We start from the raw sequence: 60948 nt of genomic DNA, 5'->3' as shown, positions 1-60948 counted from the left end.
CAAATACTGAATCATTTTGTTGTGCACCTGAAACCAATATAATGTTATATGTCAATTATACTTCAATAAAGAAAGGAAGGAAGGAAGGGAGGGCGGGAGGCGGGGATCATCCTGTTCACAGCATCCTACCTCTTGCTTACTTCAGTGAATGATTATTACAGTCACCATTCCATGTCATCCCACCTCCCTCCCCCTTGTTCTCTCTAACCTCTGTCTGGTCTCTATTCCATCCTAGATTTTCCATCTGTATCAGCAACATCACCCCAGCAGATGCCTGCACCTACTACTCTGTGAAATTTCGGAAGGGGAGCCCTGAGGGAAAAAAAAGTTTCAAATCACTCCAAAAAGAACAGCTTTCTGAACAATGATTTAATGGCACAGAGAACAACTATGAGCTTCCCAGAAAGCAATGTATCATCAATTACACATACCTGCATTATTTTATTGTGTCAAATATTGACATAAAATTAATCATTATATATTACTAATCATTACATAGACTCTACTCATGAAAACCTGTACAAAAGTATTGACTTTTAGTCCTGCTTGGAATTTACTGTGGTGAAAACTATTTTACCAGCACATACAAAATTGAAGCCAATTAAAAAGCATTGTTCACATTGAGAAATTGGAGAAATGACTTTTTTCTTTTAATTAATTTATTTATTTGTTTTTATTTTTGGCTGTGTTGGGTCTTCGTTGCTGTGCGCGGGCTTTCTCTAGTTGTGGCGAGCAGGGGCTACTTTTTGCTGTGGTGAGCAGGCTTCTCATTGCGGTGGCTTCTCTTGCTGCGGAGCACGGGATCTAGGCACATGGCCTTCGGTAGTTGTGTCACGCGGGCTCTAGGCGCTCAGGCTCAGTAGCTGTGGCGCACGGGCTTCAGTAGTTGTGGCTCGCGGGCTCTAGAGCACAGGCTCCGTAGTTGTGGCACATGGGCTTAGTTGCTCCGCGGCACGTGGGATCTTCCCAGGCCAGGGATCAAACCCATGTCCCCTGCATTGGCAGGCGGGTTCTTAACCACTGCGACACCAGGGAAGCCCAGGAGAAATGATTTTTAAAACTGTTGAGAGGCAATGCTAGACGTGTACACTCCAGAGCCAACCAGTGACTCTCAACCTAGTTTGTGCCTTTAAAAATACAGATTCTCCTGGGTGTCAGTGCAGGCCTACCCAATCAGAATCTCTGGGGCTGGATCCCAGGCACATGTATTTTTTAAAGCTGTGATGCTGATACAGTCAGGGTTGGAAGCCACCCCAGCCTTCTTTTTATGTGGCAGAAATGCTGGCTGTTCACTGGAGGTCTGATCCCCTTCCATAGGGGGCATTGCATCTGGGAAGTGACAGCCCATCAGTCCCCCTTGCATGTAGGCAGGGCCTTCTGACTGAGTTCTGGCCAATGTAACGTGGGCAAAAGTGATGTCCACCGCATGCAGGCCTGGCCCTCTGCAACCTTCTACTCACCCTCTATTTCCTCTCTTCCCCTCCCTGCCAGCAGGCGGTTGATGCCTAGGGCAGCCCCCCCTAGGCTGTTGAAATTGAGATTTTTAACTTTTTAGGCCCTCCCTAGAAAGTTAAACGTTTCAATTAACATAGAGATCTTCAGTGTTTTACTCCACTGGACAAGTGGTAAAATAGATTCAAAATGATTTTCTGGACAAATGTTTCAACATCTTCCAAATGTGTATTATTACCACTCCTTCCAAACAGTATTTTTGAAGTTTGCTAACTTATCACTACAGGGTCAACTCTCCCCACCCCTGCTGAGTGTCCCAAAGTTTCATCTTCCCTACCCCAGTGTCACAGAGCCCCTCCTTCCCTGCTGTCTCAGAGGGGGTATAGGTGTATATGCACTTGGCTCAAAAGCTTGCCCTCTCTCCTCCTTCCTCGTCATTTCAGAGTCTCTTCCTTTATTTATCAGAGATAGAAAAGAAAAAGAATGTGAATGGAAGACAATACTGTATTGAGATCAGGGCGTGTGGGGTTCCATCTGTTTCTTCTAATCCTGCGATAAGGAAGAAATCCTTCTGCTAGGTGAGCACAGTATTTACAGTCACCCAGAGTTGGAAACCTGAGTGTGAGTCTGGAAGAAGCATAGCGTTTTGTTAATGAGGAGTCCCATGGTCCAACTGTGTTGAGTCTTGGCAGTGGGCTGCCTGTTGGCGCATTTCTCCAGTTAATTTAGCTGTTGTTACAGCAGATCCCACAGTGGTGCCCTTGCTGGCTGTTTAAACAGGGAGCATGCTCAGTGTGGCTAGGCTGTGGGAGGCAGGGAGCAGGACAGGCACTTGTCTCCCTGGTAAAAGAATCAGTATAACATACTTGAGAGACTGATTCTTGGAGCCTTCTTGTGGGAGAGACATCCAGCAACCATTCCCCGGATGGCTCCCAGCTCTACTAAAGACTGCCCCAGTCCAAGCTGACCTCCACTGGGGAGGATGCCAAAAGGTCCCACTGAGTGAGTAAGGTAAGGGGACGAAATTAAGTATTTCCTTTACAAAGACGCTGGTTAAAGCAAACTTTGTTGTCTCCACTAGTTTATGTAGTTCTTTTGCTAACATTGTCCCCAAATCTCAGCTTCTGCAGGGGCATGCGCACGCACACACACACACACACACACACAGAGAGAGAGAGAAAAGGAATGAGAGAATATCTCTCTATGATGGCTTTGAAAGTAGCCAAGCCAGGATGAAAAAACTAGAAGCTTGGGCTTCTAGACTATTCCGTTTTTGCTTTTGTTTTGGTTTTTTAAGCAATGTAACCTACTGAATTTGAAGTCTAGTATGATGAAATCTCTTCCATTTTTTATAAGTCTGAGCACTCATTTCCCTGGATTTGTTCAGGAAACCTCACTCCCTTTCCTGTCTTACCTAGGGAAAGACATTTCCTTTAAAGCGAAGTTCCTTCTTGGAATAGGAACTTACCTCAGGTTGCATCTTCTTTCCTGTTCCCCTGACAGAAGCAAGCAGAGAGCCACTAATGGTCCCAGTAAGGAGGCCTGTGGAGAGTATTGACCATTACAGTGCTGATTGATGGTAAAGCAGCTGCAGTGCCCAAAGGGGGGCAGGCTGAGCTGAACCTGCACCCTGGCCAGCCGTGTATGGTGCTGTGGATGAAAATCACAGCAGGATGGCGGGAGTCCCTTGAAAACACCCCTGACCATCTGTGGGAAATACTTACCACCCACATATGCATAGGGAAATCACTGCGGGGTGATTTCCGTCCCTCAGCACTTGAGTACTGGGGTTCAGTAACATGTTCAGGACTGCACAGCTGGTGAGTGGAGGAGCTGGGACTGGAACCCAAGTGGGCCCGACTCCAGAGCCTGCGGCATGTACCTGAAACCCAGTGTAAAGCCGTGAAGAGAAACACACCTGGAAATCTTAGTGGAATCCACAGGATTGGTTTCCTTGGCTTTTAATGCCATCAAAGTAACTATCAGGTTCAAGATTTTCCCCTCTTTATTATAAATTTATACATTTTGCCTGAAATATAGCCCTTCAAGCAAAGTAAATGGACTTACTGCTTTCCTTGACCTACTACTGAAAAATACATTCTCCATCCAATACTCAGCCTGAAAAAAACACACACACTTTTTCATCACTTTTTAAAGGTTTAATGGGCTAGACTTGTTCTCCTTTAAAACTTATTCTCAGCAATAGGCAATTTTCTAGACTCCAGAGAGCATTTATTTGCCTCTCTCTTGTGCTAACACATTCAGTGATAGTAAATTAGGTCTTGAAAGAGGCCCATTCATTGTTTGGTGCCATTGGTGTGCACCAGCAGAAATTCTCAGTGGGCTGAAATAATGTATTGGCATCCTGAGCACCGACCCTAAGCAGCTTAGATCCAAAACAGAGACTTGCTTCCACAACACTTCCAAAGGATTGTGCATCTGGAAATGTTTTTATGATCAGCTATCTTTAGCCTGGTGAAGGTCAGCAGACATTTTCCCTGTTTAAATGGGATGGGGGGGGAGCGCGGTTGGAGGGAGGTCACAGTCACACAAGGTTATGGAGAAGCCAGATGGCAGACAGGGAGAATTCTAGCAATAACTCCCCAGGGTTCCTGGAGACCGCGACTTCCAGAGTAGACCGGTGCTCGAATCGCGATCCAGATCAAGGCCTTCCGACCCAGGGGTGAGCCTAGGTGAGGACCAACCACTGCCTCCTCCCCCCGCCCAGTAGGCTTCCGCAGGGGCGGGGCGCTCCGCTGGGTTGGAGCTGGCAGGGCCAGGTTCGGCATGCGATTTGGAGAGAAGGGACGAGACCCGAAAGCCGAGTTTGGTAGAGGTGAGCTGGGTAGGAGCTCATTCCAACTCCCCCATTCAGAAGGTCTGCAGGTAAACAAAAACGTTCCCCACCCCGCCACCGCTCTGTCCCGGGTCCCGGCGTAAAGAGGGCGGGAGGGGGCGGGAGAGGGCGGGAGGGGGCGGGTCCCGGGGCGGGGCGGGTCCCTCCCCGGGCTGCGCACCCTGGGGGCGGGAAGCGCGCACCGCCCTCGCCCCCACCCCCGCCGAGGGGTCTCCTCCCCAGCGCGCGCTCCCCGCCCCTCTCCGGGCGGCGGCGGCGGCGGCGCAGGGGAAGGGGCGGGCGGGGGCCGGCTCTCTCCTCCCACCGCGCTCCCGCCGCACACGCTTCCCGGCATCGAGCGAGCGAACGGCGGCGAGGCGGCGCGGGCCGGCCCCGCTTCCTTCTCGCCGCCGGCGCAGTTCTCGGGCGGGCGCGCGCCGCGATGGCCCGGGCCGAGCGGGGCTGAGCCCGCCGCCCGCCCGCCCGCCCGCCCGCCGGCCCAGCCATGGCGAAGCAGTACGATGTGCTGTTCCGGTTGCTGCTGATCGGGGACTCCGGGGTAGGCAAGACCTGCCTGCTGTGTCGCTTCACCGACAACGAGTTCCACTCCTCGCACATCTCCACCATCGGTAAGGGGCGGTGGCCGGGGGCGCCCCACCCTCCCCGCCGCCGCCCCTTGTCGGGGCGGCCCCTGCCCCTTCCCCAGCCCGGGAACAAGGGGCCGCCCCTCCGGCTAGAGGCAGTGTCGTGGGAGGCGAGAACGAGGGGATGAGTCCCGGGGTGAGGGGCCACCGGCTGGGGATTTGAGCCTGGGTTCCTGGAGGCGACAGGCTCCCTGCTGCTGTCCGTGACTATGGAAGGCGCTCGGGCCTCACGCTGGGGAGCCTCCCCGTAGAGGCCGAGATAACTGGGTGGCGTAGGCCTGGGTACCCCAAGCTGGGGCAGTGAGAATCAAAGCCACCGATATGACATCCCCCCACCCTCTGGTGCAGAGGGGGAGGGGGGAAAAAGCTTGTGCTCGGGGACAGGGGTTCACTGTTGGGGGGAGCCGAGTTCTGAGTCACTGGGTACCCTCAGTCCAGGGGCGACCCAGTGTGGAGCCAGGAGGGGGAGGAGAGGAGGAAGGGATTGACTTGACAGGGCACAGTTGTGGAGGGAAGCCACAAGGTGGGACACCTGCGAGGAGGGCATGGACAAGGTGAGAGCCCATGTGCCGGTGAAGGGAGCATTTACTAGCCAGCTTCCGAAAAGCAGCCAGCTGAAGCATTTGTTTTGAAGGCGGATGAGGACCAGGAGGATTACTTGCCAGGCAAGGGGGTCAGAAGGCAGGCAGGATTCACGTTAGAATAGATCTCTTTGCTCTGGCAATGCTGGAGCCTGTGCTTAGAGGGACGAGGCCTTGTGGCATCCCGGACAGGACTGTTATGGGCTCACTTGTCCATAGAAGTGGGTGGCCTCCCCTCTGAGAGTCCCCTCTTGGACCCTGAGTGACCTCCTCCTCTGAGAGGTCTGAGTGGAGGGCATTCCACTCACATCTAACGGGTTCCCTGAGTGATGCCCTGGAGTGGCTTCAGCACTGCCCAGGTCCCCTTTCCTGTCAGGAAGGGCCCCAGACTAGGCTTCCACTTGAGACTTCCGCCCTCCCTCCCCACACAGACTCCTTGCCAAGAGAAAAGAGGGAGCAGGTAGAGCCAGGAGGACGAGAGCCTCATGGGTCAGAGGCAGGCTTTGTTGTCAGACAGACCTGGAAACCTCACTTTGGGGCAGCGTGACCTTGAATATCACTTAAGCTTCTGAGCTTTAGTTTCTCATCTGTAGAATTCCTACCTGCCCAGCTGTTGTAAGTATTAAATGAGATAATGTTTGTAAAAGACTGCTGCTATTACCGTTGTCATCATCACTGAGCTCCTAGGGTCTCATTCTCTCTTTGCTTCACTATCTTCAAGGGGCTCAGGGTCAGGGGACAGACAGATGCATTCATCTTCCTCAGGGGAGCTGTAAAGCTAGCTCCTAGGAGGCCCTGGAGCTTGGACTGGGCCGCTGTTTGAATGAGACACATCTCAGGGATGGGACAGGTCTGGAGACCAAGGGAGGGCTGCGGGCCTCTGGGGAAGGCTCAGGGAAGAGGAGATGTTGGGGGAGCGCCTGGGAGTGGCTGAGGAACCAGGTGGGATATGAGGACAGGTTGCAGGCTTGAAGACAAAGGGCAGCAGGTTAGCACTTTCTCTGCACTGATGGCTGGGTCCACCTTTCCCCAGGATAGAGAGGACTTTTTAGGAGTTTAGATTCCATGGAAGAGAAAGAAACCTGCCTTTCTTCACAACAGCCTTTTAAAATCTGCCCCACTGGGTTTCTTAAATGCTTTCCGGTTTAAAGCTTTCCACAGCACTTGTGACTCTGCCTTGCCTTAGGCGTGTTTTTTGGCTGCAACTAAGACTTAGGAGAAGAGTTGGATGGTCAAGAAAAGCTTTCCCTTCTGGGATACAAAAAGTTCCCCAGGGAGATGGAAGGGGCAGCCAGGAGACAAATCAAGGAGCCAAGAAAATGGGTACTACCAAGTCCAATTCATTAATTTATCCATTCCAAAAAAAAAAGAAGTGTGTCCTGTATCTGGGCTTGGCGCTGCGACCTGAAGATTCCCAGGAGAATAAAACCCAGGGTCACCTCTCCCAAGCTGCTCCTTGTCTGAGACACATTCTTTTACCATCATGGACATTGATCTCTGCACCTTTCCCAGAGCTGCTTCTGTGGAATAGGGAAAACGGGGCAATTCACCAATGACTACCAAGACAGAGTTCAGATGCTTGGATCATGTCAATTTGTGATTCACTGTTTAGGCCGCTTACTGTAAGAGCATGTGACATTCCAGAAATAGGCCTGCAGGGGGCAGTGAGGAGACCGCCCAGGCAGGTGGAGGCACTGACCGCCCCTCTTCTTTCTGGTCAGCAGGTGGGCAGGTGGCCCTGAGCTGGGTCCGTGCCACCGGCATTTATTTCCCATGCAGCTGTGCTGACCCTGAAGGGGCCCATGCAGAGGCGGGCAGTCAGCACTGTGATGTTTTCTGCTGTTTCTTCACCTGTTAAGCCAATTAATTAAGCATTCACTACAAAGTACCGTGCCAGGCATGTTAGAGACAGATTGCAGTCCACCTTTTCCTGCCCACAGAAGCCTGTGATCTAGTTGGGGAAGCAACACAGGCGAAAAAGAGCCTTGGCCACAATTAGAGAATCTCTTTGCGAGCGCTTTGTGAAGCACTCTTCAAACGTAGGGGATGGATGATGATCCTCATTGTTCCTAGCAAGGAAGGTATTGCATTCGGTATCGGCAGCTAAATAACCACGCAAGACTTGTCTGAGGCAGCCCGTGAATGGTGAGGGGCCCGTGCCTGAGTGCTAATGCTACACAAAGCACTAGATGGAGGGGGTCGCGGAAGGAGAGGGGCCGTGTGGATGGAAGCGGCAGGGAGGCTCGGGGAGGAGGGAAGGCTGGAGAGAGGGCTTGCAGTGTGGGCCGCATCTCAGTTCCTGTAGGGGAAGGAGCAGATGGAGTGACGGGAGCAGAGACGACAGAGGTGGGAATTCAGTGGGTGTTCGTGGAACTCTGGGCAGTCTGGCTGGAACAGAAGGGAGTTTTTAGGGGAGGAGAACATTCCTCTGTTTATCTCTCCATCTCCCAAACTATACTTCACGTGCCTTGAGGGTCAGACCAAACCTCATTCCTCTTTGTTTTCATAGTCCTAGAACAGGGCCAGGCACGCTCTCCATAAATGTTAAACTAATGAACAAACGAGGGCAGAGGGCATTGAGGGCCTGGCTGAGGAGCTGGAACGCCAGCCTTCGCAATGGCGTCAAGGGTTTCTTGAGCTGGTGGATGACAGGATGAAGATGGCGCTTAGGATGTCGGCTGGGAGAGGGGCTTAGGCCTTGGGGCAGGGGGACCAGTCAGGGGAGACCAGGGGTAGTATGTGGGCACGTAGGACCCTCTCAGCTCGGCTCGTCCCTTCTCTCTCTTCCACCCCTCCCCCTCCTGTGGCACCAACACCAAACTCCACGCAATCCCCTGTTCTTGTTTCCCTCCGGAAGCAGCGAGTAGTTCAAACCTGAGAGGGCCTCGTGTGGCTGGCGCTGCCTGCCCAGCGGGGAGATGATGTCCCATCCTAGTGGACATCGACGTGCAGGGGACCTTTGATTTCCTTTCTGTGTGGCGGCCACGGGTCAGCCATTCATGCAAGCTGTAGGGACTGCCCGTGAGTTGGTTTTCTCCCCCTAATCCTTGGTCTTCCCTGAGACCCTGTCATCTCTGTCCCTGTCCTGGGGACCTTTTTGTCTTAAAGGCCACCTTCTGGGCTTCTGGGAGGCTTTGGCCTATAATTTTCCGGCTTGACTGGTTGAACGGCTGTGGCTTCAGGCTTGGTTCCTCAGGCTGGGTTGGCTGCTGCAGTAGCATCTTTCTCAGGAAGTTCTCTTTGAACTGGCTCTCCTTGCCTGGGGAAAGGGCTTGTGAGTAACTGAAGATGGGGGAGTGGGCTGGGGAAGGACCAGGGGGGAGAGATCAATAGCCTGCAATCAAGTGGCCTAACAAACATGGGGGCCAATGCTTGGGCACCGTGGTCCTGAGGTCTGCGGGCCCCCAGACCATAAGGCACTTTGTATACATGCTGTGTACACCGCAGGAGGGTCAGGTGGGTCTGTGCTCCCCACCGTGTTGGGAGGCCTGCAGAAAGGAAGGGGAGGTGAGAAGCTGAGTAGACTAGAAGGAGCGCAGACCACACGCCTAAGATTTGCCGTGGCCTTACAGACACTTAACGTCTCTGCCCTTAATTTCCACATCTGTAAATGGAAGATAGTAACAGAATCTTCCTTAATGGTCTTTGTGAAGATTACAGAGGCTAATAGATACAAAGCACTTGGCAGAGCTCTCAAAAGAAAAACAGAAAAGGCAGCTGCTCTCATTGTATTATGATTATCCCCAGCTCATAAGGAAGTTGGAGATGAACAAACCGTCGACACGTGCTCTGAGGTCATCCTGTCCGTCAGTCGTGCGTTTGGTCATTCGGGCACCCTCTGCGGAGCACCCGCCGCTCTGAGCCGGGCAAGGAGCCGGGGGCACAGCCGTGAACAGCGTGGGAACCGGGGTGCCAGCTGCCCTCCCTGGGGAGCACATGAGTAGACTCGGGGGTTCATTTCCGCTTCCGTGCTATTTCCCCCGCTTGCCCTGACGGTGCCGGGGCTGAGAAGGAAGAGTGAGTTGGCGAGGCTGTGCGGAGGCGGAGGAGTGGGGAGAGACGGGACCCGAGAGGACGGCTCTGCCTCAAGGCTCCGACCTCAGCCAGGTGTCACTCTGCCTCCGGCCCTGCTGCGCACACCCCCGCCCCTAGGACGTGATCCCTGAGGATGGCTCAGAAGCCCTCATTTCAGCTGCTCTGTGCACCTGTGCCACCTGCACAACTCTGCAGATTCACCCACAGCTTCGAGCGCCCTGGTCCCTGCTTCTTCCTCCTCCTCTTCTTCTCCTCCCTGCTTCCCAGACAGCTTGGGGATGAGCTCTATAACATGAAAGTCGATATTTGGCTATTACTCTTCTACCCTGATTGCCACCTCTTCTCAGAGTGCCTTTTTCTGTAATCTAATATTTGCGCCTGTTTCCCTGTAAAAGTGCCAATTTTCTGCACAGGCCTCTGACCTCTCCTTGGCTGTTCTGCCCTGGGCAATGTGCTTTGTCAAGGGGACCACAGAGTTTCCTGGACACTTAATCCCTCCCACTGAGGAGGAAAGAACTAATCATTGGCCCTATTTTATAACTAGGAAAACCGAGGCCCGAGGGAAGTGATGCTCACGTCTTGCATGCAGGTGACCCCAACTTGAACCATCTCCTCTCCTCCACTTTCCCCAAACTGCACTGGGCATGCCCTTGCTCACCCCAGAAGGCCCATCCATGGCTGCCAAGCAGAACCTCTCTCCTGGGAGCCAGAGGGGAGAGGACGTGTGCCTCCCTCACCCCATCTGAGGGCTCTGGGCTGGAGGGACAGTTGTGCCACTGCTGTTAGCTGAGTCTGCTTCCTTGACATGACCCTCTGGGGGACAGTCCAGGGCCGTGATTGAGGAGTCTGGCCGGGGCACCTTTGAGGGTGAGATCTGAGTGTTGCCTTCATGCCTATTTTGATAACATATTTACGGGGACCTCTGTGACTGGGGCCCCATGATCCACAGAGAGAGCCGACAGTTGGCTTCAAAATATGGGTCATTCTCTGATCCCTCTTCTCTGATTAAAATTTTCTCCCCACTAATCTTTTCTACTGGAATGTACTGACTTCAGTCATTCACTCATTTGTTCTCTCACACACCTACTCATTCATGTTTTTTTCTTTCATTGATTCAGTTTTGTTGAATAATATACACTGAGTATCTGCCTTCTGCCAGGCAATGAGACTACGAAATGAGCGAGATGCTGTTGTGCCCTCTGGGAGCTCACAGAGCTGTTGAGGAGTCAGGCATCCAAACAGACAAGCAGAATTTATGCAGAAACCATGTCAGAATGCTTTGGAATCACACAGGAGTGATAAATTCCTCCTGCATCGGTTGGTGAGGGCTTCACGGTTGGTGAGGGCTTCACGGAGGAAGTGACATTTGAGTGAGGCCTTGAAGACTAAGCAGGGTGCCCCAGGGGATGGGGCTGGGGGCGGGGTGCTACTCTTCTGCCTGGCCGTGGTCGCACCAGCTTAAGTTCAGCTAGAGCCTTGCTGGGAGTTGGCTCTGTGGGCTCCGTGTGAGGGCAGACGCATCCAGAGGGCCTGTTCCCTCCAAGATGTTTGCTCCTGAGGCTCCAGGCTCCAGTCTCTTCCTCCTGGAACCTGCTGCCTGTCAACACGGCCCAGCCCAGAAGAGGCTCTGCGGAGGGCAGAGGAGTGAGTGGTCAGAAGCCTGGCGGGTCTTGGCTGCCTCAGCGGTACCCACGGACCACTCAGCAGCCGGCTGAGGGAGCAAGGCCCAGGTCAAGGGTCTGCTGGAGGGGAGCAGGATGGGGTTAGCTGGAGCGCGTGGCACACAGCCCGGAGGCCCTGTGGAGGTCTGTGCATGCAGCCGTGGGAAGGCCGAGGGGACCGATGTTTCCTGAACACCTACGCTGCACAGGGATGGTGTGCTTTACGTACGTGAGCCAGTGTGTGTGGAGATCTCATCATAAAGTGGGGGGCGAGGAGTCTCCAAGTTGGCCTTGCAAGTGTTTGAGAAGTTTCTTGGTACATTCTTCAGTTAGAGCCTCCAGACAAGTTTCTCTGTCCATGAATGTGCGTTTCTATGTCCATGAATGTGTACGCACACGTGCTTGATGACGCTGGGTCCCCAGGAGAGCCCAGAGAAGGGCAGGGCCTTGCTGAGCTTTCCCTCTTTTATCACAGAGGAAAGAATGATGTGGCCCCTGTTTTTTTTCTCTTCTGAGGAACTGCAAGTTTGACTGAAATGTGTTCCTGCCTGGGGCCCTGATCCTTCAGATCTTCCCCCTGCCGGTACCTTCTTGTCATTTAGTCCTCAGCTCAGATGTCACCTCCTTTAAAAGACCTTCTCCGACCAGCCATTCTAAAGCAGCTTGGGCCCGGGTGTCCCCACCCTCTACTCCATTATTCTGCTTTTGCCTCAACGCTTATCACTCTCTGAAATTACTAGTTTACTTATTTATTATCTGTCTTCCGCACGAGAATAGAAGCTCTCTGAAGACGAGGATCTTTCTGTATTATTTGCAGCTGTGTCTTCAAGTACCTAGCTTAGTTCCTGGCACATGGTAGGCATTCGATAATAGTTTGTTATGAATGAATGAATGGATGAATGCATGCGTACATTTCCTAGGGAACTTTTGCTCTTCCCTGAGGGAAGTTGCAAGTAGTATTGGTTTCTTGGGACTCAGACAATGAGAAACTCACTGTGTACTCGTGTACAGTTTGGAACTGTGAGAAGAGGGGAGAAGAAGGAGCATTTTGTAAGGGGTGAACAGTTTCCTATAGCTTTGAGCTTTTCTGCTCAGATACATGCTATAGGAGAAGCTCAGACATAGCAGGGAGCAAGGAAGTGGCTCCCGTGATCCCTGTGCGAGTGGGGTCCTCTTTGGTGAATGCAGAGGTGACAGGTCAGTGTCTTACACTAAGGTCAACATTGCCTGTTGCTCAGGGTCACTGCTGGTGTCAGATGATGCCCATCAGCTCAGCCAGGCTGCTGAAGTGACCCTCCAGGACTCTGGAGTAGGAGATCCTAGGGCTCAGGCCCTGGGGCATGCAGTCCTCTCAGCATCACGGGAGTCCATGTTTGACTGGGAAACCCTTCTGCATGATAATAGCCCTTGGGTTCCTGAGTCCAGGGTCTCCAAAGACTCTCCCTTCAAGATTTGATGCGAAGGTAGTAGCCTAGAGAGTTGTTCCCCGTATCACTACGTGCACTGCATCTGTTTGTGTCTTAAAAAAGAAAGGAGAGAGAGAATATCATTCTGAGATCGCCAGTCTTTCTTGCGGGTGGACATCTGAATCAGGGCCTTTGACCTCAGGTTAAATCATGGCCTTGGAGTTAGAGGATCAGGATTCTGTCTGCCAAAGGCCCTGCTTCCCATCGGAGCAAGATGGTGCGAATGCTGCCTAATGCATTTGCTCAGAGAGCCTGGGGGCACCTTTTCCCCTGACTGAGGCCAGCATGAGGGACAGTCATTCCGGAGCTGGGTAAGAGGAAGTCAGTGGCATGCAGCCCCACAGACAGTGAGGCTAAGGGTTCCCAGACAGAAGGGAGGAAGGGTGATGCAGTAAGTGGCAGGCTTGGGGCAAAGACCCTCTCCCCCGCCCCTCACCTGACTGGTGTGAGGCACATCTGTGCCTGGAATCTTCTCCTGAGCTTTGTCTCTTAGCTCTCCCGTCTTCTTCCTCTCCCTGTTCTTCCCCTCCCTTGTCCCTCAGCTGGTGGGGAAATGGCTTCCTCTCTTGCTGAGGGCAAGGGATTACGCTGGTGCCTCGTTTGGGGTGGCGAAGTCAGGCAGCCACCTCCCTGCAGGGTCTGCCTTTCCCGACAGTTTGTTTTGGGATTGCTCGGGGTGACCTCCTGCCACGTCCCACATGAGCTCCATGCGTCCTGTCCCGTACATGCTGGTTTCCTGCAGGGGGAGGGGCTGGGGTCCTTCCTGGGACTTGAGCTTGGTAACCGGAGCCAACATGGCTCCAGGGATTGGGTATCTCTCTTGGGTTTCAGATGTATTAGGTTGTTCCTGTGGTGGCGTCTCATTGCTGATGAAAAGGCTCAGGTCACGCTGGCTGCGGGGCCTCTGGGCTGCGGTTGATCACGGTGATAACATTGGTACCCACAAGAGTCCCGTTTCCACTTGAAGCATGTGGCATTGGGCGGGCAGGCAAGCTGGCACCTGACGTTAACCCATGAGGTGCTGGCTCACCAACAGGCACACCTCGCTTTGCCAGAATTTAGGTTGTAGCCAGACTCTGGGGGCCATGTGGCTCCCATGGTGGGTGGCATTTTCACTTTTTGTTGAAACACTCCAGCTTAGTGTGGCTGTCTCCCCTCTCTGCACCACTCTGCTTCCTCTTCCTGACACGAGCTCCTTCCTACTTTCTAGAGCTTTTCTATTCCCCAAGCCATGACCCTAATCTCATCCCCCCCACAGGAGATAGCTTTTTCAGCTAAGATTTAATAAAGCTCTTTGTGCCAGGCTCTGTGTTATGGGTTTTATAGCTTATCTCATAATCCTTACAAAAATTCTCTGACATCAGGGATTGCCATCCCCATTTTACAGGTGAGGAAACTAAGGCAAAGAGAAGTTAAGTAGCTTTCCCAAGACCACACAGGTAAAGGCAGGATTGGAACCAAACTCTGACCTCACAATTGTGTTCTTAATGACCTCGCCACTCTGTTTCTTCTTTTTTTTTTCAACATCTTTATTGGAGTATAATTGCTCTACAATGGTGCTTTAGCTTCTGCTGTATAACAAAGTGAATCAGCCATACGTATACACATATCCCCATATCCCCTCCCTCTTGCGTCTCCCTCCCATCCCTATCCCACCCCTCTAGGTGGTCACAAAGCACGGAGCTGATCTCCCTGTGCTATGCGGCTGCTTCCCACCAGCCATCCATTCTACATTTGGTAGTGTGTATATATGTCCATGCCACTCTCTCACCTTGTCCCAGCCCACCCCTCCCCCTCCCCCTGCCTGTGTCCTCAAGCCACTCTGTTTCTTGAGCTGCACTCCCTCCATGCTTTCCAGGGTTTTCTTTGGAGGCAGACAGTGATGGGAAGGAGTGCCGTTCCCCTGGATGTGCCCTGTTCCCTTCTTTCCACGGTCTTCACAGGCCCTCCACTGTGGACTGGGGCAGTAAGCTGGTCCCTACAGTGAGTATCTTAGGAGCTGAGGGAGTGCCAGTGCCGTCTCCCCTGCCCTGCCCCTCTGTCCCCAGCCCCAGTACCTAAAGCAGGGCCTCCCTGTCCTCCAGTTCTCTGACGGCAGCCCAGTCACTGTGCTCCAGGACTCTGGGTGTGGCCTGGCAGTCACGGGGGTTGCTGCTGAAGGAGCAGAGGCTACACAGCCAAGGACACAGGAAGAGCCAGAGGCCACTGGTCTAGTTAGGGCAGCGCCGTCATAGGTGTGTCAGGGCCTGGCGCTGTCACTTAACTGAGTTTTCTTGTCATTGTCTGTGAGGTGTTCAGGCAGCAGGACACATGCTACTGCTCTTGAGCCATGGGCACCCCCTCCTCCTTGTGCTCTCTGGGGCAGGGGGATGCCACTAATGGCATTGCTACTTTATGCCTGGCACTGCTGGTATGGAGGCGGAGATTTTTTATTTATTTATTTATTTATTTATTTATTTATTTATGGCTGCATTGGGTCTTCGTTGCTGTGCGCGGGCTTTCTCTAGTTGCAGCGAGCGGGGGCTACTCTTCGTTGCAGTGTGCGGGCTTCTCACTGTGGTGGCTTCTCTTGTTGTGGAGCACGGGCTTTAGTAGCGCGGGCTCGGTAGTTGTGGCTCACAGGCTCTAGAGCTCAGGCTCAGTAGTTGTGGCGCACAGGCTCTAGAGCTCAGGCTCAGTAGTTGTGGCCCACGGGCTTAGTTGCTCCGCGGCATGTGGGATCTTCCCGGTCCAGGGATCGAACCTGTGTCCCCTGCATTGGCAGGCGGATTCTTAACCACTGCGCCACCAGGGAAGTCCAAGGCGGAGATTTTTAAAACAAACGCAAAATTTTGTCAAATACAAAATTTATCCTCTGCCTCTTAGGTGCCCTGCATCTAGAAGACAAAAAGTAGGAGGTAGCGAGCAGCAGGGCACATCGTCTTCCTCCCAGCCCTGTAGCTGAAACGACCTGCCACCAGCCTGGGGGAGCCACTAGGCAGCAGCAGGCAAGTACAGGCTGAGAATTCTCAGGCATCCTGAGGTGTGCGCTGAGAAGAGGGGCTGTGCTATGACGATGCCCACGGGCCGACACCTGGGGTCTGGCGTGGACCGGTAGCTGTGCTGGGACCCATGCCCCCAGCCCCCACTCTGCACATCTGTCCACCTCCTGCTCCTCTCGGTACCAACCGGCCAGTCCCTCTGCACCACCTGGAAGGAGCCGCTTTGGCATAGACGGCACTGGCACTTCCCCAGCTGCTCCTGTTGGCCAGGTCGCGCTGTGGGTCACCAGCAAGCCCACTGATGGGCCTCCTTTGGGTCAGATATCCACCCTGGTCTAGGCGGGAGCTGCTTCTCCACAAAGCACATGCCGCAGCCAGCCCTGCTTCCCTGAGCGGAGGCTTTGGGCTGTGCACTTCCAGCCGAAAAGGGACACTGGGTGTGGCGGACACCACGATTGATGTATCTGAGGTGCTGGGAAGAAACGATGAACTGCTGGTCGTGCTCTGGGCACTTGGTTGGGAGAGGGCCTCGTCTTCTTGACATTCTGTTCCCGGGGCTCTAAGGTGTCCAGGAACCTCTACCAGAGCGGTGTGGAGGTAGCTGCTTGTTTCTTCACACCTGGGTGTTCCCTGTGCCCGGGAAAGGAAACCGGTCCTCTTGAAGGGATGCTGATGGGGTGCTGTGCAAGGCGATGCATCTGGGTTTAGTGAAGTCATAAGCTCTCAAGGAGCAAGGGGCTCCCTGATAATAGGTTATGGTGGGCTTGCTCCATGTGTACCCGCTACTAGACGCCTTGTTATACCAGAACAGGGGTGGGGAAGGCAGGGGCGAGACAGAAAAGGCAATAAGAGTCCACAGCCTCGGAGGGTTGGGAAGCCACTGATCAAGTGAGGTGCCCTGGGTAGGTTTTGAGAAACCTGTTTGCAGTTCTGGCTCAGCCATAGGATGTGGGAAGGGAGTAAGTTACTTGGCTTCTCTGTGCCTCACGGTAATAATCCCTGCCCCTACCTCCTTCATAGGGCTGGCATGAGAACCAAGGGCTCTGGATCCCCTAGCCAGGGTGTGTGCTATAATGCTTAGCAGTATCATGAACCTTGCGTGTGTTCTACCTAGAGATGGGCTAGACAGTGATTTTCAAACGTTAGTGTGCCTTAGATGTAGTAGGTCTGGGTGGGCCCATTTACATTTTCTAACAGGCTCCCCGGTGACATGGATGCTGCCGGTCTCCGGATGAGCAAGGGTAGTGGAATAGCAAGGGACTAGACTGTGCAATCCTTCCCACATCAAGGGTGCTCTGGGTTTGTTTTCCTGGCTCCTCCCCAGGGAGCCTTTATTTAGCAAAAGGAAGGTAGGAGTGAGAGAACTATCTTCTACCTATGAGGAGCTGCACATATATTATCTAATTTATATCCCACACCAACCCTTAGGAGGCCACTAGTATTCTCATTCTATGGACAAGCAAACTGAGGCTCAGAGAAGTTGAGAGTTCCCCCAAAGTCACACAGCAAGTACCAGAATCAGGATTCAGACCCAGGTCTTTCTGACTCCAGTGCCAATGGAGAGCTCTTCCGCTAAATTAGAACCCTCAAACTTTCCTCTATCTAAAAAATCACCCATGGTCCTGTTAAAAATACAGGTTTCAGGGCTTCACTCTCAAATTCTGATTCATTAGGTCTAGAAAGTCAAAGTAGTATCTTTTTTTTTTTTTTTAATCACCCCAGGTGATTCTAAAGCTGAGCATCTGCAAAGTACACCTTGAGAATCGGAGAACTCCCATGCTGCCTCACTTGACACGTCACATGCAAAGTCGCAGTCCAGATGGAACTCCCAAACTTCAGCATGTGCTAGAATCACCTGGAGAACTTGTTAAAACACAGATTCCTAGCCACCTCCACCCCTACCCCTGCCCAGAGTTTTGGATTCTGTAGATCTGAGGCGAGGCCCAATAACTGGCATTTCTAACAAGCCCTGACTGATGCTGGTGCTGATGATGCAGGTCTGGGGACCACACTTTGAGAACCACTGTCCTTAGAAGCCTGCTGTCAAAAGTGTGATCCATGGACCAGTAATAACAGCCTCACCCAGAGGCTTGTGTGGCATCTTATGCCGCATCTCACACCGACTCAATCAGAATCTGCATTTTAACATGGTCCCCACATGATTTGCATCCACTTTAAAGTTTGAGAAGTGCTGCCTTAGAGGAGCCAGAATGAGAACACGGCAGGGGTGGAGTTAGATGAAGAATCTCTCTTCTCCCTGAAGAGTCTGAAGGTGCAACAGAGAGGGGCGAAACTGTTAGGATAGGATGTACACCTAGAGGGGGCTGATGACAGCTGAGAGGTGAGACCTGGAAAGGATAGAGGACTCTTCCCCAGGGAAGGTGGAGACGACAGGACATTCTGAGAAAATGAGGTGGGCCTCACAGCAAGGCTTCATCAGGCAGCTGTCACTTTGCCCTTAAGACAGTGGACAGGGTGTTCTCTTGGATGCTTTCAGCGGTAGTGGTAGGGAGAGGGTGGACCGGGACTGAGCCCTTCAGCAGGGAAGACAGTGGCTGTGAGGAATGTGGTGGGTGAACCACCTGGAATAAACAGCTTCTGAGCAGCGGCGAGGGCCAGCGGAGGTGAGAAAGTGTTGAGTCTCTAGGCGACTAAACAGGGCCAGTCTTTTGACTTTGCCCTGCAGTGCTCAGCAGTGGAAAAAAACCAACAGCCACGCAGGGACAGGGAAGGGGCCACGGATGGGCACAGGTCACGGCAGGCCAGGGCTGACTGGTAGATGGACACCGTGGAAGGTGCAGGGTGTCTGGGAGCAGAGTAGAGCAATAGATTCCACTAGAAGATCTTTGGGCTGTTAACCTTTCAATTTAAAAAGGAGGGGAGTGGGTGGGAGAGGAAGGTCCCTCAGAAGGCATAGACTTTCTATGTTTCTTAGTGCCGGGGAAGAGCCAATACTGATGCATTTTATTTCTCAGAGATGTTACAACAAATTTTATCAGTGGTCAGGAGGGTCTAGGTTGCAAGACGATGGTTGTGGCGGGGATGGTGGTGCCATGAGCCCCCAGAATTCCCCAGCTTTGGTCCCTGGCCACACAGCTAAGAAGCGAGGGAAGAGGGGAGAAGGAATCCAAGCCCAGTGCTCACTCCCAGGGCGGCTCCCTGTCTTCTTGTCAGCCCTGCCTCTCCTAAGACCTGCCTTCATTGTCAGGGGAAGCTCCCTGGTGTTGGGGGCTCCTTCCCCAGCAGAGCCCTTCTCCAGAGAGAAACAGCAAAGCGTAGGTAAGGCCTCTCTGCCTGGTTAACATGCTATTCTCCTCTCATTCCCCCAAGAAACAGTGCAAGGGCTCTGCCATCAAACAGGCCTCTGCTACTTGCTGTGCCAACCTTGGGCTAGTTATCTTACCTCCCTGGGCCTTTGTTTCCTGTCTGATAAGCTCTGTAAGGGCAAGGACCATCTGTCTTTTTGGCCACTTTGTCTGCATCTAGCACTGTGCAGGGCACAAAGTAAGTTCCTATAGAGGTTTGTGGAATAAAGCATATAGATTCCTCTCTCTCACCAGCTCCCCACCCTTGCGACCACTTTGCACAAGGTGCTGCCCTTTGACTGGGCTTGCTGGGCTGGTATGAGGATGAGCTGGCTTTATCATGAAATGAACAGAATCCCTGGTTCTCCTGGGAAGAAGGCACTGTACCAGGAAAGAACAAAGGTTTCTTGATTCCCTTCTAGGCCGGGTGTTGGGGAGAAGCAAATTTTTTTAAAAAATATTTATTTATTTATTTAGGCTGCACCAGGTCTTAGCTGTGGCATGCAGGGTCTTTAGTTGTGGCATGTGAACTCTTAGCTGTGGCATGCGGGATCTAGTTCCCTAACCAGGGATTGAACCCAGGCCCCCCGCACTGGGAGCGTGGAGTCTTACCCACTGGACCACCAGGGAAGTCCCGAGAAGCAAGTTCTTGACAACTGCTTCTCTAGGGAGGGGGTGAGCATGCTACTGCCCCCCACCAAGGCCAGGGGCCCCTCTCCTTCTTTCTCCCTCCTCTTTTTTTTACTTTCTTGGCACCCTTGGTAGAATGGCTGCCAGACGTTACCCATTTGGAAAAGTACAGCTCAATAGATATGAATCAGCTTGGGCAGGTGAAAAATGATTCACTTCCGAGCAAGTTGATTTAGTTCAGATTGTCCAGTCTGAATCTTTTTCTCCCTTTTAATTAAATGATGATTGGTCTCAGTGGTGAGAAGGAAGAGCCTGAATTTAATATCTGTGTTTGTGGAAAGCTGGGGACAATGTGGATAAGGGGGGAAGTATTCCTGTTGGCAAAGAACTAATGCTGGGGTGGAATGGCAGGGGCGTTGGGGATTCTGGCACCTTTGGGGCTGTGCTGTGCAGTCTGGGGACTACGGGCCAGAACTGAACTGTTTCTCACCTGAACACTGGTTAATGGTGCCCATTCCTGACTTGTCTCCAGGGAGTGCACTAGGACTGCAGCTTAATTAACTTCCTAGACACAGCTCTTGAATCACTGGGCACAGTGCCTGGCACAGTTAGGGCTGGGGAGAGGTGCCTTATCACTGCTGTCACTCAGATTCAAACCTGCATGCTGCTGGTTGTGCTGACTTCTGCTGCAAAATTCCCCAGATACGTTTCTGCGCTGGACTGGTTTGCCAAATCCCTTACGTTTCCTGTGTCTTGTGGCAGCTTAGCTCCTCAAGCCGCTGGGCAGATGAGCCTGAGAACCCTGATTGTCTACCCTCCCTCCCCCAACGACATGCTGTGCCACTGCCTCTTCATGTGGTCACTGGCAGTGACCCAGGAGCACCCATATAGACCAGGGCTGTACTTGGTATAGTGATAGCTGTGACCGACTGAATGTCCACCAGGTGCCAGGCACTGTATCTCATTTGGTTTTCTCAGCGACCCTCTGAAATGATTGCTAATGTCCCCATTTTACTGATGAGAAAATGGAGGTTCAGAGAAGCAAGGTGCCCAAGGTCATAGCTATGAGTTAAGTGGCCAGAGTTAGGATTCAAGCACAGGCCTGACATTGAAGCCCATGCTCCTTCTAGTAAACAACAATGCCTTCCCTGTAAAAGGGCCTAGTCAGCAACAGATGCACTAGGCCGTCTCCTTCGTGGGCCTTTGCTAGGTGCCGAGGGCTTTATACACACTGTGGGGCTGAAACAGTCCTCCTCTCTTGCCAGGGTCTCTGTGCCTTCCCCACATTCACGATGGCACCATGACCCCTCCTGGTTGCTAATAAGGCAGAGAGAGAATAAACCCAGGCAAATGAGGTGGACTGCTATTCCTAGGGATTAGAGTTCCAGGAGGGATAAATACAAGTGGTTCTCTGCAGAAGTATAAATAGGGAAGACTTTACACGCGAGTAGAGTGAGACACGTTTTGGGGCTAAGTAAGGCAGCAACAGAGTGGATTCCCCCATATTCACTTCCTGTGTGCCACAGGCCCTTTACTCCTGGCAACTCGCAGCTCAAGGAGGAAGGGAAGCCCCATTCAAAGCCCTGGACACTACCTGAGGGTCAGTTTTTGGTTCAAGAAGGCCTTTACCTTGTGCCATCTTTCTGCCAAGTTAAACCAAAAGGAGACCCTCAGGTATGAGTGCCCTGGGCCATACTTCAGTTCTCAGCGGGTATCCTTCCTTACTTTTTTTTTTTTAATTAATTTATTTTATTTTTTGTTGCTGAGCACGGGCTTTCTCTAGTTGTGGCGAGTGGGGGCTACTCTTTGTTGTGGTGCACGGGCTTCTCATTGCGGTGGCTTCTCTTGTTGCAGAGCACAGGCTCTAGGCACGTGGGCTTCAGTAGTTGTGGCATGCGAGCTCGGTAGTTGTGGCTCACGGGCTCTAGAGCACAGGCTCAGTAGTTGTGGCGCACGGGCTTTGTTGCTCTGCGGCATGTGGGATCTTCCCAGACTAGGGCTCAAACCCGTGTCCCCTGCATTGGCAGGCGGATTCTTAACCACTGTGCCACCAGGGAAGCCCCCTTCCTAACTTTCTTGCTCACTTCCTTTCCCCAGGTGTTGACTTTAAGATGAAGACCATAGAGGTAGATGGCATCAAAGTACGGATACAGATTTGGTGAGTTGGGTAGGAGGAGAGGACCTGGGGCTCTCCCTAGCTGCCACTGCCATGTGTAAAATCCAGAGGCTTCATCTGGAGTAACTGGCCACCTCTTTGATGGAGAGAAGCAGAAGTCTCAAAACCTATCTCCTGCTCCCATGAGCCTTAATCTCTCATCTCTGCGGCTCCCGAGATCTTAGTTCCCCGACCAGGGATTAAATCTAGGCCCTTGGCAGTGAAAGCATGGAGTCCTAACCACTGAACCACCAGGGAGTTCCCTCTCATCTCTTTCTTAAGAAACTTATGGGACTGACCACAAGTCACCAAAAAGCAAGAATTAGAAGGAATTGGCAGACTAAGCACTGCGGGTTTGTCTTCGAATAAAGCTTTCTATTTGGGCCGTGCTGCCCTGCATAGCACTGAGGTAGGATTCCAAGCAGGGAGGGCTACGCCCCATCCTTACGGTAGGAGTTCCGGGTCGGAGTGCCTCACTACAGCACAGTGCAGTTCCCATAAGTAGCCACAGGGGGCCGCTATGGCTCTCTGGCCTGTTGCTCCTGGAAGCCTTGCCTTTCCAGCATTTGGAGCGGCCTCCCAATTTCAGAGTGGTATGGGCATTGCCTCCAGAGGTCCCAGAGGGACTGGAGATGGAGCAGTCCCACCAGTCTGGCCACAATGGCCAAATCCTAGAGACAGTTATCCAAGACCCAGTTATGGTTGTGGCTCCTAGTGCAGATACAGTTGACAAGGACCCACAAGCCCTGTCAGCACCTATGACCAGCCCTCTCTGCTGCAGAGTCAGATACGTTTGGATCCCCTTGGGGACCAAAGCTCCACTGATTTTTCACCCTACAGCTCTCCAGTTTCTCCTGCAAAGGCACAGGGTCTCCCAGGTCCCGTTCCTCCCCTCCCCACCTGCTTCCATGGTCCCTGCTCTTCTGAAGGGCTGGCTTTCTATTGCAGGGACACAGCGGGGCAGGAGAGATATCAGACCATCACAAAGCAGTACTATCGACGGGCCCAGGTGAGCCGCTATTTTCAGGGTTTAGAGGCGGGATGCTGCCACCCACACTCCTGGCTCTGGGCGTTTAGATATTTGTGCCACGGATCCCCAAATGGGCCCTCGGATTGCCTGCTGGGGAGTGAGGGGGTGGGCTCAGGGCGGTCTTTCAGTCGCTCACTGATCATTCATTCATCAGCTACTCTCTGAGCACTCACTACTGGCGGGTCCCCACCCTCACCCTCAACTTCCACCCTCCTCCCCGGGCCAAAGACCACATCAAAGTATTGGTGCCTTTCTGCCTCAGAGAGCTCTGTGATGAGCCTAGGAAGCAACAGCTTTGGGGGTCTGAGAGAGAAGGAGACTTTTCCGGGTGCTGAGGGATCTTCATTATGCTAAGCAGGGAGAAGGGAGATTGGGACCCAGCATTTAAGGCACCACACCCGATTCTGACCCCATGACTATGCACTGCCTCTGTGTGCATGTCCCTGCCCCACCTCTCTCTCCTTCTCTCTCTCAGGGAATATTTTTAGTCTACGACATTAGCAGCGAGCGCTCTTACCAGCACATCATGAAGTGGGTCAGTGATGTGGATGAGGTAGGATGTGCTGCCTCACTCTCGGGGGTGGGGAAGGGCACCTCAGAGGGGAAAGCCAAGTGAAGGCCACATGGGAAGGGCTGAAGCTGTCAGGGTTGGCGAGCAAACACTACCAGGAACCCTTGCCTTCTGCAGCCCCGGATCAAGACCTCTGGGTGAGTAAGACATGAGGAAGAAGCCCAAGCAGCCATGGCCTCCATGCTCTATACCCTGCCAGGCCTCCATGGCTGTGTCTTCCCCTGAAATGAGTTAGGACAGAGCCTACACTGTGAACAGCTTCCTTCCTGAAATGTCAGAACCAGGTGGGGTTGCGAGACTGGGCTTCCAGTCCTGGCTCTGCCACCACAGTTGTGGAGCCCTGGGCAAGCCATTTGAACTCTGAGTCCCCAGTTCTTCATCTGTAGAATGAGGGGCTGGACTTAAGTCCAGTGTCCTTTCCAGTTGTCCAACTCGAGGAAGCATCAGTGTCTTCTACCCTAAACAGTCCCTGTGACATCCCTCTGGGACCCCTGGGATCAGCCATGGCACTTGGGGACGCCGGGCACCTGCACCCAGTCAGCCCACTGTGTCCCCAGGGCTCTTAACTTTGCTGCTGGTGTGGAAGCCAGTGTAGGCTGTATGGGTGGGGAGATTGGGGGAAAGCCAGCACTCACTGGCAGTTCTGTCTGTCCTTTGTCCCTAGTATGCACCAGAAGGTGTCCAGAAGATCCTTATAGGGAATAAGGCTGATGAAGAGCAGAAACGGCAGGTGGGAAGAGAGCAAGGGCAGCAGGTAAGTGCGAGTGAGCTGGCTGAATCCATCCCTTGGGGTTTTTTTGTTTGTTTGTTTTTGTGGTACGCGGGCCTCTCACTGTTGTGACCTCTCCTGTTGCGGAGCGCAGGCTCAGCGGCCATGGCTCATGGGCCTAGCCGCTCCGCGGCACGTGGGATCTTCCCGGACCGGAGCATGAACCCCTGTCCCCTGCATCGGCAGGCGGACTCTCAACGACTGCGCCACCAGGGAAGCCCCATCCCTTGGGTTTTTGGCTGACTTCCTGGGCCAGGCCTGAGAACTGGGACTCAGGGTTCTATCACCATCATCAGACACCCCCCTACCGCCACAGTAGCCTAAGGCACTGGCTGAACTGCCATCCTTGAGAGTTTGTTTTCTGTCCTTTAGGACAGTGATTTGGGGTCCATCCTGAAACAAAGACCTCTCCCAACTCCAAGGCCCCCAAAGCAGGATTACCTCTGCCTAAGAGCCCACCCTGGTTAGTGCGGAGGAGGGACTTCAAGTGGCTCCCTTCTCCTCTAGCAGCATCCAGGCACAGCTTCTGTCCTACAGTCATCCCACCCCTCCACACCCACTCCCTGTCCTCCTTACAGTTGAAAAGAGGTAGGAAGGGAAATGAAGGCATGAAGGGCCCACATTCGGAGAAGCCATGGTGGCAGCGAGGGTAGGAGGATGGTTTTGAGGGAATGTCCAAGCACACAGGGAGACCATCCACCCGGAGAACAGACAGAACGATGGGTACCACGGAGGCCAGAGTCACCCACTCACTCTGAGGGCCTGAAGAGTTTTTCTCTCCCTCTTCAGTCAATAGCATCCCATTAGCACTTGAAATAAAATTGTTTTTTAGTATAAAAAATAATACATGGTCATTGAAAATTTTGAAAATAGAGGTCAACTCCTACTAGAATATTTGTATGTGTTGAGTACTGTATGTGTGGCCCTGTGCTAAGCAAGTGCTTACAGATGCATGACCCCATTTAACCCTTCCACAGCCTTGGTTGATAGACGCTCCCATCCCCTTTGAACAGAATGCGAAGCTGGGGCTTAGAGGGAAGAGGTAACTTGTCTAAGGTCATATGCTTTTAAGTGACAGCACTGGTATTCCAGCCTGGGTCTGTTTGACCTCAAAGCCCATGTTTTTCATTAGTTTGTCACAATAATTTGGTGCCTCTGTCTCCTGACATGTGATGTGTGTGTGTTGGGTGTATATGTGTGCCTGTGTGTAGGTGGGGTGCATTTGGGGAACATCTTCTCCCATTCTCTGCTAGCCTGTGTCTTAGGAAGTCCTAGTCTCATCTGAGAAATTATCTACTCTGAGAAACTGTCGCGACACAGCATGGGCCCTGAGTGCAGTGGCAGGAAGGATGCACCAGGTGCTGCGGGCGCCTCCCTTCCCTTAGCGACTCCCTTTCAGGAATGTTCTTCTTGCAGCTGGCTAAAGAGTATGGCATGGACTTCTATGAAACAAGTGCCTGCACCAACCTCAACATTAAAGAGGTGAGTCCCGTCTCTTGAGCTGAGTCCAACGAGGTGGGGAGGCGAGAGGACGAGGCAGCAGAGCGGCTGAGAGCAGATGAGCCCCACCCAGGGCGGGCAGCCACAGGGGTGCCGGGAAGAGGGGAGACCTGGACTTACTGTGCTCCTTGCTCTCCCAGTCCTTCACGCGCCTGACCGAGCTGGTGCTGCAGGCCCACAGGAAGGAGCTGGAAGGTCTGCGGACACTCGCCAGCAATGAGTTGGCCCTGGCGGAGCTGGAGGAGGATGAGGGCAAACCCGAGGGCCCGGAGAACTCTTCGAAAACCTGCTGGTGCTGAGCATCTTGTGTGGAGCGCCCCGCACAGTCCCCCCTCCCCGCAGGAGGGCTGCGGGCACACAGGGAGCCTGGGCTTTGCCCTGCTTCTCTTCGCCTTCGGGTGACCCTGTGGAATCTCGGCTGGGCTCCTCCCCCTGCCTGGCTCAGGGGAGCAGCTCCTCTGTCCTGTCCGAGCAGCCTCGCCCCCCCTCCCCCCGCCCTCCACCCGGGATGGCCCCTCCAGCCTGTTTCCCCAGCCACAGGCCTGCCTCGAGCCCCTGATGTACTACGAGCACCGCCTCACTACCCCGAGGTCCCAGACGATGGCCCAGTCTGGAGTCAAGGCCACTGGAGGTTCCTTCTCTCAGTGCCTCTGGTCTCCTCTCCGCTTCTCCTCGCTTCTTCCCACCTCTCTTTCTGTCCCTTCCCCTCAGCTGTGTTCCTATCAAAGCCCTCGCCCCCCACGTGTCCCGTGTGGCTGCTGGTACAGCACCTTTCAATTCCTCCCTCTTTGCCGGGCCGAGGGAGTGGACTCAGGCTCAGGGGCACGTTCCCTGCTCTGCTCTGGGAGAAGCTCCACCCTGCTTTGTGGGAAATTCTTCCCGTCCTCTCCTCCCCACCGCCCCTTCATGTGCCATGGGCCTGCCTCCCCGGTGACTGGGGAAAGAGGAACGGCAAGAGAGGGAGGAAAGCCCAAACTGGTGGTCCCCACGCCTGGGGCTGTCCTACCCACCCACCCCCATCCCCAGCTTCCGCTGCACTTGGCTGCCTGCCCTCCTGCCTCTTGGGGGAACTGAGCTTCAGAGAAGAAAAAAAGTGATGAGGGGTGGCAGGGATAAGAAGTAACCTCCATTCTCTACCTGCCCTGCAGCGTGTACGCTATTTCTCCCTGCCCCTGGGCTCCCGAATTTAAAGATGTGGACCAAGGCCTGAGGGCACTGCAGGGGCACGGAGAGCCCTGGGGCCAAACAGTCCGGGAAGGGGAGTGTTTGGAAATGAAGGACCAGCTCCTATGTATCAGGTTAAGAGCCAGGATAGCAGTTTGCAAACCAGAGGGGAATTCGGCAGCAGCAGGGACTCCTGGGCCCCATCTTCCATTTCTTATGTAAGAAGGGCACTTCCCCACCACCCTGGCAGGTGAGAGGTGACAGAACCACGCTGGTGGTCTTTCACTGAGCCCAGCCTTCCGCTCTCAAGGCTTTCCGGAGACCCAAAGTTTGTGGGAGAAGGGCAGGGAGCTCATGGGCAGAAAACAGGCAAGCCCTGGGTAGGAACGCTTGGTGCTGTTCACTTCAGCCTTCAAGACCAAGTGCTCATCTTGTTCCTCAGCTCCTGAGTCAGAGGCCTGAGGGTTTGCCAACGGCACTGTGGCTACAGGTGGAGGGAAGTGGACTCCCTCCTCCAGGGCCCTTTGTTTCAGGAAGAAGTTTCTTTAACCCCATATGGTCCAAGAGTCATTTGCAGGAGGCCCTTTAAGGAGGGAACAAGTCAGTTACCAGCCCTAGTAGGGTTCCTCCCCACCTTCCCAAGATGGGAGAAGCCTAGGGAGGAGGATCACTCTTAAGCTGCGTTGCATGGCTGGCGCTGGAGTGAAAACAAAACTGGGCGTCGAACATTCACTAATTAAGGACTAAAATCCAGGACACACACATGTGAAGGATTAAGAGCCCCACTTCCTTAATCCTCTGAAAAAATGGGTGGGGGATGAAATCGCCAAACCTTTCCTCTGACTCTTATCAAATCAGGAGAGGGCAGGAGAGGGTAGCTCAGGATGAAGGAATGGGGGGTGGGTTATTGTAGTGGAAGGAAAAGGAAGGCAGGAATAGTTATAAGCCGTCAGCTAATGAGAAATGTAAAGAGCTGACTCTTTAGGACGAAATCATGACCACAGCTGAGGATGTTTCCTTGAGGACTAACTCCTCAGGTGTTAAAACATGCAGCATCACTCGGGTGGGGAGGTCAGCAGTGCCAACCCGTGGTGTGCCCTCAGCCAGGGGCTCGGGGGAGGGGAAGTATACTGGCCACTGGCTCCAACCTGTGGTCAGTGTTGCTGCTTTCCCTGAAGATCTGGCCGAGCACCATTGCCTTTCTCTCCTAGCCCCCTTGGGGAAGAGGGACTATATTTTTACTGTACCCTAGGGGTTCTGGAAGGGAAAACTTGGGGTTAGGATTCTATGGCCTGAGAAGCCCCGTCCATAAGGGCCACAGCTGGGGAGATGTATGGGGCAGGAGAGGGGTTGGGATTTTAGGGTGCAGCTATGCTCATGAGGTACCAGAGTCAGCCTCTCACCCCTAAACTTCAGTCCTGGACGCAGCCTGGGACCTGGCCTTAGACTGTTGAGCAGGTGCGCCTGCCTGTTGGCTCCACCTTTGCACCTGTTGTCTTGAGGCTCTGCACAGCCCCAGGCTCTCCACCTGCTCCTGAGCCCCACCATCTCCCTGTGACGGGTAAACTTTGTGTGCTGTGTCTCGGGTCCAGGCTATGAATTGTGAGCAGGGTTCATCTATTTTAAACACAGATGTTTACAAAATAAAGAATATTTCAAGTCACAGGTGTGACTGCCTGTGTGAATCCCTGGGAGTAGATCTCACTGGGACCCTGGCAGTTCAGGGGGAGGGAGCGAGGCAGTGCTGGTAGAAGAGGTTCCAGAATCCTAAAGCAACAGCAGAAGAATGACAATGGAAACAGCAAACGTCTTCCATTTGGTGCCTCTCCCAATGCCACCTGCAGGGGAGCCCCAAGCAAAGCCCCCACTGCTCGGCAGTGGGCTCCCATTGCAGAAATAAGATTGAGTAGAGTCAATGGGGACATGCTGAATATCTGGCGGTGTCTTTAAAACCAGGAGGGTTCTCATCTGCTTGGAATGTAACAGAAACAGGTCTTCCTGAAGGCATGAGGTGGGATTAAGTAATCTTTCAGAAGTTGATCCTAGCCCTGTGCTTGGATACCCCAAGGGAACAAGGCAGTCTAGAATCTTGGGGTCTGGGGACTGTTGAATACTATACTCTGGGGTCTGGAGTTGATGGAAGAGGCAGAGAACGTTTGGAGGTAAAGATAAAATGAAGAAGGAGTAAAACAAGGCAGGGCAGTGGTAGCCTAAGATCTTAACCTGCATTTTCCAATTTACAGAGAACTTGTAATGCTTTATCTCCTTTATCGGAACAATCAGACAATCACGTCTATGTGAGATAAGGAAGGTGATTATCTTTATCCAAGTTCGACAGATAAGGAAACAGGTGCCTAGGCGCCCCAAGGAAGAGTGGCAGAGTCAAGGCTTAAAAGGAACAACGGGAATTGAAATCTCCAGAGGGGAAAGCTTGGCATCTCTATTTAGAAAAATCTCTACATGCAATTCTCATTTGCAGCCAGAATTGAGAACCATTGACCTAGGCTTTCTGCCTACTAAGCCAGTGAAGTTTCCAGAACATCTACTGTCCCTGTGGAAAGCTATGTTAGTGCATGTCCACAGTTACAAGCTTCTGGAAAGTAGGCCAGTTTGAGGTAAAGCTGGAAACAAAGAGGTATTTTAGGAGAGCTTCATCAATTGTATTCAGTTGTGAAAGGTGAGAACCTGGGTGAGTCAAGGTGTCCTAGGTTGCCCCTGGAGAAAAGGGATGTCGTGTACCTAAGGAAGACAGCACCTCCACTCCTCAGTTCAGCAACTTCCATGGTCTTCCTGGAGAGGGGTCCCAGAAGGGCAGCCAGTAAGAGGCATCTGGAAGCCCAGAGAGTACTAGGGAGGTGGTGGGCATGCAGGTGAATCTGGCAAGTTCATGTTAAGAGTTTAGCCCATTATCAGGGCCAAGTTCTTGACTCAGTGGCTTAGGAGGTGCTTATTTGCTTTTTCTAGCAACTCCACCCAGCCTAGGCAGGGGACACCCTTCTCTCTGCGTTTCCTGCCACCTCTTCTAGTGGCAAAAGATTCTATTCCCACTTAGGTAATGGAGGCATTTTTGTAGGGAGCAGCCAGTTAAGATGTATGGATTCCCGTGTTGCTATAAACAGCCATGAACAGGCTACAGAACAGAACACCTGGGTACTTCCTGGAAAGTACTTCCTCCATCTTCTCAACAAATCAGATTCTCAAGACCAGCTGCTCCCCAACCTGGCTTATTCTTTGTTCTAGGAGACAGTTCCCAATGGACACATACCTGTGAAAACACTCTCTAGTAAACAACTGCATTGTTATTGAAATTTCGCTCTAAAATCCCAAAGCCAGGTAAAGCCTAATTGCCAGCTTTAATGATGGAGAAATCCAGGCATTAAAAACAAAAAACAAAAAAACAAAAAAAACAAACCCTGATTTCTTGCATTGGTGGGTGTTTGGAAGAATGAAGTGAAGCATTAGGTCTTTTTAGTTTCTGTGGGCTTCCAGTGCTGTGCTCCCATGATGGCTCTTAGAAAGTCCCCAGATGTCCTGCAACACATCGCATGCTGGTGTTGAAAACATCGTGAGTGGCCTAGCTGGGTCTAGAACCATAGCAGCTTCGACTGCCTGCACACTTCCTTCTGTGGGGAATGACCAGCACAAGCCCCTCTGAGAAGTCTTTGAGACTGAGTCTTTGTCTGATAAGAGGTAGGGGCATCCATCCCCTCTGAGTTTACCCACCTGCTCTGTGACTCCTCTCTGTTATCCCAGCCACAACCAACTGCATCCTCATGACCCTGTGGAGGTGGGGTGTGGGGTATTAGAGGAGATGGTACAGCGCAGGGGCAAGGGCAGATGTGCTCTCCAGGACAAGTACCCTCACTCACTGAGAGACTTTTCAAGACAAACACAGCTTCCCCTCTTCAGACTGGTGCAAGCTGAGGCACTGAAAGCCATTATTTTAGAAAACCACACACCGTCCTCCTAATGGTCCCTTTGATTTTGTGCTTGTGGAAAGTAACAGCCAAAGAGAGAAATGTGAACAGTAACATGTATATTTCAGTTGTAGTCTGAGTCAAGGGGCCATGCGCCCAATCCTCTTCCTTATCCTTCAGCCCTCGGCAGACCCTGACCTCTCAATTGCACAATTCAGAGCTCGGCACTCAGCAGGCACTCAATAACTGTCTGTGCCAAGTGAGAACAATTTGCTGGGGCAAGTAGGAGTCAATCTTGCATCCCTCCCTGCCTTTTTTCCTCCCCGTCCAACCTTTGGGGCTCTGGTTTCCTGCAAGCAGTGAATTATTCATGTCTGCTCAGAGATATCACCTTGGCCCTTCCTAGGTTGCCAACAGGGTGGAACAGGGAGGTGGCTTTGTTCAGAGTCCGTAAATAGGAGGAGCGACCTTCTTGTTCAAACAGCACTTACAGGTAGGTGGCTGTTTTTGCTAAGTCATCCTGGGGATGCTCAAAGTCCCATTGTGAGATCCTTCCTGGCTCCTCCTTCCTCCCCACCCCTTTAATAGACCCTTAAGTGGGCTCACACTGCTCTGCCACTCACTCTGCACTCGCACCATGGCTTACGTTGCCAAGTCCTTCTACGACCTCAGTGCTATCAGCCTGGATGGGGAGAAGGTAGATTTCAATACATTCCGAGGCAGGGCAGTGCTGATTGAGAATGTGGCCTCGCTCTGAGGCACAACCACCCGGGACTTCACCCAACTCAACGAGCTGCAATGCCGCTTTCCCAGGCGCCTGGTGGTTCTTGGCTTCCCTTGCAACCAATTTGGACATCAGGTGAGACGTCCCTGGTACTGTACCCAAGGAGTTGGGTTGCTGCAGCTCCAGTGGGCTAAAGAGAGGGGGAGGACGACTATGTGTGTTGGAGTGTCTTGAATCATGGGGTATGTTTTGTTAATCTAGGTCTTTAGGTGCATGCGAATACCAGGGGGAAGTCAGTATGATTCTGTCTGTGACAGAACACCAAACATATGGATTTTTATGGTTTCTTGTCTTCCCACTACACTCCACGAGGGCTGGAACCCGGTCTGTTTTTCTCTCCATTGTGTCCTCAGTGCGTGGGTATAGAAGGCACTCATTAAATGTTTGTTGAATGAATGACTGGAGGAAATAGAAGATCAAGAATCAAACTAGGATTGAACTGACTCAGGAGACCTTCATTTTCACTAGATTTGATTCTGCTACCTAATAGCTCTGTGCCCCAGGAAGAGTCACTCAATTTTTCGGTTTGGTTTCCTCTTCTATGAACTAGGGATAATACCACTTATCTGATAGGATTATTGTGAGGTTGTGGGGATAAGAGCTACAAAAGTAACTTTTAAAGTATAGAGTAATATGCAAATGTAAGCAACTTTACTATTTAGATTGAAAGGTTTTGTTTGTTTGTTTAAAATCAGCCAAGTGGAGAGTGAATTTGGGGGAAGGCAAAAGGGTTTGCAAAGTGTAGGTGTCTCCTCTAGGCATCACACGTGCCTCTCTGTCTCTGATTAATGGGTCAAGTTGTTATAGATCTTCAGCCCGCACACCTCAGGTTATCTTTTAGGGATTCTTATATTTTCACTTAGGATTTTTTTGTGTGTGTGTGGTACGCGGGCCTCTCACTGTTGTGGCCTCTCCCGTTGTGGAGCACAGGCTCCGGACGCACAGGCTCAGCGGCCATGGCTCACAGGCCCAGCCGCTCCACGGCATGTGGGATCTTCCCGGACCGGGGCACGAACCCGTGTCCCCTGCATCGGCAGGCGGACTCTCAACCACTGCGCCACCAGGGAAGCCCTCACTTAGGATTTTAATAGCACAAGCAGGCAGAATGTCCTCCAATTATAATCCCTTGGGTTCAATTCACAGTGGCATGAAGGCAAGGAAGAGATTATCAGAGATATAGGCAGGAAGGCTGAAATGTCACTGGCTGTGACAAACCTGAGCCCAAACCATGAGTGCTCTCACTGTTCCTTCCCTGCCTCAGTTCTGTTTCTAGGCTTGGCCAGGGCAAAAGAGACAGAAAAGGTAAAACCTCTTCAGAGGTGTCTCTCTGGCCCTAGAGATGCCTCCTTCCATCACTTCAGGCCAGCCAGTTACTGGAGGGAATCCGTAACCTACCAGTAGCCAGCAGGCCTTTTGCATAAGGAGATAAGATGTCTAATAGCCATCAACTCTGGGCTCAAGATGTCATGATGGCCTGGAACTGACTGTACTAATTGGTTCTAGTAGGTCAGAGGCAGGAACTTCTTCCCCTGAGGGAGATATATGACTCTTAGACTTGGCGGATGGGGATGGAAAATAAGGGTTTCCATGGGTCTTTGCGGGCTGTCAGGGGTGGGGAATGCTAAGTAGGGATAGGACAGTGCTGGCAGCGGGGAGGAAAGACAGGCAACAGGTTGAGATCTAAAGCATCCTAGCTGAGTACAGCAAGTGAGCGTGAGGTGCAGGAAGCTAAGTGAACGGAACGATAATTACACATTCACAACTTTTGGTCCTTAAGCACTTATTTCCTTAACGTCCCCTTCCCCTGGCCCATTCCAGAACACTAAACCTTCAATCCTATTTAATTCATGCCTGTTGGTCATGAAGTAATTCCGTTTACAGTACGTTCATTGTTGTCTCTAACCTACTTTGCCTTTATGGCACCTGAAAACTAGTCTTCCTTGGATGGGGTTTTCCTTCATCAAAGCTTCCTCCTACTTGTACTTCAGATCTAGGACAAGATCAAAGGAAGAAGCTATAAATCCCATTCTTCTAGACCTCAATTTCACCTTTCGTTTGAGGAGCTGAGTAGGGCAGAGGCCAAGGCTAGATTCAACACTCAGAGGTAATTAGAAGAAAGACAGGCAAGGCCAGGGCAAAAGGAAAGGGAAGGTGGTGGCAGGGTGTGTGTGTGTGTAGGCATGTATGTGTGGGTGCGTAAGTGGAAGGAGGGTTCTAGGCAATATGACCTGAGCCTCCTTTCCCTTTCTTTCTACTGCCCAGAACTCAAGGTTCCTTGAAGCTTCAGACAGATACCCTAATCACAGAGAGAGAAGTGACAGCTCAAAAGCGCTATATCTTTCAGTACAAGAACAGCCAAGCTAGGGTCTGTGAGAACTTTCAGAAATGGCCTAGCAAACCATCAGACAGTAGCTGTGAAAGGGAAAACTCCGAGTCAAGAGTAGGGCAAAGCGAATGAAGAAGGAAAGAGAAGGAACGGGGTGGGGGGGGTGGGGGTGGGGAATACATAATAGAAAGAATGATCCTGGGGAGTACAGGAGGGTGACTTTGTAGATCCTTCGTAGATCCTTCATCTCTTGCGTTTCCCAAGCTCTTTGTCTCTTTCCTCCCCCAGGAGAACTGTCAGAATGAGGAGATCCTGAACAGCCTCAAGTACGTCCGCCCTGGGGATGGATTCCAGCCCACCTTTACTCTTCTCCAAAAGTGTGATGTGAATGGTCAGAATGAGCATCCTGTCTTCACCTACCTGAAGGATAAGCTCCCCTACCCTTACGACGACCCGTTTTCCCTCATGACCGATCCCAAGTTCATCATTTGGAGCCCTGTGCACCGCTCAGACGTGTCTTGGAACTTCGAGAAGTTCCTCGTCGGGCCAGAGGGGGAGCCCTTCCGACGCTACAGCCGCACCTTCCCGACCGTCAACATCGAGCCAGACATCAAGCGCCTCCTCAAAGTTGCCATATAAACACCAGCAGATCTCCTACTTCCTCCTGCCCCTGAGTGTCTTTCCTGAGCATTCAGTGTGCCCTCAGGAGACCCTGCTGGGCCCAGGCTTTCCCTTCAGATCAGTCCCCTTCATTGAAGAGCCTTGTCTTTCTGGTCTGCCTGTTTCCTTTCCTTCCCCCCAAACTTCTGGTTGGTGATCCAACCTGGGGCTCCAAGACGGGTGGGCTCTGAGCCTTCACAGAATGATGGCCCCTTCCTAAATCTGTATGGGAGGTGTCAGAGAAGTGTGAGGGTCCGGAGCCAGCCTGCTGGCTGAGTCCATTAAAGGGCGGGTGTGGAAACGGCCAGGCTCTCTGTGTCTCTTCCTTGACGGAGGTGGGAGGGACGGTATAAAACCGCAGGTGGGACTGAGGAGCTGGCGGCACACAAAGGCTGAGGAGAGGGAGGCTCCGATCAAGGGGACACTCCAATTACTGTCTGGGAAGCAGGCTCAGGTCAAGGTCTGGGTGGCAGGTGGAGTTTCGGGAAATGTGAATTGTATTATTACTTTATGGCTCTTCTTCAGAACTGGGGAAAGGAGGTGATAAGGAGAAGAAAGGGGAAGAAAATGGAGGAAACACTGCGAAGTTAGTTAGAGGATTCCAGTCAGGAAGATGTCACTCTCACTGTGGGTACTGGGCTGACTAAATGTTACCTGCACCTTGAGAAGTTGAACTTAGTCCACTTTAATGACAACAAAGGCATGGAGGGTACAGTTGCTGGGAACACAAAGAGCACTTTACCCACTTCCTGATCACCTTGTGGAGTAATGTTTGTTTCGGATCCTTTGTTAGATTGACTCTCCCTCCTTTTTAAAGTTCACATTCCACCCTTGTCTTTCTCACACTCACAAATTCACATATGCAGGAACAAGACAGACAAGTTTAGGCATAAATGACTGGTTTCACTTCTTTTTCCATGAGGGTGGGGACGTGAGAGGGCCTCCCTTCAGACCGTCAGACTGTTTATAACCCGCCAACACGATAGCTGTTCTGTGAGAACAGAGTTCTGCCGAATGGCTTTGAAGGACGGTGCCCCAGATTCCTCACCTAGTACAGGCATACTCAAAAGCACCACCAAGACAAGGTCCTATCATGCTCTAGAAAAGACACCAGCTGACAGGCCACTGCCCTCTCACTTTGTCCCACAAACCTCTTCCTGGAAACTTCTCATTTTGCCCTTCTTTCTTTGATCACTAGATGGAATATTTTACTTCTCTTCATTGAAGCCCTGAAGGGACAGTTCTCCGAACTGGACACAGCTTGAGAACCCCAATGCTGAGGGGAAAATGCTGAGGGATGTTCCCCGTAACTGTTTTCCAAGCACTTGCATCCTTTGAGAAGTAAATGTGGAATAGAGGTTAAGGGTCCCTACTGTCTGACCTTCTACTAAAGCTATGTCATCAGTGGTGCTTTATTTCAAAACAGTAACCTGAGTGATATAGTGGGAATCCCCTGGCAACCTTCTGCAGACTTTCTGCTAAATTAAGGCCATCCTTAATTTGACTCTTGAGAACTCAAGCCCTTCAAGATTCCTACTGTCAGAGCCAAGAGCTGGGGTATGGGTTTGTGGGCAGGACCAAGCACTGATTTTAGAGCAGTAACTGCAGAGACAAACTGCTTCCCTGAAGAAAAAAAATCAGAATTCATGTGGGATACTAGCATGATTTGTTCATCATCTTCACAGTGCTATTGCCTGTTATGTTGTCTAACAGCAGTGCCAGCTATCCTGAATGCTGGTATTATGGCACAGGCAACTTAGGGCCTGATATGCCAGAACAATGTGTTGGGTCTTCCCCATGAGGCTCAAGTTGAGAGACTTATTTAGAGACTCCCAAAGGAATGGGAATTACAGTATAAGTGATTCTGCAGAGAGAGTCAGAAAGGGCCTTAATGCTAGGAAGAGGGCTCCTCACTTGGTCAGGGAAATGCTGTTTGCTTCAGAAATGAGAAATTGTTTCCTTTTCTTTATTCCTCTTCTTGTTGGTCCCCTTTACATCCTCAGAAGTACCAGCTTATGGTCATAAACAGACACGGCAAAGCTTAATATAATCACCCACCTTCCTAGATAAACATAATCTTTTAATAAAATTTCCCTAGGGGCACTCAGGAAGTAAGGAGAAGTCCCATAAACAAGCCTTCCCAGAAGTGCTGAGATAAGGCTACTCGATTTAGAGGAGGGAGAGAGGGAATCATTCCTCTGAGGGCTCTTACAAAAAATATGGCTTGGAATAAGTGATTTAGGGGGCCAAGATACATAGACTGAAACTGGTGATTATCTCCATGACTATGTTCCCACCGTTGCATCTCCTTAGTTTAGGGAACACTGAGCCAAACCCTTATTGGTGATTTCAAATCTGGTGATTTCTTATCACAACCATCATCCAAATTACCACATACTATACTCCCACACTGCATTAAGTACTTTCTATATGCTAGGTTATTTAATCCTCATGCTGACCCTGAGGAATTTTCATATCTATTTAAAGAGAAGGTAACTGAGCAAGACACTTTTCAAGGACAAAGGGCTAGTGAGGGGCAGAGTTGAAAGTTAAACCCAGGTCAGTCTGACTCCAAAGCTTCTACTATTAGCCACAGCACAATAGTGCTTCCTTCTGTCTCAGAGTTTCTGCATTAAGACTGCTGACAGCTGCCTGTCCACAGCACTGTATGACCTAATGACACTTTCACTTACATTATATCATTTGATTTTAAAACTCCGTGAAGGAGGCATGATTATGTCTGTTTTTCCACTGAAGAAACCAAGGTACTGATAGAATGACTTGTCCAATGTCTCACCATGAGCAGGTGGCAAAGCTAATTTCAGACCTAGGTCTCTTGATTTCCTTTCTACACAACCATAGCATATCTCACAAGAGAGACTTGTACTACAGTCAAGAAACATACATTTTAAAACTAAGAGCCTCAAATTCAGTCAAGTAAATTAGCTTTGCTCAGGAAACAGAAGAATGAAACTGAAAGGATTCTTGTTACATTGAAATAAAGAACAGTGAATGTATACTTCTTACATGATGACTTACAAGTAACAAACCATATCTGGCTCTTCCTAGACTATATCATATGTCAATTAATTAGCACTGGGAGAACCCAAGATCATCTGAGGAAGACAGAGCTAGCTAAAACAACACAACAGCAAACAGGCTGAGCTTTGAACTCCAAGAGCCTAACCAGGTCGACCCCAGACCTGTACATCATGGAGCAGGTAGAGAAAGAATGAGGTGCTAGGACAAGTTCACGTTCCCCACTACACCTACAGGTGATTTCTTCTTCTTCTTGTATCTCAGAAAGGTAAGCAAAGAAGACCAATGTCTTTGCCTGGTTCCCCTTTACTTAAACAGAGAAATATAGATGCAGTAGAACTGAGTTCAAGAGGTCTTTATTCTATTAGATCCATAAAAGAATTCTAGAAGATGATAAAGTATCGCAAAACACAGTACAATGCTGGTTTAATAATAATGAAATATATGGATAGGATCTTATGTTTAAAATTTTTGTAATATATTGTCTAAAACAGACAATTACACATTCTGCAAGAGATGAGGATATCAGGGGGGGCATATAAAAGCATACTCCTGAGCTCCAAATGACTAAGTTGGAAGCATTAGCAAACTCCATGAAGGGACAATTCAGAAGCTATAATGGGCTTAGTGCTGCTATTTAAAGTAATGAAACATTTTCTCTGCTTTCTGGATTCATTTCACCAAACGATTTCCTCAGCAGGTCAGATATAGATTTGCAGAAAGTGGAAAGCATTTTCCAGGAATAAAACAACTGATCCTTAAGGAACAGCTGCCTTAACTTTTCTGAATAATAAATCTTGGTCTGACACGCCTAGATTCCTCAGAGTGCTGTCACTGATATCCTCAACCTCTTCCTAACCTTGCTAGACTCTGACACTTCACGTGTACTGAACACTATTACTGAGGGCATCACTGTACTAACTATGTAACCTGGACTAAGTTACTTCTTTGTGCCTCAGTTTCTCTGGCTCTAAAACTGGGATAACAATAGTAACTACCCTCATGGAATTGTTAATGAGGATTAAACAACTGCTTAAAAAGGCCTTGGCACATAGTAAGTACTCAATAAACCTCAGCTATTATCATTATTCCTGTTACAAAACAAAGCTTTTCCCTGATGTCAACAACTTTGCTCACTCAGTTCAGAATGTCTGAAATATGAACAGGAAAAAATTATGTTTTAATGCCTGACCCTTAAGTTTTGATTTCATAATGAGAAGAACTGAAACCACCTCATTCTGTCTAGAACTTTATATGCCTTCCAAAGCATTTTATATTCATTATTCATTTGGATCTTCTAACAATACTGTGAGGGAAGTATAACATCAATTTATACTAGTCCAATTTTTTTTTTGTGTGTGTGGTACGCGGGCCTCTCACTGTTGTGGCCTCTCCCGCTGCGGAGCACAGGCTCCGGACGCGCAGGCCCAGCAGCCATGGCTCACGGGCCCAGCCGCTCCGCGGCATATGGGATCCTCCCAGACCGGGGCATGAACCCGTATCCCCTGCATCGGCAGGCGGACTCTCAACCACTGCGCCACCAGGGAGGCCCTATACTAGTCCAATTTTATAGAAAGGGGAAAATAAAGTCCAGAATGACACTTTGCTTAATGGTTATATTGCTACCAAAGGGCAGAGGCCTAAATGCCAGGTTTTATGACACCCAAGCCAGAATTCTTTCAACTATGCAAGGTAAGATATTCTAAGATCCCTTTGGAGCAATTGAAACCATTCTATTTGTATTAAATAAAGTCCACACTTTATTCAGATTTCCCTAGTTTTACCAAATGTTCTTTTTCTGGTGCAGGATCTCATCTGGGATACCACATTACATTTAATAGTCATGCTCTTTTTTGGCTGTGAGAGTTCCTCAGACTTCCTTGTCTTTGTTTCCTTGACAGTTTTGAGGAGTATTGGCCAGGTATTTTCCTCAATTGGGATTCCTCTCTCAACTGGGATTTCTCTGAAGTTTTTCTCATGATTAGACTGGGGTTATGGGTTTTGGGGAGGAAGACCACAAAGGCAAAGTGTCATTCTCATCACATCATATCAAGAGTAATGCTATCGACGTGGCGCATCATCAGTGATGATAATCTTGATCACCAGGCTAGTGTTTGTCAGGTTTCTCAGTGAAGTAAAAGTTAAAGTCAACTTTCCCCCTTTCCATACTATACTCTTTGGAAGGAAGTCACTATGCAAACCCATACTTAAGGAGTGAGGAGTATCTACATACATTATTTGAAATTTTTCTGCGTGGGGGATTTGTCTATTCTCTCCAATATATGTATTTATTTATTCAGTCATTCATTTATATCAGTATGGACTCATGAATATTTGTAGTTTGGTTTATAATCCAATACTACTTTATTTTGTTGCTCAAACTGTTCCAACTTTCGTCTCTGGGAGCTCCTTCAGCTGGCTCTTCTGTCCCTTTGACATACTCCCAATCATTGTGATTTTTCATTTCAGCACTTCGCTTTTTTTTTTTTGTGGTACGCGGGCCTCTCACTGTTGTGGCCTCTCCCGTTGCGGAGCATAGGCTCCGGACGCACAGGCTCAGCGGCCATGGCTCACGGGCCCAGCCGCTCTGCGGCATGTGGGATCCTCCCAGACCGGGGCACGACCCCGTGTCCCCTGCATCGGCAGGCGGACTCTCAACCACTGCGCCACCAGGGAAGCCCAGCACTTCGCTTTTTTGTGACTCAAGACGCTCCAAGCTCACCCTGTGTATTTACTGCCCCAGTCCTAGACTCAGTCATTTCCCCAAGGAGTCCTAATTCCTTTTATTGGAACCAAGATCTGGGCACTAGATGTGCTTTCCATCCTAGTTATTTTTCAGCCACATAGCTGCTAACAAAGATGCTTCATTCTGCCACTAATGTGCACTGGGAACTTTAGCAGAAGAGCTCAGCTCTAGAGAACAGCAATCCCCTAAATTATTTTTTCTTTCTAACTTTTTTTTTTTTGGCCATGCAACTTGATTTATGGGATCTTAGTTTCCGGACCAGGGATTGAACCCGGGCCACGGCAGTGAAAGCGCCGAGTCCTAACCACTGGACCGCCAGGGAAGTCCCACTTTTTCTTTCAGAGAATAGGTAAGCCTAAGCAGAAAAAAATAATATGCAAGTAATTTCCATTATAAACTAAGTTAGACAAACCATCAGGCTTGCTGTATTGTAAACCAACACAGCATTGTGATTACAGAGCTGCAGAAGGATCCTTAGAATAACAGAGTCATTTGTCGGGGGTCGTCAGGGAGAATACTGATCGTATCTTCAGCTTTACCACATAACAGACACAGCATGGTATACTCCTAGAACAAGATAAAGTGCACAATTACCTTGAGGAACTGGGAGAAAGATGCTTCGTAACTTTCTCTGGTAAAACTGTTCTCTGTAAATTGTCATGGATATGGTGTCTGTACATTAGATCAATTTCTTCAACACCTATAAGCAATGTCTTAGGTTTAGTCTGTGTATCCCAGAGCCTTTGTTTATATAAATTGAATACATGCTGACGCTCTATTTACTGTGTATACAAGAATGTCACCTTGGAAATGCATGGCTATTTCCTGGACCTAGAAAACACACATACTGGGCTTACTTAGTGCTGCTATTTAAAGTAATGAAGCAATTTGAGTGTGGGCCCCTGAGGACAAATTCCTGTTCTAGAGCTGTTCCTTTCTAGAATATCAACACTAATAAGCAACAGAAATGATTTTTTTTTTTTTTGTGGTACGCGGGCCTCTCACTGTTGTGGCTTCTCCCGCTGCGGAGCACAGGCTCTGGACGCGCAGGCTCAGCGGCCATGGCTCACGGGCCCAGCTGCTCCGCGGCATGTGGGATCTTCACAGACTGGGGCACGAACCCGTGTCCCCTGCATCGGCAGGCGGACTCTCAACCACTGTGCCACCAGGGAAGCTCAGAAATGATTTTTAAAACAACAAAAAAGGAAAAAAATTTCCAAACCCAAAGAGCTATTTTTATCTACCCCAGAAAAAATAAACAATTATGTTAAATCCATTAGTATGTCATGTCTCATATTTAGATAGCTAGTTGTCTAGAATTTGATCTATTTAAGGAGTTTTTTGTTTCTTGGGTTTAATGAATGTCCATACTGGAGACAGAAGTTATTTTGTTTTAGGTAAAAATCCTTAGGGCAAAGTCCTGTTCTTATAGCTGTTCCTTTCTAGAATATTTAATATGGTCATAAACTACAGAAACATATTTCTTTCAAAACTTTTACTCTAAAACTTTTTATCTTCTTTAGGAAAACAAGCGTCTATACTAATTCTATTAGTATTTCCACATCTGACTTTGAGATTGTTGGCTGCCTGGAAATTGATCAGTCAAGGCAGTTTGTGTTTCATGGGTCTCTCACTAGAGAGAGGGTCACGGAGATAAACAGTGACTACAGTACAAAGACTCAGAACCAGGCAACTGCCTTTGCATTTCCTACTAGAGAGTTCAGCAGGGAGACCTAGTTGTAGTAGTGGAAAGACTGTTTCTTAAAGACCACATTTAATTTTAAAGTCTATTCTACACAAACAGTAGAAACACAGGCTATAGCTCAGCAAACAAATATGAGTCTCATGAATCAAAAACAAAATTAAAATCTACTCTCTCCAAGGTTTTACTGCTTTCAGATCCTACTTTCACCTACCAGACATTACTAGTAGGATGTCAACCTCTCACTGGAAATGAAGAAAAAAGTAATAAAGTCAAAATGGGAAAATGTGTGAAGCTAGACAACTATTTGAGTTTTCAACCAATCTATCCATTGACAAATTTTTATTAAGTGCCTAAAGGCTTTGCAATGTGCCAGGTGCACCGGTAGACGTGAGAGAAGGCAAGGACAAAGTCTGACCTTGCAAAACTTACAGTCTAACTTGGGAGAAAGGAAAAACTTAACACATGGTATAATCTGGAAAGGCTGTTAAATCAGTTAGACTGATTACACCTGTAATCTTTAATTTATAGGCAGTCTGGAATCCAAATTTCATTGTAGGTCAATTATTTGGAATTCAGAAGCAGTTTCCCACAGAGGTAACGTTGCACATGGCAGTTAGGTTCCCAGGGAAATCCAGGAAGTCTTTTAAATTTATACTGCACAAGTACTATAGAATCTAACCACATATAGCAGTGCTTCTGTGGGAAAATATGTCTAGAATTCTCACTTGGGATGCCAGGAACACATTCTCACTTGGGATGCCAGGAATATGGTTGGATCAGGACACCCTTCACCCAAATTGGCCAAGTCAGGAGAATCAGAATTCTCCCCAGTCATTCATGGAGACCTTCAAAGGCTCCACCTGGGCAAAGCCTGAGGGTAGAGATTTGGAAGGAAAGGTGGAGTGGGTGGAATCACCTTTGGGCAAGATCAGATCCTTGTTTTATGCTGAGGGTCCCATGGGCCTTTTCCCTCTATTATTACCTGCTAATTCTGACCCTTAGTCTTCTCCTTCCCTGGTCCACAGAGGAACAGGGAGCAGTCTCACAGTTTCCCTCGTTTCCTGAGGCAAATATATAGTCCTTCTAATGGATTTTAGGGTGATATAAAAAATACCAGATACCTGTAATCATTTATAATTTATTTTCTGTTTAAACTCTGTACTTATGTCTCTATTTCCCCTCTCCTCTTGCCATCAGAAAATCTTACTTTGTTTAACAATGGTTTTGTTAAAAATGAATTTGTTTAAAAACAGAATCCTTATCTTTTAGAGATTCATACTGAAATATTTACAGAAGTAGTAATATGTTTGGGATTTGCTTCAAAGTAATCCTGTGGGGAGATGTGGAAATGGTGAGGTACAAATAAAGCAAACTGAAGCTGGGTACTGGAGATTAATACACTATTCTGCCTACTTTTGATTATGTTTAAATTTCCCATAAGACATTTAAAACAAAACAAAATATTACCAATGGTGGGAATCCCATCTTGAACCTCAATGGCTGCTGGAATAAGATGGGGGCTGGAATGGGGTGGGGCTGAGGAAAGTAAGTCACAGCAGCTGAGTATGAAGAGTTCTTGGGGTCATCAGACTAAGATGGAAGTTACCAGCTGGCCAGTCACAGGAGTCGGGGCCTGCTGTAGGTACAAGAAGAGCTCAGAAAAGGGAGAAAGCAGTATGGGCTGAACTATTAAGAATAAGAAGGAGATAGAATTTAAGTTCAGCTTGAAAGAGGTAAGATTTAGTTGGCTTGAAGGTAGCGAAAGGGACACGTTAAATCAAGGAAAAAGCACGAATAAAGACAGTGATATGGAATAGAGCAAGCACATCGCATATGGAGTAGCAGAAGAGTGACAGGATGATGTGTTTCCAGAAGATTAATTTGAGGGCAGTGCGCACGACTATATTGTGGGGACTGCTGCAGTAATTTAAGTTTCAGCAGTATGGTCCCTGATATGAGGGGTGGCAGTGGAGACAGACAAAAGCAAGAGAAACTAAGGAAGAAAGGAGGGCAGGAAGGGCGTTAGGGTTAAAGAAGGAGATCCAGGAGATATCCGATAGGTTTCATCAGACACTGAGGGTGCATGTGCTCAATGTCTGAGGGAGTACAGAGAAGGTTCCTAGACCAGAGACCAAAGCTCAGGGGAAAAGCAGTTAGGGAGAAACAGGAGAGGAAACCAGAGAGTAAGCAAAGGAACAGTCAAAATGATTTAAAAAGAAAGAAAAAAGTCTAGATCTATGGACCCCAGGGGAAGAAATGCTTCAAAAAGACAATGGTTATCAAAACCAGATCCAGAAGAGATGTTAAGAGAGAGAAGAACTGAGGCAAGGTCACAGGATTTGGCCACCTTATAGGAAATCTATGAGAGAACAGTTTTAGTAAAGTGAAAATGAAAACCAGTTTGTAGGTTGTTAGGAGGAGCACAGGGAAATAAGGGAAATAGGGTAAAGAGCTATTCAAGGAAAGAAGCAAAAGGATAGATGATCAGAGGATGAATCAAAGAGGCAGCTGAGTGAAACAAAAGGATTTTAATTTATTTCTAACAAATAAAGAAGAACTAAATATATTTAATGTAAAAATGCTTTAAATCTCATGGAGAAAAGAGGATGCTAGGAAGAGAGAAGATAACATGAGATTCCTGAGGAAATGCAGTGGGGGTAGCCATAGAGAGGGGGAAATAAAAATCTCTACTACAGGAGGGAAGGAAGAGAGTCTAAAGTTGGGGCAATGCTATGAATGGTGTGCAAAAGGAGAGTAGTGAGAAATGAGGGAAAGGGAGGCTGGCCAGCCCAGCAAGAACCTTGGGATGGGGAGCTTGGTTATTATACTGCAGCTGAAGGTGAGCCACGGAAAGGCCAATGAGGTAGTCTGAAAGCATTATTTTTTTTATTTTTTTTTTTTTTGCGTTATGTGGGCCTCTCACTGTTGTGGCCTCTCCCGTTGCGGAGCACAGGCTCTGGACGCACAGGCCCAGCGGCCATGGCTCACGGGCCCAGCCGCTCCGCGGCATGTGGGATCCTCCCAGACCGGGGCACGAACCCGTGTCCCCTGCATCGGCAGGCGGACTCTCAACCACTGCGCCACCAGGGAAGCCCCTGAAAGCATTATTTTAAGAAAAATATGCTGGTGGCAGAATACAGAATATGGGGGAGGCGGGGAGTGGATGTTGGGAGAGAAAGGACTGGCGGTGGAGAGCCTAGTTTAAGAGTTTTTTCCAAGAGAATTCCACACTATATAGGCATTGTGACTATAGCCATCTTCCTTTAGCTTCTTCCTACCCCAAAGGAACTTCTGGGGAGCTTTGAAAATGGCTGTGCTCAGTCATAAAGGAAAATCAGCTAGACTTTGGTCTCATGGCAGTGACACACAATGGCTCAATTAGGGTATAAACAGGCAATCTCAATATCCACTTACAGACTCTAAAAAGCTCACAGGAGCTTCAGGAACTGCTGCAAAATAGCTATAAGCACTCCTTTCCTCCCATGAACGGACAGAGCTGCTTCTTTAAGCCCCTGACATGTTCATTCCCCTATTTGGCCACTATTCATTCACTGAGATCTCGATTTTGCCCTAAGTGACATCTATCATATAAGTATCTTTGAGGCATAATTTTTGGATCCTGGGGAGATGTGGTCAGGATGTTGTTAAGATGGACCACAAGATATTAGACCAGATTCTGACAGGTGACTAAGTGCCTTCTTCCACACTGAAATAAGAATGAATGAAAGTGGTTATACTATTTTATAAGATTCTGCTGTAGAAGGTTTTTTTCCCCTAATTATATAGTACCACCCAAATTTAAAGGATTAAAAAAAATTCCCTTGCCTGTTAAAACTCTTACCTCACATTTATATCCTCTGGATGAACATGTAGTTCACACGAAATAAGTAACTCAATCTGAGGGCTTGAAAGCGGGGGCAGTGAGGGACAGATACAGGTAAGTGTGTCCTCATGCTTTCCAGTCTGCCCTTGGCTCTCCCTCACCGTCCAGCTTTTCTTCCTGACCATTAGACCTGTGAATCTTCAGCAACTTCAGGCCTACACCAGCCTGTAGAATTCTGTAGAATTCTTCACATGCTCTCACAATTGTATAAGGACTAATCCTTATACTACATCCCTATTCTCTATCCTTATATGGTTCAGCTTCTCTCCTCCAACCATGATACACCTATCTTGTCATTTTACTTATCAAATAATATTAAAATATCCTATTGCAATTGAGACTACAGAGTTGCTTGACTCTACATGTCTATAAGGGAAACAAAGAAAATCTCGTTAGCATGATTTCCACGCTCAGCAAGTATGGTGGCAGTGGGCAGGCCAACACTTAAAGCCAAGAATTGTGCAATCATGTAACTGGGTAGAGAAAAAAGAGGCACAACAGTAACCTCATATGAAGCCATAATGTGCTGCTCTTTATAAGCAAAATGACAGGACTGAGATATCATTTGTAAGGCATGTGTTTTGCTTTGTGACTGTTGTGAAGACAGGTTTGAACAGATTCACCCACATCTGAAGTGTCTCTCAACTTACACAAGTGGAAGACAGGGATGGTCTCCTCTAAGATTCACTAGTACTTCATTTATGAAGACTATACCTAGATTTTTCAAGGGTACTCTTATTGTTCCCCTCCCCCCGCAATAACATACCCACATTTATACATTTACCTGAAATTCATCCATGATACTGAACGTATACTCGTGCCTGGCTATTACATGATGACAATTCTTACAAAGATCTGCTGAAACAGAGACAGACTTAATTAAGTCTTAGAAGGTGTCCTAAGACAGTAAAATTTCTAGTCTTAGCATGGTATTGCTTTGAAAGAATCTTAACTCTGTCATATTTAACACAGCAGGAAACCCATTATAATATCTACCTTGATAAAAAATCCAGACTCTGTCACACAGCAACACTATATAATTAAGAGCCTGAACTCAGAGACTTAATGTGCATCTATTCATTCCTATTGAAAGCTCTCTAAGGTAATCAATTAACGGATATGTAAGTGTGTTTTTGAAACTAGCTGGACCTGTCTAACTATGTAGGAGCTTTTATTCTCAGGAATGATAGAAATTGTGCTACTAACCAATCATAAACAAAAGCTAACACTAGATGTTAAAGTGAATTTAGCAGTAACAAAAGGCTCTAGTAAAAACAATATAGTAATAATAACTATGATACATTGAGTGCTTAATGTGTGCCAGATACTGTTTTAAATACTTTGTATCTGTTTATTCACTTAATCTTCTCAAAAACCCAATGAGGTAGATACTACTGTTATCATGTTTGTAGGGATAAGGAGACAAAGGCACACTATGGATAAGAACTAGGAAGACCACAGCTGAGCTATGAAGTGTTGGAACCAGAATTCAAACCCAAGCTTTCTTGCTCCAGAGCCCTTGCTTTTGACCACTATCCTCTACTACCTGGAAAAAAACAGAGTTTAAAGGGGTACATGCTACAGGAAAGAAAAAGATTCTTCTAATTTAGAACATTTTTCCATAGTCTGACTCTATTCTAAAGGCTTAGTGTCTTTCGCACCTTTCTTTCAAAATATCATTATCTGCACATTTAATCCTCATATAGTCAGAACATACCAAAAAATCAGGAGACAAGCAAAAAGGAAATGTGAACAATTTAAACAGTTGCCATAATATCTGGGCACATATGCTAAAGTGCACATATGCTTAATTTACTTGTAGAGATTCTTAGTGCCAACCTCAGAACTTATTTATTTTTATTATAGTTATTTATTTGATTTCCTAGTATAAGGATGAGGAATAGCATATGAAGGTAGCATACTTACAGTAGCAAAAGAAAGAAACTATAAACTGACAGTAACAAAAGAGACAAAAGCTATAAAAGCAGAAACAAGACTAAAAAAACCATAGCATCCCAGAGCCATTTAGTATAAGGGCAAACAGCCCTAAATACTTTAATAGCTGTTGGAGCGCATCACTGTATTATATTATAGTAGAAAGTGAAAATTCACATGGATGACCCTAAGTTAAAAAAAAAAGTCCCTATATCTTGTTTCAGAAGACAGAGTCTTTAAAGATAAACAAAAGAAAATTGGTGCCTGAATCATAAGCTTCAGTTCTCTGCAAAAGTCATTTATGTGGAATATCTGATGATGCTACATAAATGAGATGTTACCAACATTTTCCTCTTAAAAAACTAACTAGTGATTTTGTGTTGCAATATGATAGTGAAATAGGCCTCATAAGACTTTGCGCAACCTAACTCCCAAAAGCTGATACCTGCTAATGGGCTCAGATGGAAAAAAGTCTACTTACGATCATAGGTAACTATTTCTTCTCCATCTTCCTCTTTCAAAGATTTGTTTGTGATCAGCATAAAATCCCGCTTACTGCACACTGCACAGCCTATAAAGTTTAGCAAGAAAGATCCATTCTCCAGGCAGATGTTACCCTAAAATAAGAAAAACAGAATTTAATTTTCTTTTTTGAGGGGATTTTAATTTTCTTATATTTCAAACTCCTTGGTGAAAATGATTAATAGACTTAAAGTCTCTAAAGACAAAAAACATGGCCAGAATTTACTTGCTTGAAGTGTACACCAAGTAATTTTTGAAATTACTAGCTTTCCTCTAGAACTATTATTCATAGTCAATAAAACTGAAGCAGTGTTAGAGCTTAGGACTGCAACTGTGTTTAAGAGGACTAAATGCAAATGGATATTTAGAAACAACTTAATGAAGTCTTAATATAACATGTAAAAAGGAAAAATCAGAAAAATCTAATAGCCAACACTATTAAATGAGGTATCATATTATAAAGCTAGAATGAAAATTCAATCAAAATGGAAACACTGAGCCAGTGATAAAAATGATCTTATCCACTGTGATGCTCAGTTGACTGTTGAAACAGCATTTTTTCAAGACTTAAAAATACCACAAAATAAACAAAGAGAAATAAACTCTCAGCTCTATAGATGTCAGTCCCTAGGATACGTGTGATTCAGGCAGAAAAGGTAAGTTCCGCAATTTATCAGATTGACACCATGGCATTTAAAAGAAAGGGTTTTACTTGTCACTAAGAAACTGTAAACAACATATGCTCCTGGCTCAAGGGAGGTCTTTGCTAAAGCCTTACTAATAATTGTTCAGAACTTAAAGTCACTTCATAAACTACCTAGTTCTACTCATTTCTTTATTTTTTAACTTATTTTATATTGGCGTATAGTTGATTAACAATGTTTTGTTAGTTTCAGGTGTACAGCAAAGTGATTCAGTTATACATGTATCTATTCTTTTTCAAGTTCTTTTCCCATTTAAGTTATTACAGAATATTATTTCTTTTTTTTTAATTAAAGTATAGTTGACTTAAAATATTATAATTAGTTTCAGGCATGCAACATACTGATTCAATATTTTTATAGATTATACACTCCATATAAAGTTATTATATAATATGGGTTATATTCCTTCTGCTGTACATTACATCCTTGTAACTCATTCATTTTATACTTAATAGTTTGTACCTCTTAATCTCCTTTACGTCCTCCCACCCCTCTCCCCTCTGGTAACCACTAGTTTGTTCCATGAATTTGTGAGTTTCTGCTTTGTTTTGTTCGTTTGAATAAACAAATTTATTTAATATTTATTTATTTATTTAAATAGTTATTTATTTATTTTGGTTGCACCGGGTCTTAGTTGAGGCACATGGGATCTTCGTAGGGGCATGTGGGATCTTTAGTTGTGGCATGTGGGCTTCTTAGCGGCAGCATGTGGACTCTTAGTTGCGGCATGCATGTGGGATTGCCAACCAGGGATGGAGCCCGGGCCCCCTGTATTGGCAGTGCGGAGTCTTACCCACTGGGCCACCAGGGAAGCCCTTGCTTGATTTTTTAGATTCCACATATAAGTGAAAACATACAGTATCTGTCCTTCTCTGACTTATTTTGCTAAGCATAGTACTCTCCAGGTCCATCCATGTTGTCACAAATGGCAAAATTTCATTCCTTTTTATGGCTGAGTAATACATATTGTATATATATACTACATCTTCTTTATCCATTCATCTGTGATGGACACTTAGGTTGCTTCCACTTCTTGGTTTTTGTAAATAATGCTGCTATGAATACTGGGGTGCATATATCTTTTTGAATTAGTGTTTTCATTTTCTTCGGATATATACCCAGGAGTGGACCTGCTGGATCATATTGTAGTTGTATTTTTAATTTTTTGAGGAACCTCCACACTGTTTTCCATAGTGGCTGTACCAATTTACGTTCTCACCAACAGTATACTGGGGTTTCCTTTTCTTCACGTCCTCGCCAACACTTTATTTATTTTTTAAGTGGCATGGGTCACATCTAGGCTTCCACCATGCTTCTATCAGCCAGACTTGCATTTAATTAAATTAAATTAATTAATTTATTGGTCGCACCACACGGCATGTGGGATCTTAGTTCCCCGACCAGGGATTGAACCCATGCCCCCTGCAGTGGAAGCATGGAGTCTTAACCACCGGACCGCCAGGGAAGTCCCACCAACACTTATTATTTGTGGTCTTTTTGATAATAGCCACTCTGACAGGTGTGATGCGATATCTCGTGGTTTTGATTTGCATTTCCCTGATGATTAGTGATGTTGAGCATCTTTTCATGTGCCTGTTGGCCATGCCTTCTTTGGAAAAATGCCTATTCAGGTCCTCTACCAATTTTTTAATTGGGTTTTTTTTTTTGATAGTAGTTCAACCTCATTTCTGACCAACAAAAAAACTGAGGGGGCTTCCCTGGTGGCGCAGTGGTTGAGAGTCTGCCTGCCGATGCGGGGGACACGGGTTCGTGCCCCGGTCCGGGAGGGTCCCACGTGCCGCGGAGCGGCTGGGCCCGTGAGCCATGGCCGCTGGGCCTGTGCGTCCGGAGCCTGTGCTCTGAAACAGGAGAGGCCACAGCAGTGAGAGGCCCGCGTACCGCAAAAACAAACAAACAAACAAAACAAAACAAAACAAAACAAAAACTGAGGTATTTTTAATAGTTAATGTGACTAAAAACCATTCAAACTAATGCATTTCTCCAATGCAGCTATGTGCCTGATACTGTGCAAAGCATGGCGGAGGATTCTGAGGACTCCAGGATGAGTCACAGACGTTTCTACCTTCAAGGAGCTTATGAAGTATGAGGGAGTTAAGACCCATCTTAACCAATGCCACAGTGAAGCCTTCCTGGATTCCTGGATTCCCAGCACTACCATTAACTAAGTGCCTTCGTAGTGCTATGTATTAAGAGGTTAACTCTGGTGGGGGGAAATCAAACTAACTATGCAGTTTGGAGATACTAAAACATAGGCACATCAACATAACTACTAAAGGGGAAAAAAAGCCTTGGGATTAAAGTATAAATTTCCAGCTATTAAGAACAAGTGCTTTGATTTTTTTTAAATAAACTTTACTGAGGTATAATTTACACACAATAAAATCCACACATTGTAAGGGTATACATGAAAGAATTTTAACAAATGTATATACCAATGTAATCACTACCCCAATCAAGATACAAAAATTTCTGTCTTCCCAGGAAGTCCTTCTTGCTTTGCAGTCTATCTCCAACTCCTATCTCACCTCAGGCACCCACTGACCTGATTTCTATCTCCAGAGATTAGTTTTGCCTGTTCTAAAGTTTTACATAAATAGAATCATACAGTATACTCTTTTACCCCCAGCTTCTTTTGCTTAAAATGATGTCCACATTAATTATCTATGTTGTTGTATGTATTGGTAGTTCATTGCTTTTTTAATGCCAAGTAGTATCCCATTGCATGGATCTATCTGTTGATAGACATTTGGGTTCTTCCCAGATTTTGGTTGTTATGAATAAAGTAGCTATGAAGATTCATGTATAAGTCCTGTGTAGACATATGCCTTTCTCTTGAGTAAATATCTAGAAGTGGAATTGCTAGGTCATACAGTAAAAATATGGTATGTATATAAACTTTATAAGAAACTGCCAATTAGTTTCCATTTTCTATTCCCACCAGCAACGTGTGAGTTTCAGATTTCCCACGTTCTCATCAACACTAGGTATTATGTCTTTTTTATTTTAGCCATTCCAATGATGTAAAGTGGTGTCTCACTGTAGTTTTAATTTATATTTCCCTGATGACTAGTGGTGCTGAGCATCTTTTCATGGTGCTTATTAATATATCTTATTTTGTGAAATATCTATTCAAGTCTTTTGCCCATTTTTTGAAAAGTTAAATTGTTTATCCTCTTATTGAGTTATAAAAGTTCTTTATGTATCTTAGGTACAAACCCTTTGTCAGATATATGTATTACAAATATTTCTGTCTTTGGTTTGCCGTTTTTTAAATGGTGTCTCTTGAAGAGCAAACAGTTTTGATTTTTATGAAGTCCAGTTTATTAAATTTCATTGTTTGTGCTTGTCTTCTAAAACATCCTGCCTACGCCAAGACTGCAAAGATTTTCTCCTTTGTTTTCTTCTAGAAATTTTATAGTTTTATAGTTTTATAGTTTTAGCTGGTAGGTTTAGGTTTATGATCCATTTTGAAATAACTTTTATATATGGTCTGAGGTAAGGATCAAGTTTCATTTATTTCTATATGAATATCCAGTTGTTCCATCAATATTTGTTGAAAAGACTATCCTTTCCCCATTGCATGACACTGGCAACTTCGTGGAAAACTCAAATCATCCTATATATGTGGGTCTACTTTTGACTACTCTCTTCCCTTGATTTATACGTCTATCTTTTGCACTAATCTCACACTCTTTTGATTATTGTAGTTTTATAGTAAGTTTTTAAATTAGGTAGTTTATGTCATATAATTTGGCTAGTCTAGGTTCTTTGCATTTCCATATAAATTTTAGAATCAGCTTATAACTTTTACAAAAAAGCCTGCTGGGTTTTTGGGGTTTTTTTTGTAATTTATTTATTTGTCTATTTTTGGCTGCACTGGGTCTTCGTTGCTGCGCGTGGGCTACTCTTTGTTGCGGCGCGCGGGCTTTTCATTGCGGTGGCTTCTCTTGTTGCGTAGCACGGGCTCTAGGCGCGCAGGCTTCAGTAGTTGTGACACGCAGGCTCAGTAGTTGTGGCTCACAGGCTCTAGAGCACAGACTCAGTAGTTGTGGTGCATGGGCTTAGTTGCTCTGCGGCATATGGAATCTCCCTGGACCAGGGCTTGAACCTGTGTCCCCTGCATTGGCAGGCAGATTCTTAACCACTGCGCCACCAGGGAAGCCCCTCCTGCTGGGGTTTGAACTGGGACTGCCTTGAATCTATAGAAGCTGACTGCCAAAGACTCCAAGATATTAAGTAATTTTTTAAAAAGTCTTAAAAGAATAAAGGTCTAAATACCATTTTCAAATAAACAGAACTCTGAACAGAACTGCACACATAAACACTGGCACCTTATACAATATGGTCTAACCTCTGTAATCTGACCATATAAGCAGGCAGAATGTAAACTCTAAACACTGAGCGAAGAGAAAAGGGATCTTAGGTATCAGTTGTGAGGTAGGGAAATAAATTCTTGAAATGGCAAATGCAAGTACAGTAAATAAGAAACTGATGGGGCTTTCTCTAAGGGACTTGGTCATTTGAAAGTGAGGATAGCCTTCATCAGTGAGGTATGATTCTTTTATTAGATGAAACAAGATTATTAATGTCCAAATTTGGGAAAGTAAATTAAAGCATACAATATTCAGAGAAGCTTTTGAGGCTCTCACAATGGGAGGAGAAAGAAGAATAAAATCTAAATCAATTCCACAGTAATAACAGTAAACTATAACAGTTTCGAGAAGACAGGAAAAAAAGGCAAACATTAAATATCCTTAGAAAATGTGATTCAGCTAAATCCTGGTTGAGGATCTAAAAAGGTATACAAACGTGCAAGAAGAAATGGTTGAGGGACTTCCCTGGTGGTTCAGTGGTTAAGAATCCGCCTGCCAATGCAGGGGACACGGGTTCAAGCCCTGGTCCGGGAAGATCCCACATGCCGCGGAGCAACTAAGCCCGTGTGCCACAACTACCGAAGCCTGCGTACCTAGAGCCCGTTCTCCACAACGAGAAGTCACCGCAATGAGAAGCCCGCGTATCACAACAGAGTAGCCCTCGCTCGCTGCAACTAGAGAAAGCCCGCGCACAGCAACGAAGATCCAATGCAGCCAAAAATAAATAATAAATAAATAAATGTATTAAAAAAAAGAAGAAATGGTTGAATACTATGATGATAATTAGTATGAAAGTATATTATGATAAACTCTTACAAATTTGAGAAATCCGCAACTATACTGACAATGATTGGGACAATTTGCTTCTTCCAAAAAACTATTATTTCAGATGGTATAACTTAACAGTGCATACATTTTGTCAGGGAGTACTTAAAATTGAAAATACAGTTTTTAAAGAACCAAATTTTAGTTTTGCTAATTTTCTCTATTGTTTTTCTATTTCCTATTTCATAATTTCTATTCTAGTCTTTATTATTTCCTTTCTTCTGCACGCTTTGGGTTTAGTCTGCTCTTGTTTTTTTCACTGACTTAAAGTGGAAAGTTAGGTTATTGATTCCAGATTTTTTAATATAGGCATTTAAAAATGCATCATTTTAAAGCATCCATTTCCATACAATTGTTTTACCAATTATATATCAGACTCAGCATTTAATTAAATATGGTTTAATGCCAAGCAACAATTTGAGTACGTGAACTTTTGTAGTTTAATTTTAAGTGAGGTATATAAAATGTAATTTCTAATTTAAACATATAACTAATTTACACTGATTACTTCCTTCTGATTAACCTAAATTTAAGCTATATTTCTGTATTGCTGCTGAATTACTAAGAATTTTAAAGCTGAAACTTGAACTGTATGAAATATAGGTTTCATTTCCAGTTTGATGTGGAAATGTTTTATTACAATTTTGGGCCTGATCAGTTATTTTAGAAAACGCAGTAGAGTTCTATTTCCAACTGGTTTGGTAAATGCTTTACTGAATGAAAAAAAAGTTTGGTTCACAGTTGAGTAAAAAAATTTGAGTTCAGAAAATTAGTATGGTTCATTTTCAATCTGATTCATGCTTGAGTTCAAGTTCTTGGCGTAATTTTACAAGCAAGTGGGCCAGAGCTCTGTTAGAAATGTTCTAGCCTGTGGAAAACATCCACCACAAAACTCCAGAAATTTTCTGAAACCGAAGATAAATAATCAAACATTTTTTACCTCCTCATTCTGCATTTAGACCTACCCAACATGCTAATCCATTATTTTCCTCTGCCAAACTTTCTGAATGAGTGGACTATACTTGCTACCACCACCTGAGTACCTTTTCCCTTGCTAGGCTCAAGTAGAGTGGCTTCTGCTCTTACTGCCCTTAAAAATATCTCATGACTTAAAAAAATCCCAGAGTTGGAAGGATCCTTGAGATTTCAAATAGTCATTTAGTCTCTACGGAACAACAGAAGAGAGTTCAATTCCTCTAAGGTTACCCATTCTGTTAAAAAAAAAAAACCTGTTAGAAAATTCTTCATTCTGATTCAAAGCCTACAACCCCCTAACATCCATCCACTAATTATTTCTAAATCTGCCTTCTGAAATTTCAAAGAAAAGCTCAATTCTTCCTCATGACAGCCCTTTATTTCTTTGAGAACAGAATTAAAATCAGAGAAAACTGCTTCAGGTACTTTCCTGGTTTTCCAGTCACCTCAGTGCTTTTCTCTACTCTTCTTCCTATACTTTTATTTTCACTTCCTAAATTAATTTATTTCCTGAAGTTCAGTTCTTGATTCTGGTTGATTCTCTACATTCTTTTCCTGAGAGAACAAATTATTTCTATTTTGATTCCTTTATTTGGCTGATTCATCTGTTTGAATCTCTTACCCAAACTGCCATCCTATATTTTCACTTGACTCCTGGGATGTTACATTCTCAACCTCGGATGAAACATGATAAAAAAAAAATCTGATCATTTGCTCCCCCAATTTTGGTTCTCCCTCCCTCCCAGATGGCTCCAATTACTGTAATACTTCCAAATTTCCCGGCTGCCTAGATTGAAAACCCTTAGATCATCGACAGCTCTTCTCTTCTTCCTTCCTACATTAAATTGGTTGAGTCCTGTTAATTCTTTCTTTGAAATGAGGACTGGAACTTCCCTGGTGGTGCAGTGGTTAAGAATCCGCCTGCCAATGCAAGGGACACGGGTTCAAGCCCTGGTCCAGGAAGATTCCACATGCCGCGAGCAACTAATCCCCTGTGCCACAACTACTGAGCCTGCGCTCTAGAGCCCTTGAGCCACAGCCACTGAGCTCGCGTGTTGCAACTACTGAAGCCCACGCTCCTAGAGCCCGGGCTCCGCAACACAAACCACCCTAATAAGAAGCCCGCACACCGCAAGGAAGAGTAGTCCCCGCTCGACGTAAGTCGCAACTAGATAAAGCCCCCGCAGAGCAACGAAAACCCAACGCAGCGATCAATCAATCAATGAAGTCCTCATTATCTCATGCCTCTACTACGGTTGCCATTTGGTTCCCCAAATGCTCTGTAGGGCTGTCCTTCTATATTTTCCCCCATCCCATCATCTCAACATATAACCATAAGATTCACTTTCCTAAATAGCAGATTTCAGAATCATTTCCCTATTCAATTTTTTTGTATAGTTGCCCAATGCCTAAACTTCTCAATATAATTTTTGTCTTTTGATTAGCTCAACTCTTAAAAATCCAACCTAATATCCATTTTTTTTTTTTTTTTTTTGCCACACCGCAGCATGTGGGATCCTAGTTCCCTGACCTGGGATCAAACCTGTTCCCCCAGCAGTGGAAGCATGGAGCCAGGGAATTCCCCAACCTATCTTTAACACTATCTACGGCAAACATCTCCCTCATGGTGCCTATAATGTGCAGTTTTCGTTACTGGATTCACAAAAATCTCTTTTTAAACTTAAAAAAAAAAGAAGTATGAAAAAGAACACAACACAGAAATGTAAAACGTAAAGGCACAGCATAATGCCTCTACCTATTAAATATCAGTAGTACCCCAGTGTGACAACCAAAAATGCCTCCAGATATTGTCAAATGTCCCTTGGGAGGCAAAACCACTCCCAGTTGAGAGCTACTGCTCCATTCACTTTCATTACTCATTCACTCATGGTGTTCCATTCTATGGCTGTATCACATTTTTCCAGTCTACTACCACAAACAATGCTGTTATGAACATTCTTATACCAGTCTCCAGGAACACACTAGGCACATGCATTTATCTGTCTGAAATGGGAACTGCTGGGTCATTCAGCAGGCATATCTTTAACTTTTTTTTCTTTTTTCTGATAATGCTAGACCTTTTTCAAAGAGGATGTACCATATGAGTGCTCATGTTGTTATAAAACCTTCCCAAAAGACTAAGTATTATTCAAAATATTAAGAGACAGGACCAACTACAAAGATTTTCTACCTCCCAACCAATATGAGAATCCTTGTTCTTGCTATTTTCCCCCAGCCTCAGCTCCTTTCCTTTTCTACCCTAGTCGCACCTATCCTTCAAGTCCCAACTGAAGTCCACCTTTCTGTTGGGAGAACAGCGCTATCCCCTATTGCTCTCCCCTTTCTCTAAACCGGAATAGCATTTATGGACCGTTCTAGTCATTTTTTGTTAATGACGCGCTCCCGTAAAATGTAAGCTCTTTGGCAGCACGGAAGCTGCCTTTTATTTCTTCTTGGGTATCCCTTTCTGGCCTGGCAAAGTAATCTAGTTACACGCATACAAACGTTCAGTAAGTATATCTTGAATGAGAGTAAACAAACTTCTCAATCTCCTGAGCTTGAAAGGAACAGAGATTTAAAAGAAAGTAACAGCCAGGAAACCTGAGTTCTAGTCTTGGCTCTCACACTAACTAGAATGTGCACTTCGCCAAGTGATTTTCCCTCTCTAGGCATTAGTTTCATCTGCAAAGTTGGGTTAGAATATATGACCTAAGAGGTCCCTTCCAGCGCTAGAATTCAGGAAGAGCACTGAACGTTATCAAATGAAGCTTGAGAATGAGACCAGGGTAGAGATGGGGGTGTCCCTCTCTTGTCGACTAGGTTGCTGGTGGTGGTAGGGTTTCATTTGTTTTGTTTTCCCCTTGGAGCTCAAGAGAAATGGGGTGACGGCTGCTATCAGTAGCCAGGGCGGGGATCAGCAGGAACCGACGGCTGCAGGCCATCCCCGCTGTCAGGTGCCTACATACAGCCGCCGCGTCACTTGATGGGGCGGAGCGGCTGAGTCCGCCCCGCGCCCGGACTCCCATAGAAGGCCAGCCGGGGATATGAGAAGCCTCAGGGGCGGCCATGGGCCAAAGGAGAGGGAAGTTCTCGGAGCCCACTCGCTCACCCGGTTGGGATATTCCTTCTCCACACAGTCCCCACACATCACGACGCAGTTAACGAGGAAATTCCTCCGCTGCTTCCGGGAAGAGGAAACCTCGCGAGAGCTCAGAGAAAGTCGCCGCATGCGCCCAGAGTACTCACCATGCAGTGTTGGGTCTTGGGAACTAATTCCAAGTCTCCGCCCCTTAGCAACTATTGTTAGGGCAGGGTCTGGTCTCCCAGACAACAACCGAAGGCAAAGGGTAGGACTTTAGAAACCTTCCGAGAGAGAGGAAGGGCCTGTGGACCATATGGCAGGAAGGGGAAAGGGATCTTGGACCGAGCAAGGTTCCAATAGGCGCCTTCCTGAGTCTAGGCTGACAGAAAGCCAAGTCACAATACAAAAGAAAGGAAATTGTTTTTTGCTGCTTCAGCTTACTCCATATATAAAGCTGAAATTACAATTGGGTACATTTCCGTACCATTTCTTAGGGCAGTGAGAGTGATAGTTCAGATCTTGGCAGGGGAATAAGCAATAAATGAAGTGTTTGGGAAGAGGCTCTTATAGTTCTGCAGAGAATCTCCTGAAAACACAAAATGTTAATAATAAATGACCATTCCAGAGTCCTCTGGAGGACAAAGCAATGGGAAACGTGTTTCTATCTCTCTATGTGTCTTTCTTTTCAGATGAGGAAACCAAGGAAACTGTGGTTAAAGGTCTTGTCTAGGGTAACAAAATTACTCAGTAGTCAGCCAGGACTAGACTCGGTTCCTACCCTGGGCTCAGCACCTTTTTTGTTGTTTGTTTGTTTTGCGGTACGCGAGCCTCTCACTGTTGTGGCCTCTCCCGTTGCGGAGCACAGGCTCTGGACGCGCAGGCTCAGCGGCCATGGCTCACGGGCCCAGCCGCTCCGCGGCATGTAGGATCTTCCCGGACCGGGGCAAGAACCCGTGTCCCCTGCATTGGCAGGCGGACTCTCAACCACTGCGCCACCAGGGAAGCCCTCAGCACCTTTTTAATACAGTAGCCAGTAGCCACGTGTGGCTATGAAGAACTTTTAATGTGGCAGATTGAACTGAGATGTGTTGTAAGTACATCCTGCACACTAGATTTGGAAGACTTAGTATAAACAAGGTAAACTATTTCATTAGTAATTTTTATATTGATACATGTTGAAATAATTGTGCTAAAATATATTATTAAAATTAATTTCACCTGTTTCCTTTCTTTAATCTGGCTACCAGAAAATTGAAAATTACACAAATTATATTTCTACTGGATGGGGCTAGTCTATGCAGTTTTCTCTTGATCCACTTTTAAATGTGTCATCTGTTTTTTTTAAAATTATTCCAGCAATTTTATTTAATTTTAATTTTAATTTATTTATTTTTGGCTGTGTTGGGTCTTCATTGCTGCGTGCAGTTTTTCTCTAGCTGCGGCGAGCAGGGCCTACTCTTCGTTGCAGTGCGTGGGCTTCTCACTGCAGTGGCTTCTCTTGTAGCGGAGCACGGGCTCTAGGTACACGGGCTTCAGTAGTTGTGGTGCGCAGGCTCAGTAGTTGTGGCTCACAGGCTCTAGAGTGCAGGCTCAGTAGTTGTGACACACGGGCTTGCTCCGCATGTGGGATCCTCCCAGACCAGGGATCAAACCCGCGTCCCCTGCACTGGCAGGCAGACTCCCAACCACTGCGCCACCAAGGAAGTCCTGTGTCATCTGTTTTTAAAGCCTAATGCAGACTTAACTTTACTAACCACTGTATCTGTTTTATTCAGTTCTATAGACATTTGTTGAGTGCCTTCACTATGCAAGGAACGGTGGCAACAACAGAAAGATGAGAAAGACTTTGTCCTTTCCTACTCTCCAGATCTTCACAATAGAGTCTGAGAGATAAAATGAGCACAAATACCTATAATTACTGGCAGATTGTGTGATAAGAGCACAAAATGGAAAGACTATTTCCAGGTGGGGGATTGGGAAAGAGGAATTTGGGGCTTGAAGAATATGTAGGATTTCAAAAAGCAGAGAGTTTTAGTATACGAATTCCAGGTGGACAAATGCAAGGAGTTTGGATTTTACTCTGCATGTAACAGGGAGCCACTGAGAGTTTGAGCAGGAGAGTAATAACAGAACCGCGGTTTAGGAAGATTATTTTAGCAGCATTTTATTGGGATTGATTGGAACTGGAAGAAATTGGACATGGAAAGGCAGACCCTAACAGGAACCACAAGGGGGAGATGTATAGCTTTCTGCCTCATCACTAATAGAAAACATGTATAATTTTAAAAATTAAACAAATAGAAAATTACGCTGCAGTCAAAGATCTCAAAGAGTAGGTTTTTGGCATGAAATGATTTAATTTTCTGAGGCATGAAAGACAATCTACATATTTACCAGCATCGTTTTTACCTTCCTAGAGTGATATAGTATCTTGTTACTAAGATGAGCAAGTGAATAAAAAGGTCATCTTATTCATAGGCACAAAAATTCAAGAGCAGACTTTTGTTCTCTCCTACCTATGTCGACTCTGAGAAGTGAAGGACTTTGGAATTTTCGGAGAAGCTGAGGGATTGAGGAAAGGGAAGTCAAGAGGCTTCTGTTTTGTCCTGGAGAATGGCCAGCAGAGGGAGGGTTTGCTTCAAGGAAATTCAGGCACAAAATCCACAGGAGT

At 47.3% G+C, this 60948-nt stretch overlaps 3 protein-coding genes across 4 annotated transcripts; 2 read left to right on the top strand and 1 right to left on the bottom strand.

Annotated features, from left to right (window-relative positions):
• Positions 1 to 4765: 4765 nt before the first annotated feature.
• RAB15 (RAB15, member RAS oncogene family) lies at positions 4766 to 25915 on the top strand (the record flags this gene model as incomplete). The annotated part of the gene is made up of 7 exons (XM_079699773.1): positions 4766 to 4917; positions 21689 to 21749; positions 22695 to 22755; positions 23252 to 23329; positions 24012 to 24101; positions 25533 to 25598; positions 25757 to 25915. The coding sequence occupies exons 1-7, from the start codon at positions 4794 to 4796 to the stop codon at positions 25913 to 25915; spliced, it is 639 nt and encodes a 212-aa protein (XP_079555899.1). The 5' UTR covers positions 4766 to 4793.
• Positions 25916 to 31334: 5419 nt separating this feature from the next.
• GPX2 (glutathione peroxidase 2) lies at positions 31335 to 34751 on the top strand (the record flags this gene model as incomplete). Its single annotated transcript, XM_079699772.1, has 2 exons — positions 31335 to 31556; positions 34096 to 34751. 2 exons carry the CDS (start codon positions 31335 to 31337, stop codon positions 34444 to 34446), a joined length of 573 nt encoding a protein of 190 aa, XP_079555898.1. The 3' UTR covers positions 34447 to 34751.
• A 3108-nt stretch (positions 34752 to 37859) lies between these two features.
• On the bottom strand, positions 37860 to 58395 carry CHURC1 (churchill domain containing 1). 2 transcript variants are annotated; one of them, XM_079700935.1, is made up of 4 exons: positions 58305 to 58395; positions 48257 to 48392; positions 46625 to 46698; positions 37860 to 40819 (listed from the first exon to the last, which is right to left on the bottom strand). In XM_079700935.1, exons 1-4 carry the CDS (start codon positions 58341 to 58343, stop codon positions 40727 to 40729), a joined length of 342 nt encoding a protein of 113 aa, XP_079557061.1. In that variant the 5' UTR covers positions 58344 to 58395; the 3' UTR covers positions 37860 to 40726. The 2 variants fall into 2 exon arrangements, with proteins under 2 accessions (XP_079557061.1, XP_079557062.1); XM_079700936.1 differs by having other exon boundaries at positions 46625 to 46695; positions 58305 to 58358.
• Between the last annotated feature and the right edge of the window lie 2553 nt (positions 58396 to 60948).

The sequence above is a fragment of the Hyperoodon ampullatus genome, assembly GCF_949752795.1.
Source record: "Hyperoodon ampullatus genome assembly, chromosome: 3".
Lineage (NCBI taxonomy): Eukaryota > Metazoa > Chordata > Mammalia > Artiodactyla > Ziphiidae > Hyperoodon > Hyperoodon ampullatus.
This window is presented reverse-complemented; position numbering and strand designations above follow the sequence as displayed.

Coding starts and splice junctions, on each gene's coding strand:
- CHURC1 (XM_079700935.1), bottom strand. CDS start 58,343: ATGTGTGGGGACTGTGTGGAGAAGGAATATCCCAACCGG. Junction 48,393..58,304: donor AGAAGGAATATCCCAACCGG/GTGAGCGAGTGG, acceptor TTCTTATTTTAG/GGTAACATCTGCCTGGAGAA. Junction 46,699..48,256: donor AGAAATAGTTACCTATGATC/GTAAGTAGACTT, acceptor TCTCTGTTTCAG/CAGATCTTTGTAAGAATTGT.